The 72089-nt window shown below is 42.0% G+C and overlaps 2 protein-coding genes across 4 annotated transcripts; both read left to right on the forward strand.

The window, feature by feature from the left end:
• The first annotated feature begins 1844 nt into the window (after positions 1–1844).
• On the forward strand, positions 1845–9228 carry mvb12a (multivesicular body subunit 12A). Its single transcript, XM_080721700.1, has 10 exons — positions 1845–1910; positions 3809–3904; positions 4115–4198; positions 4697–4796; positions 5332–5461; positions 5614–5751; positions 7003–7109; positions 7233–7291; positions 7420–7485; positions 7605–9228. Exons 2-10 carry the CDS (start codon positions 3809–3811, stop codon positions 7680–7682), a joined length of 858 nt encoding a protein of 285 aa, XP_080577826.1. The 5' UTR covers positions 1845–1910; the 3' UTR covers positions 7683–9228.
• A 1057-nt stretch (positions 9229–10285) lies between these two features.
• akap8l (A kinase (PRKA) anchor protein 8-like) lies at positions 10286–26707 on the forward strand. 3 transcript variants are annotated; one of them, XM_080721071.1, is made up of 13 exons: positions 10286–10418; positions 11784–11816; positions 12942–13152; positions 15797–16418; positions 17787–17901; positions 18541–18581; positions 19544–19574; positions 20584–20707; positions 21031–21172; positions 21775–21880; positions 22626–22756; positions 24322–24417; positions 25806–26707. In XM_080721071.1, exons 1-13 carry the CDS (start codon positions 10394–10396, stop codon positions 26235–26237), a joined length of 2109 nt encoding a protein of 702 aa, XP_080577197.1. In that variant the 5' UTR covers positions 10286–10393; the 3' UTR covers positions 26238–26707. The 3 variants fall into 3 exon arrangements, with proteins under 3 accessions (XP_080577197.1, XP_080577199.1, XP_080577198.1); XM_080721073.1 differs by having other exon boundaries at positions 20587–20707; XM_080721072.1 differs by having other exon boundaries at positions 17790–17901.
• Positions 26708–72089: the final 45382 nt, after the last annotated feature.

A 72089-nucleotide genomic window follows, 5' to 3' on the forward strand; every position in this document is an offset into this window, starting at 1 on the left:
CTCGCACACAAGAAATGAGTCCACACAGTGTAAATCTCTGTTTCTGTAAATGTATTGAAAGAATAGTTCAGAGTTCAACATACAGTACAGCAAGTAAGTTCACCCATAGTTGCTTCTCTGGCTAATAGACAGTTGACATGATTTTATATAGTTACAGTGAAACAGTATGATGTAATATCGTGACCGTGGTCACCTCATCGGCTGACCTGACCTTTATCAGTGGTCAGAACACAACAGAGTTGTTGACATGGTGCAATCTTGTTGTTGACAGCTTCCTGCCGTCACTCCATAAGGCTAAAGATTGTTTACTTAAAGAAGGAAAATAACAGGGTTTGTTTTGGAACATAGAGTGGCAAACAGCACAATTAAATAATTATTATGATATTTGACCGTTATCCACAAATTGGTACGCACTACATATTAATATTATATTAATAATATTAACCAAACAGGATCCATCAGTGAGACCCCAGAAGTGCTTACTCGGTTACTCGTTATGTGAAGTCCTATGACCTCCAGCAAGGACATACATACAATGGGCAGAAAAGGGATTCTATTAGTATGGTTGCCTTAACAGGACATAATCTGGGAAACAGATGTAGAGGTCAGCTCCATATAAGGAGATCTAGGTGATGATCCAGTTGTCTCCATGTATGGATATATCCAGGGTTTGATCTTTCATGAGGTGATGTCACGTGATGTCACAATGTCAACAAAATTGAGACGTTACAGGAAGGAAGGAAGGACGTATGGACAAGATGTGCCGGACTGACGGTTTTAGTTCGTTAAGTAGGTCGCAATAAACCACTTTAGCACCATTTGAAAAATAGTGGATCTACAAGCTCACATAGCAACAAGTTATGAGCTTGTAGATCTGCTATTTTCACGTTTTGTACCTTTACTTTTGGTACTTTACCTTTTAAGAACATTTTGATGCAAATCCTTCATAATTTTACTCAATAGCCAACATTTTGAATACAGACTTTTACTTGTAACAGAGTAGGCCTATTTCTATGTTGCAGTATTGATACTTTTACTGATGTAAAATAGCCCCTTTTCGACTGCAGCTTTAGCGCCACACTACACCGCACCACATAAAAATATATTTATTTTCCATTACACAAAAGTAGCCTACCCCTATCGGTAAGAAACAAATTTACCCTTTTGTGATTTATACAATATAAATTTGTATTACAACTATCCTAATTATAATACACTATAATGGATTATAACTGTGATTATAATACACTAAGTATTAATGTATTGCTATGATAACTATAATACACTATAATAGATTATAATTGTGGTTATAACACAACTAGGCATATATCCTGGTGGTCTAAATGAAAAGTGATCAGTCATTATGAAGTGTTTGGCCCTGTTTGGCCTAACTCAGACCTACCCTAGATTGCATCATTTTTAGTACCACGTTTAATAGTACCACTTTCACACCACTCTTCCCAGGTCCTTGTAGTGGAAAACCTGGCACAAGTGGGCAGTGTGGAGTGGTGTGGTGTTGGGCCATGTCAGTGGAAAATGGGCTATATGTGACTGTGAGTAGGCAGGCTACTTTTTTTCCACTGGCATTCATGGTAAAATGTTACCAGCCCCCTTTATGCTTATAGAATAAATAGTACAATAGACATTGGGCGAGTCGCAGATACACGCTGTGTTATTTAGTTTATAGTGCCATCTTGTGTTCGGTTCAGACCATTCATACCGACAAGTGGTCAGTCCTTTTATTTAGCTCATGTTTCCCACATAGCCTGATGGGAGTTGTAGTCATTATGGAATCATTCCTTCCGGCTTTTTTTTTTACGAAGACCGAAGATTTTTGTCTGACACCTAAAAAGTTGTTTACCTCTCTTCAGGCTGATCTACAGACAAGAAAAAGTGAACGCCAACGCAGAGTAAGTATTTCTACTAGTATTTGAGTAAAACGTCGTTCAACGCACTAGATGAAGGAGCCAAATGCTTTAGTTTAAACTAAGTATAAGAGAGCAGACGATAGTTCTGTCAGTGAAACCGCATGTTATTGTTGGATATATTTCGTACACACATTGACGTTGCTTGCTATTTGTGATTAAAGTGACATTTTCATTCTGAAACGCTGTTTTGGGCTATCTGACACTCACACAATCTACATGAGTTGGCCAACTTGCCATAATAAGATCAACATTCTTTTGTATTGAGTGCATTGGTTGTGTGTGACTCCAATTGTTTAAATGGGAATACGTGAGGCTTTGTTAGTTTAATAGAAGTAGCTGTATGCGACCATGGAAATAAGGGTGTCATTTCACTTCAGTGTTGATGATATTAAATAAAATGTACACTAATATTATGAAAACCTAAACATATAGGTCCACAGAATGAACAAATCCCCTATTCATTTCTTGAAGGAGGTTCAGACTTTCCTGGATGACATCACAGTTTCCAGGAGCCAGGACACAGACTCTTGTATAGCAATGGGAAAACTGAAGTTTAAAATATGAATTATAAGTAAGTTCTGTTAGGCCTCGGACACACATAAAAAGCAGTAAAGCCCATTATCAATGCTTTACCTGGGGGGTTAGAGCCTACTCGATACCCAGGGCTGGATTAACCATTGGGCCGGTGGGGCCGTTGCCAGGGGCCCTTGGCTCTCAGGGCCCCTTTGGGGGAACTGGGCAGCGTGGTCATTGACAATTTACTACAATTAAATGTATACGTTAATTAAAAATCAAATGTGTGGGCCCCTCCTCTGTTGTCTACAGGTGCTTTCTTGGCCCACAGATGATCACCATGGCTTAAAATCCAAGCTGGGTAGTGCGCGTTGGGAGGGAGGGGGGGGGGGGGGGTTATGGTGGAGGGTGGGAGGCCCTAAAAAGAATTCGACCAGGGGCCCTCGCGGGGGTTAATCAGTCCATGTCTGTAGTCTCTGTACCATTCGAGTTATGTACCGATAGGGACAGAATCGTAAATTATCGTTCCCCCCCCCCCAGCGTCCAATTCATTACCTATGGAAGTCGCATGGTTTTGAAGAAGCAACCTGCTTTAAGACTGCCCTTCCCCATGAAGCAGCCATAAAGCAGTTTGCTTCTTCAAAACCACGTGAACGCTACTTTACCCATTGACATAAAAAGGTAGATGCCTCCTCCGGCTCTGGGGCGTTGGTAAAAGAGGACTGGCAAGCTTCCGGAATTATGAAGGACGCTTCCTTGTGCGTAACAGAATGGGATGCTCGGTTGGCCAATCAGATGCGGGACTCCCTCTTTCCCACTGCAGGGAGCAGAGTGCCCTCCACAGTTCCACAGTTGCGCACTTCCGCCAGTCCTGTTTTACCAGTCGTGCCAATGAACTGCAGCGGCAGATGAGGTATAGCTTTTTATATCTGTGACTTTCCCCCCAGGTAAAGCATGTACTGTAGGTAACATGCTTTTTGTGTGTCCGAGGCCTGGGAGATGGAGAGTGATCTAACTAGAAACAACTTGTTCAAGAGTTATGGAAAGCAAAGGAGTAACCCTTTCCTGTATTTCTTGACATTAATAAATGAATAAATTAGGAGCAGAGACATTTTGGCAGAAATGAGGGCCGACAGAAGCGGCCTGAGTTTGTTATTTATGGTAGTGATGATTGGGGATAGGCAATGGTCAGTGGCAATGGTCAGACAGGAGGATTGAGAAAGGGTATGATGGCACATGTTTCAGGACTTCATCTGGAGAGAGAGCTTCTGATATTATCGACCATGTCAAAGTGTGGGATAGAGCCATGCTTTTTGGTGTCTGTGTACAGTTTGAGTGTACAGATTTGACTTTCTCATCTTCCTCAGATGTCCCTGAAGGAGTATGGGGGAGGTCTTGTCAGACCAATGACTGCAGTGGCCTGGACTTCTAATAGCAGCACCTGCCCTAAAGACTTCACCCTGGTAAGGATTGGGGTGTTACATTTATATAATTCTGTGTTATGCGTGTACAGTCTAGGTAGTGATATGGGGAAGTCAAGGGTTTTCCATAGGGCACAGAAACTTTCTTGTTAGTCACATGCTATAAATGGCTTAATTTTTACCATTTGTTTATACATTTCTAGTTAATAATACTTACATCAATTTATCTCACTTTTTTCCATCATCCTTCAGATCAGTATTACAGAAGATGGAGCAACAGCCAACTTTACTCGAACGTTTGGGATGAAGTCTGGTTATTACCTCTGCTACAGCAAGGTAACGCAGACAAACATCTTGAAGACACACGAATAGGGATGGGACGATACGCGATATTATCGCTTATCGTGATAAAAAAACACTCACGATAATCGTATCGTGGAGATTTTAATTTATTGTGGGATTGTCCTCCGTCATGCACTGGGGAGCTGCATATCCGGTACCACTTAAACCCTCTATAATTGGTAAAAGGTACAGCACATGTCTTTTTTTCACTCTCTATCAAATGTCTTTGCCAAAAAACAGTGTAATGGATTTTGATTGTGATAATATCGTTAACCGCGATTTCTTTTGTCACAATAATCGTGATATGTAATGTTCATATCGTCCCATCCCTACACACAAAATATTATGCTAATGTTTTATCATTTTTGCCTCCCAAAGTACCCTCATACTTCACTCCTGTACCCGCTCTGACCCTGCTGTTCATCTATGCTTTTATTCTGCTTGTTTGTCTGTTTCTTTTTCTTCATACATCCCTTTTTCATTCTCCTTTAGGAGTTATCAGGGGGTATGGTGGTGTCAGATGTTCAGATCATCTCAGACAAGGAGACTATCCCTCATGGTTACTGCTATATAGCAGAGCATCTAGAAGCTAGTGAGTACTGGCCCACAACCAGTTGATTGTTTGCATCCGTAACCCTGTAGAGCCAGCAGCAAGTGTCCTCAAAATTGTATTTAGTTCCGTATAATCTGTCACTGGTGCAGGACAAAATTAAAAATATGAAAAGGAAAAGGTCTGCACAATAGCTTGATGCTCTGAAAAGGTTTACTTTCCAAAATCAGCGCACAATGTTTCAACCAAGTTTGGTATTCCTCAAATTAAGATAATTACACTGGGAGACCGATGACTCTTATCTAGGCTAGTTGTATCATGTGAGCAGAATGATGCAATAGGGGAAACAATACAGGTTCTATACACCCAAATGTAGAGATAGTTACACAATCTAATTTATAAGGAATCCTACTACAAGATGTGCTCGGAAGATTAGCAAATAGAAAAATACAAATAGGAAGATTAGTGATAATGACACACACTACACATGTGACAGTAAATAGTCTCTCAAACAGTCTCTCAAAAATGATGTAGACTTAGATTTTCTTTAAAGTTAATGTGTATGTTTCATACGCAGAGGCCTCAGTGTGGAAGAAGAAGCGTGTGTGTGCGCGAGTCGTACCAGTCGGCAGCGTGGACACTGCTGTGTTGGACATCAAACTGACTGCTAAAAGTAAAATGATGTTGCAGCACTACACGTATGTGGGGTCAGTAACTTTCCTCTTCTACCCCAGATTTGAACCTGTTTTCCTTCAATTGTATTCATAAAAAAAAAAGTTACATAGTGCTGCTTTAATGCAACAATGTAAATGACTGTAAATATTACAGTTTTTCACAAGTTGGATTTACTGTTATGCAGAGAATTCAATGGCTATGTGATGTGGTGTAGAAAGGGACCGTTTTCTGGCCCCATGCCCCAAGCCAAGCCTCGGAGTGTCACCCTGAATGTCAGCAAACTGTCCCTGGAACAACCTTCTCCTCTACCTCTCAGACCAAGGTATAAGACAATATCTTCATCTCTCCCTAGAGAGAAACTTTAAAAGTGTGTATTGACTGCTTTAACCTGTGAAAAATAGCAGATATACAAGCTCACAGCGCGGCACTGGTGCCGCGCTGCGAGCTTGTAGATCCGCTATTTTTGAAAAATCATGATTTTTTTTGCAAGTCTTTGAATATATCTACTTAAAAGCTAACATTTGTAACTTTAATATTTGCTTCTGGGTGGTCCCTGGAACAACATATTTTGAGATGGGGGTCCGTGGCCAAATACATGTAATTTTGTGGGTCCTTGACATGAAAAAGTTTGAGAACAGCATGATTTAGAAGAAGGATTTGGAAGTCGGGTCAAAGATCGGGTCAAATATATTCAAAGACTTGCACACATTTTCACGATTTTTCAAAAATAGCAGTCCTACAAGCTCGCAGCGCGGCACTCGGTGCCGCGCTGTGAGCTTGTATATCTGCTGTTTTTCTGAAGTTAAAGCATAACATAATGGTTAAAGTGGTTAAAAATCTAACGCGACTCGGGCGCGTTCCAGGTATTTGAGAGTTAATAACAATTTCAGGTGGAAATTGTGACATTATACATTATAAAATATAAACAAACAAATGTATTGGAAGTTCTGTTTTGGCATATGGACATTGATTGAATCAGTAATACCTGTAAGACTCCCTAATAGGGAGATAAGTGACCGTCGCATACACAAACCTTAGAAGGCAATGGTAGGCAATCAGGAGGGAATATGGGAAATGGGACAGATCCATGTTGATGACATGACTTTAGAGATACTGTGTACCGCTTTGCATGAAATTAGGGCCAAATCTGTAGGAGCAGTGTTAAAAAATGTGTTTTGCAAAAATTGGCCTGATGTGTGAAATCTATAGCGGAGGTTGTGATTTGCCATCCAATTTGTGTGATTTTAGGACAAAATCTGTAGGAACAGTGTTCAAAAATATGTTTTGCAAGAATCTGCCTCACGATGGTGCTAGAAGAGGGCCATGTGAGAAATTAGAGGTTTGGCATGGATAGGGGCAACGGTGGCGGAGATATGAGTAGGGCAAAAGTGTGACGTGATGGACGGACTGACTGACTGACAGCCGGTGGAGTAACTGCGACCTGACGGTCGCAAACAGCAGTAATATCTGATGCGTCTGTCTATTTAATTAAAAACAAAACATTTTCAGTCTATAAGGATACACATGCCTTTCTCAAAAGCTTTGCTATCTCTTTTTGTCTTTGTCTCCAAAGCAATCCTCCACCTCAGCCCCCTGCTAAGCTAAGTCAGCGGCGTAGTACACTCCAACGCAAGGAGATGCCGGACATAACTGCCGATAGCAGTATCTCTGGGATCACAGGTATACTGTATCAAGTTGCCTTCTTACTGTATATACACATTCAATAGTACTGAATGACCACTGTAGGTCTTACTGTTCCATAGATTCATTAACCCATATTCCCTATACATTTACTCACCCTAGCTATAGATGGAGTTCCCTTTACCCTTCATCCAAAGTTTGAGAGCCAGATGAACGGCATGGTGCGTTTCTTTTTTTTTACAGTACTACCAAAGTGACATATCCAGATTGAGGTGGAACTTATCACATTTTTCCTGTGCTATACCCTGTCTCTCCAATATGAATGAATCTATCAATCTCCCTTTTTTAGAGTCCTCAGCTGAATACTCAACTGACCAACATTCATATAAAGTCTCTCCAGGACATTGAAAATGAAGTAAGCAAATTAATTCAGTTTGGCATTATATACTGAGATACCTGAGATAATCTAATTACAGTTCATGACTTTTAGAGACGTCTTTGAAACTGAAATCTGTGATATTTTCACTTTTTCAGTATAGCTACACATTTGCTGTTGAAGAATCCGCTGCGAAGAGGACCAGGCCATCAGTCCCAGCAGCAAGTGCCTCATAGACTTGGTGACCGTTGCACTTTGACTCCACCGTTGCCATTGAAACAATGTCAGGTTTCTGCAGTGGCGCTATCTAATAAGAAGATTCAAGACGACTCCTCGTGTTATGATAGAGATGAAGGAAAAACAAGTTACTTATGAAGTTTTATTGGGACCACGTGGGTTTGTATATAGTCACTGTCAAGTGGAAACCTCAAACGGCTACTTTTCAGGAAATGGAACAAAAGAATGAAAATAGCTGATCTACAAGCTCACTGTGCGTTACGTCGCGATGGATTTTGAGCTTGTAGACAGCTATTTTCACTACTTTTGCTTGACACTCTTGTATATGTAGGGAATTAATGATTTAAAAAAGAACATTTTGGAGATACAAGGTTTCTGCCTGAGAGCAACGATATGTATGTAATCTTGTAAGGTTATCCTGGAACACTATTCTTCCTGACATGTATTGTCAGTTTGTGTCAAAATGTCAAAGAGATTGTATATACGTGCGATAGCATTTGCAAAACTCTTTAACTTAAACTAAGTTGTGCGGCTGTCTTCACTGGCATTCCTATTTAAAACGTTGATGGGCACATTTGAATGGGATTGTATGTGTTGCCATAACATGTCTATACTATTATACTTCTTGGTGAAGAAACTGAAGAGAATACAGGGTTGAAGATTACTCTACTGCATTATCATATCCATCCATATGTACTTTTATGTATATTTCAGACTGTAGTACATCCTACAACAACCAAAAGTTGCACTCTTTCATACACGCCTAAAATTAATGGACAGAAAAAGGCATTTGGACTTGGAAGTCAAACTTCTTGTTAACTTCAAGTTATCAATGCTTGGAAGATAATATGCACTGTTTAATGTTACCAAATCATGAGTTTTTCCTTTTTTGTTACACTGTTACAAATCCTTTCCCAGAAATGGTACAAGAAATACCAGTGAGCAAGTGGTAATGCTGAGCGAGTGGTAGTATGTTTAAAGGAACCCTGGCTAATTGCCCCTCTATAACTACAATGTAAAGTTTAAAACGCCCTAAATATTTTACTTATTCTAGAAATGGGTCATTTTTTACTCAATAGGCAAGTTGATGTCATTTCTCCATGTGTGGTTTATCCCTATGAATTTATGGAATGCATATGCAAAAAAACACATTTAGAATATTGATATGATGCTATTATTAACCGTAGGAAGTATTGCGTTGGTTTTTATTTTCATATACATTCCATAAATAAGTATAGGGATAAGCCACACGGATAAACACAAATGACATCAACTTGCGATGGGCACTGCCCCTATTTAGTCAAAGATGAGCTATTGTTATAGAGGACAATTATACTGTATTAAGGCATATTTCGCTTATTAGCCAGGGATCCTTTTAATATGAGGCACTTAAGTGTATATGTACAATGTGTAATTGTTACTTATGGTGTAGTTAACTTTTGTTTATGAGATACAGGGGAATGCAGTTGTTGACAAAGTAGAGTAGGGACCAATTATTTATGTGCAGTGCTGTTACAGAATTACAGTTTATGGGATATTTTTATGGTATGCTTGAACTTATAATGCATGGAAAAATAATAAAGGTGTGTTAAGCGATGATGATGTTGTATATTGAATGTATGCACTAGTACTAAAGAAAGACACCTACATATTATCCTGTACACAACACCGTATCCTGAACAAGATAAATGTGTCGCCGTTCATGCTCACCTATCATTTTGCAAGACAACATAGTCCTGATCATTTGTTTGCTGGAACTCGCTGTTGATAACTGTATATTGCCTTTGCAGCACACCATATATTTTTGAGTGGTGGTCACCATCTCCTTTAAGAGTGACTTTGTCTGTTCCTAGCTATGTCTTTATGTCTGTAGCCTGCAGTACCAGTGGTAGGACTAGTGTACACACACACGGCCACACATGCACCACCGCTCACTTCAAACTTGGGTTTGATTTTGTACTTTGTACTGCCAATTATCCAGCCATATTTTTTGATGTTGGAGCTTGTGACTAAATATACATTTATATAGGCCTACTCTTATTGTGCTTACTCCAACCATGATACAAGTGAGTTTAATTTTCCAACAGTAAATGGGGAAAGTATATATAGGCCTATATATATATTTTTTTCACTCAGATTTTCCAAGCAGGGCTGGGATGACAGGCTTTTATGATTTTTACAAGCCTGCTTGTCCTCACTTCAGGGTATTGGCAGAGGGCAATAATTAATTTTGAGTTGGCACATGGGAAATGTAAAGGAGTGAAATTATACAATGCATAATGTTAAACTGAGATGAGAAATTAATCCAGCAAGACTAGTTCTGATTCTCTACTTTTTATTTATATAGGACATCCGGTTTATAAGCTAGCGCATGTAATACATCCGGTTTGATTCTCGCCTTCAAAATAAAATCATAGTAAATAATTGTTTAAATCTTTCTTTTGTTTTACACATAAATATAATGTGCATTGTGTATGTTCGTCTAAATGCTTAATCTATATTTATAATATGCACATCATCAAATTAATAGTTTTTCAACCCTTTTTCAATTGCCTCAGGGTACTCTTACTCTGAAGAGATCGTCGACCACCGGAGGTCGCCAAGACGCCAAAAGAGAACGTAGGCTAGCTAAGGAGCTGAGTTCGTTGTAATGTAGAGTTGATTTTCTCAGAAGCAGAGATTCATTGGAACACAGCGTACATTCAAAACTATGGACGGACGAAACTACGGTTCTGGTAAATAGACATAAAATATTAATTATGCGGTTATACTACCAGCCGTAGACTATATTTAAAATCACCACTGCTCATGTAAAAAATGTTGCCTGCTAATATTCGCCCCTAGCTAATGTCAGTTGTTGTGTGTGTGGCTCAAAAACCACTACTGTGCAACATCTCATTAGTTACGTTGATAGTTTGTTGACAGTTTAAGTAACAGTAACCTTGCATTAAAGAAACGCTAATAGCTAACTAGATCAACAACACTCGGGTAACGTGAACAATGGTTGATACTAGCTGTTTAGCTAACGTACAGGATCCACAATCGAAATAAGCCTTTTGTTTTTATCCCGTTGATATTATATGTATAGGCTACTCGTGTTGTATCATACGTTGTATTATAGCCTATGCCTTTTTTTTTGCCCCAGCTGGAATCGGCCACACTGATACTCACGAATACCTAACAAGCTAACACAATTCCTCTTGTTTGTTAGTATCCCTGTAGGCTAGAATGTCTCATTATGTCTGTGATCATTACATAATTATACAAATCAATCTCAGAAAATTAGAATATTGTGTAAAAGTGAATTTTCTTCTGTAATAAAATATCTTTTTACAAACAAAACATCCACATCTCAAAATATTACACACGACCACTCAAAAAAATTTCAAACTTAAAGTTTGTTAAGTTATGCACAATGTACTAGGTCTGGAATACTTTTGAACAAATGTCTTCATCAATGGGGCATCGCATGAAGGTGGTCAGCCTGTGGTACTGCCCAGGTTTGCTTTGATAGAGGCCTCAAGCTCATCTGTGTGGTTGATCTGGTGTCTCTCATCTTCCTCTTGAAATACAACACAGATTCTCTGTTGGGTTCAGGTCAGGCCAGTTGGCTGGTCAATTAAGCCCCGTAATACCATGGTGGTCAGTATACCATGTTACTAGTAGTTTTGGCTCTGTGGGCAGGTGCCAAGTGCTTGGCTAAAATAAATCATGATCTCCATAAAGCGTGTTGATGTACGGAAGCACAAAGTGCTCTAAAATCCCCGGGTAGATGGCTGTGTTGACTCTGAACTTGATAAAACACAGTGGCCCAAAACCAGCAATACAATGGCTGTGTATTTGAAACTTGTGAAATATTTAAAGAGCAGACATTCTAGTTTGTTAGCTGCTCGCTGAAGTATAAAATAAAATATCACATTGTAGATATTGGCCAATGTTAATCTTATTTTAGATAATTCTAATCATATTGTACATATTGGCCGATGTTAATCTTGCTAGAAAGGATGCTAAAGTGAGCTGCCTCGGATTCACGTTTTATCCTGATTATAACGTTAACAACGATTACAAATGTTTGATTGTGCTCTTTCTTTTCTTTGAAGGGTATTCGAGTTGGGGAGGATCAGGCAACAGAGGTGAGAATAAGTCACTTGGCAATACGTTCACTTCCAAAGCCTGTTAAATATTAAACAGATATTCTTTCTACAGTTTTTCTGATATCTTCTGCACAGTACTGTGTTCTATACAGTATGTCTGTCATTCAATGTTACATGAGTTAAAAAATAAGCTTCGGCTTTCCCGAGCTTATCCTTTTAGTCGACCTCATACCAGTGAACTGTACTGTCCTGAAACTGTACCTTTTCCTATGCAAACTTCTAATTCATTCTTCAATCAATCAATCAATCAAATCCCAACTTATTTAGCCTGATTTCAGACTCGGCTCACGCTTTAGTCTGACACTGTGCCCTATTTTGGGCGATTTCTGGAGGGGGGGGGGGGGGGTACTTTGATTTCCCTAAAACCAATGTAGTCTCCTCATGAGCACATCTTCTGATGATGACGCTCTGATGATGACGTCGCTTGAAAAACGGGCTGCGGCGCGGATTGGTTATTTGTTAAACCCACCCCCACCCCCCGCGGTCATTGGAGGAGCCACAATTTTGGATCGGGAAACTGGCGATTCATTTACTCAACTCCAGACCAGAGAAACGGTCCACTCTGAGAGTGGGCAAGTCTATGGGCTGGAACCAGGCTACAACTTATTGATTGTTGGTTATGATTGTGACTAAATATACATTTATATAGGCCTACTCTTATTGTGCTTACTCCAACCATGATACAAGTGAGTTTAATTTTCCAACAGTAAATGGGGAAAGTATATATAGGCCTATATATATATTTTTTTCACTCAGATTTTCCAAGCAGGGCTGGGATGACAGGCTTTTATGATTTTTACAAGCCTGCTTGTCCTCACTTCAGGGTATTGGCAGAGGGCACATCTTCTGATGATGACGCTCTGATGATGACGTCGCTTGAAAAACGGGCTGCGGCGCGGATTGGTTATTTGTTAAACCCACCCCCACCCCCCGCGGTCATTGGAGGAGCCACAATTTTGGATCGGGAAACTGGCGATTCATTTACTCAACTCCAGACCAGAGAAACGGTCCACTCTGAGAGTGGGCAAGTCTATGGGCTGGAACCAGGCTACAACTTATTGATTGTTGGTTATGATATTGAATTGTCTCTGATCTCCCTACCAGGCTCTAACAACTTCGATCTGTATGGAGGAGGTTATAAGGACTCAATGTCAGGGCTGGGAGGTTATGGAGGCGGTGGGCAGATGAAGAGGGGTCTCTCTGGGGGCTCACTGCTGTCCTCGACGGGCGCGGATGCGGTCATCGCAAAGATTAACCAGCGTCTCGACATGCTAACCCAACTGGAAGGAGGGATGAAGTCTGCTCGCGGCGAGAGGTAATGCACGAATAGACCACTGCTACTCAGACATAAAACCAATGGCTTAATAAGCAGTTTTTTTTAGACATGTTTCATAATAACTGAGCTTGGTACAATCACACTGTTATTAATGGTTAATGGACCATTAAAAATGTCAATTATTGGTATGTTCTATACATTCTAGTGAGAGATTTGAACATTTTTGTCATCAACTGTGTAAAGATGTTGCTCTTCATTAATCATGTCAAAATATTTCATCTTGCATGCACATTCAAGCCATGCTTATACATATAGGCCTAGCATCCCAGGTACATGGATGTAGCCTAGAAGTCATTTCAGTTCATCTTACAAGTCCAATGTATCCTTTCTCATGTTGCTATGGCACAAATAGTGCTACTGAGAAAACAGCCAACACTCAAATGTCCCTTGACTCCCTTTCACATAGTTTTATTTACCTCACCCAGACAGAACAACAGACACGTTTCAACCTAATAGGCCTTACTCAGCATTGACAACTGCTAAAATTCTCTCATAACATATCAAGCATATTCCAACTTGAGGGATTATGAACAGGCTGTTCACCGATCATCTGGTTAAAGCATGAATGCAGACATCAGCTACTGTGGCTATCTTTGAAAGACAAAACCTTTGTAGATTAGGATCTGTGGAATGCAGGTTATGATGGTGCAGAGGAACAATATCTTAATGAATAGAGCATAATGCTTCAGTATTTCCAAATTCCAATAGTCTATACACTACAGTACATTTAAGTGTTTCCACTATCAGTGAAGTATAGAATGTTGGTGACCTACTAAGTACTAGAGATCCATGCATGTGTTATTAGGCTACTCATAGATAGAGAATGACAACACACAAACCACCAGGGGTGTAATGATACACATGTAGTACAATGACTGTGCTTAAGTCCTCGTACTATAGGGTGTGCATAAGACGAGTCATTTGAAATAGTTTAATAATTAAATAATATAAAATAATTTGTAGATTACATTTTTATATTCTCAAGTCGGCATATAGTTGGTTAAGCTGATACAAACGTGTGCGCATGCATGCAAATGCCAACCCTCTGCACTCGCATAACTTGTAACACTTGCAACTCCAGTTACGCACACCAGGCATATTTGCACTCTAACAAGCTAGCAATGTAGTAGCTTGTTGCTACAAAAGATCTAGATGGTTCTCCAATAACCAACGGCTGTGGCATTCGTATCTGGTTTACGACCAAAGACTACACCATTGGCAATATCTCAAACGCGTTGATATGTGCAGACAGTGTCAATTGGTGGAGCAGCACGCAGGCAACAGAAACCCTCTACTAACTACCCTTCTGCTGATTCGAAATCAATAATGTGGTTTTGAGACTCGTTATGAGTACTCTCTTTTTCAGTTCCTGACTTTGATTGACTTTCTTATTAAAAAAAGGATACTTTTACAGAGTTGGATGTTTCCCATTGTATGTATGTGAAGGGGAATGTCAATATAGTATTGATCAACTCTTATTTAGCATTACTATGAGAACTGTGTTTTCAAGTTGAGGAATTTGATGAGGTTAGCAAATGTTTTAATGGGAGAAGCCAGTCACTTTAAAAAAAACACATTGATTATCAGGATCGAACTCAAATACATTTCCCACTTTATTTTACTATCGATGAATTAAAGGTTTTCGTCTCTACAGCTGTGGTTTTAGTTCTATACTGTATGGTGTGAGAGTGGTGGTGTTGAAGTGTTCATGTTATCAAAGACGTTTTTGGACTCAAGGAATACAATTGAGGGGCATTCCCATTTAAGCTTCAAACATAGTAACATGCAAGGCCTGTCTCATGGTTGTATCATTAAGGCCAGCCCCTGTTTCATGCAAACATTACACTTCCCAGGTTGGGTAGCATCTTGCCTTGGTCATCATTTCCTTTGTCTTGTCTTGTCTTGTCTTGTCTTGTCTTGTCCTTTCTTTCTTTTTTTTTACCCATTTTTTGTTTATTTCTCATCCTCCATGTGACCTAACCCTGTCTCCTGGATTTAGGTTGCATGACAGAGGTGAGAGTTCTCAGGTGTTGGTGTGGCATATCTGTGTCAAACTGAACTTAAGCAATGCTAAGGACAACTGCCGTATCCACCGAAAAGAGATTTTGGTTCCACCAAACCTCTTTCTGTTATTCGGATATGAGCCATTTGATTCCCCAAGATAATAACGTCTCACAGTTACGGTTAAGACACGAGAGATGAGACCATGATTCATCAATGGACAAGACCCTGGCTTTGACAATTAATGGTTTGACAAAACCTACAAAAGTTACCTGTTTGTCTAACATCACTGACTACTAGTCTCCTTTTAACCTCCAGCAGGTGCTCCTGCAGTGATGTGTTGTGGGAAGAACTTCAGTGCATATTTGTAAACCAAGTTAAGAGGGGAAAATCATTGCTGTGCCACGAATGACCACACCCAGTATGTTCATCTGTTGTGGATCGCCAGTGTATGATGTTGCCTTCATGGTTCATCATCAAATAAAAACGGGAGCTAAAGCTAAAGGGAGAGAGAAAGTGAGAATGTGGAGGAGAAGGAAGAGCAGGTGGAGAAATCCAAACCTGACTCCCTCCCTCACCCTCTGCTCTTCTCTGCCACCCTTCCTCCCTCCCTCCCCCGCAGGTTTGAGCAGTACGAGTCCTACGACTCGCGCCCTTCCTCTCTCACCTCTTCCCGAGATCTCTACAGATCTGGCGGCGGCAGTAGCTATGGTTTTGGCGATGGCCGGGGGGACAGCATGCTGATGGGTCAGCGTGGCAGCTCAGGCTTCGGAGGGGGAATTGGGATTGGGGGGGGAGGAGGAGGAGGCTTCGACGGCCCTTCCTCGTCCTATGGAGTCGCTAAAATGCGACAGGATATGAGAGACTCCTTCAGCAGTGGCGGTGGCATAGGAGGAGGTTCAGGAGGTGGAGGATGGGCCGGAGCAGGCAGACGCTCCCCCAGAAGGGGTGGAAGTGCCGGGGGCCGTGGAGCTGGAGGAGGTTTTGGAGGCCGCAGGTCTGACCCCACTCCAATGGGAGGAGGAGGAGGACGGGGAGGTGGCAGTGGTGGCCGCTCCCATTATGGCCACTCTCAAGGAGGTGGTAGGGGCAAGCTCCCATCCCTCCTGTCCAACCGCATGTACCCCGAGAGTGGGGGATTCCATCAGGGTTCTGCCCAAGGGCCTCACGACTTCCCTGGGAGGCATTTTGGAGGGGGCCCACGGGCCGGCCGCCAGCGAGGCCGCAAGCGACCCCTCAACCGAGTAAGTACCTCCAGTCAGACTTGCCAGCCCCATCTGCACCGGGCACAAGTTAAGACCTGTTTGATTATATCCTTCAATCCCCTCAACTTGTGGGCTAGCCAATCTGACATATTCAAATATATTTTACGTGTCAACTAGCCCCATATGACCTCTATCTGCATCTCACATTTACGACCACTTCTGTCCCCTAATGTCACCAGACCAGTCCTTGTTTAATGGGGATAGAAAGGCTCTGTGTCCCACTTCTAAGTGCCCAGCAAATCATCCTCATCTGCCAGTGTTTTCCACAGATTCCCCTTTGGTTTTTATTTGGCTTTCTTCTTTCACCCTTGGGTGTCCATAGGATATGACTAATACTAGTGTTCAGGGCTGCCCAGAAAAGGATGATTGTCGATATTTAAAGTGTGTGAAGATATGGATTGAAAGTGGTGATTTTAATAAGTTGGGTTTACAGCACTGCAAAGCTATAAAGATGACCTGTGTTGGATTTGGGTTTTTTATTAAAAAAGGTTTTCCAATGACCATTGGTGTAATTATTTATTTTAGCCACTTTGTACGGTTCTGGCTTATTTTGTAATTTCCATAGTTTTTGGTACTTTTCTCCTAGACTTAATTCAAATACTTACTTTGTTCTTTAATAGATGGCTGTCAGAACACGTCAGCACAAGGAATTGTGATATATTACTGGAAAAAAAAGTCCTACACACATTATCTTTATACTACCAATTTCAGCTTCATGATATTGTTATATATATATATATATATTTGGTGCATGAAACCAAACTGTTCAATCTGTATTGTCCTGTTTTGCATATGGTGCATGTTTTGAAGTCCAGTCATGCAGTGAGCTAGAAGACAATTGGTGTCACTAGGATAAACACTTTGAATCTTGGAACCCATTGGCCACACACACACACACACGCACGCACGCACGCACGCACGCACGCGCGCGTGCACACACACACACACACACACACACACGTACAAAATATATAGCCTTTGGAGGCAATAAGTGGTACCGTGGTCTAAAACCGCCGGTTCTGGTTTGTAAACCACAACAATAAACCAGGTTTACTGTCGCAATGTGAGACGTGAGCATGGAGTTCGGGTTGACAGTTAACGGTGCTACTCCAGTTTTATCCCATGACGTCACATATTTGCCCACATAAACATAAAGTAGCTTATCGGTTCCGACACTGAGATGTATGCATTTTTTGGCCTAAAACTAAAGGAGCTCTCCATTGACTGAGTTCACCCTAGAACTGAATTCTTGCGCTGGCATGGAACTGGCATGAATTATTTGGCCAGTGTTTCAGACCTTCTGTACGTGCTTGTGGGAGAGCAAGTTCACTGTATGTTACCCTGTAGCAGGTGAAACCTCAGCGGGATGGCCAGAAGAAGAGGAAGCCGACAGTGCCTGCAGCTGACGAGCCGGAATCCAAGATGAACAAGACTGAGACTGCAGGGGCAGAGGGCACCCAAGGTATACATTCACACACCCTGTAAAGCAGGGTTCCCCAATAGACGGCCCGCGGTCCATTTGCGGCCCTCGGGGGGGCTACTGTCTGGCCCCCACCAACCCCAGTAATAATGGTAGTATAAGAGCAGCAACAACACTAGTATATTGTCATTGTCGGGTGAAAAACCCGTATCTCAAAATGTGTACGTTCTTTCGCAAAGTAAAGCTCTACTTGATCAAACAAGGCCGTCGCACAAAAGTAGTGAAAACAGCCGATCTACAAGCACACAATGCCTCGCACCGCGAGGCGTTGTGTGCTTGTAGATCTGCTGTTTTCACTAGTTTAAATCATTTTTAAAATGATAAATGCAAAACAAACGGTTTTGGACATACAAGATTTTCACCCGACAACGACGATATCTGAACTGTCACTGGAGTAGCGGGAACGCCACCGTCGCCCCCTGCAATGTTGTGGCCCTCGGCTTGGTACCCTAGACATAATTTGGCCCTTGGGGAAAACTATTTGGGGAACCCTGCTGTAAAGATTTGACATGTTGGAGGCCACATTACACTGTTCACATATGTACACACCAAGTCTCCCTGGTGTGATTTATTCAATGTTTGTTGGGTGATGGCTGATGTCACCCTTTTCTGTCTCAACAGAGTCGGTGGAGAAAAATGGCGATGCCAAGACTCCAGCTGCAGTAAGTATATAGATTGTGTATTGATAATATTATCAAGTCATTATCAGTTATGCTTTTTTGGAATTTGCCCTATGCATTTAACCCATCCTTACTGTTAGGAGCAGTTCGCAGCTGTTGATCAGCACCTGGCGAGCAGTTAGGGGTTCAATGTCTTGCTCTGGGTCACAGGAACCTTCAAATTCTCAAGATGGGTCTCAGGGGGACAAACCAGTCCACAGTTCGATTCCGGCTCCTTCGGCATTGTGTTGCTTGTGTCCTTGAGCAAGACACTGAACTCCCTGTGTATGTAAAATATGATTGGCCTGTTGCGTGAAACTTTCCTTACTTTTTTTTTTAACCCATTTAGGCCTGAACACATTATGACGCAATATTTTATGCTTTAAATATTAAAAAATAGCAGATATACAAGCTCACAGCGCGGCACCGAGTGCCGCGCTGCGAGCTTGTAGATCTGCTATTTTTGAAAAATCGTGAAAATTACAATTTTGACCCGATTCTATAAGTGTCTTTTGAATCCTTCTAAGGTTTTTTGAAAAACCCTATGTTTCTATATGTCAGCAATCTGGCCAGCCATCGTCAACGAAAAGGGCCTTTTCACTTCAACTGGAGCTCAGTTAGTCTGTTCTTTAGAGACTACTATGTCAGTGGTGCTCAAACCTTTTCATGTGAAGGACCCCCAAAATGATATTTATTTGGCCACGGACCCCCATCTCAAAATATTTAGTTCCAGGGACCACCCAGAAGCAAAATTTGATTTACAAACGTTCGCTTTGAAAATACATATATTCAAAGATTTGCACCCATTTTCACGACTTTTTTCAAAAATAGCAGATCTACAAGCTCGCAGCGCGGCACTCTGTGCCGCGTTGTGAGCTTGTATATCTGCTATTTTTCACTGGTTAAAGCAGTCAATAATTCTAGGCCTAAATGGGTTAATGGTAATCTCTTTATCCTTTCCATAGAGTAGTAAGCCTGCATCCGAAGGGGAGACAAGTAAGTGCTTCACCTTCCTTTCACTGCACTCTTGTCTTCTACACTACTTCTCTTTATTGTTTCTTTTGTTCATTCTACCAGATGCATGCTAAAACACTTAACGGTAGATCTACATAATGTATCGGATTTTATCATCACTGATCCTCATCAGCAACTTTTATCAGTATAAACCACCCGTAGAAATGAAATCATTTGCTTATTCAGCTAAATTAGTTCATTCCAACAATTTGAAAATCGTCCATACAGGGAAACCTGTGGGTTAACTTAAAGGAGCTATAGTCAACTTTTTCTTGAAAAACGGATACCAAAATAAAAATAATGTTTCGAAAATATTTTATAAAAAAATAAGCTTCATGTGTTTCTATTCAAAAATGACCACAAAAAGCGTAAAATAATGATAAAATAATCATTTTGGCCATTGTCAGACCGACACTTTGTTTACATTCTAGTCTATTCTTTGATAGTGTTAGACTAGGATGTAAACAAAGTGTCGGCCCGACAATGGCCAAAATGATTATTTTATCATTATTTTACGCTTTTTGTGGTCATTTTTGAATAGAAACACATATATGAAGCTTATTTTTGTATAAAATATTTTCGAAACACTATTTTTATTTTAGCATCCGTTTTTCAAGAAAAAGTTGACTATGGCTCCTTTAACTGTTTGTATTTGAATTCTACTGATGTGAACATTCTTACTCCATTCCGCATGCTGGTTTGTTTATGTTGGGGAAGTAGTCCTTTAGGAGAACCTCCTGCATCGACATCTGTGGGACTTTTTCGTGGATTACTGTTGACCAGGTGGCGAATACAATACACAAACCTTGTTATTGCGCTATTAACTTTAGTTGGGTACGACGCAGTCAGGAACATGTACATGGAAATTGAATATAATAACTCTTAGTTTTATCGCATCTCATGTCACCATCTCCAACCAATCACTCATTGCGTATTTTCTCCATATCTTCTCCATGCTCCTCTAACAGTGTCCTATATACACTCCCAACAGCAGCTCCAACTGAGCAGGAGGAGAACTCTGAGGCAAAGAAGAAGCCACAGGGCAAACAGACCCCAAACCAGGGCCAGGAGAGAACCCCCAAACGAGGAGGGAGGAAGAGGGGCTTCCTTGAAAGGTCAGGAGCACTCGTCCCATTGCTTATGTCAGAACTACATCACCTACCTCCAGCCTAGTATCCTCTCCTGTCTCCCATTCTGATACCTTCTCTGTTCTCCTCTAGTTTCACTTCTTTCTAATTGACTACACTACACATTTCCCTTTCCTATTTGTCGACAATTCGTTCCATCTCCCTATCAGATGCTGAATATAGCCATGGATGATGGTAATGCGGGAGTATTTCAATTTCTACCGACTTCACACTAAACCCACACTTCATGTCAAACACTGTTTCATAACTCTAACTTCTTAAATGTGACTCATTCTTCTCCTGTCGTGCAGAGCCATTTTTGCGTGCTCTGTGTGTAAGTTCCGTTCATTCTACAAAGAAGACATGGCCACTCATCTTGAGAGCCGCTTCCACAAGGACCACTTCAAGTTCCTCTCCAACCATCTGTCCAAACCCACTACAGACTTTCTACAGGTGAGACTTAAATGCACATATACTGTAGTCATGTATGAGTATACACTAGCACATTAGTGCAGCTGTTTTTGGGGGGGCTTTCTACCCGAACATTGGTCACAAAGAAAGTGTATGTGTGTGCAGGGGCGTCACACCAAATTCTGGGCCCTGGGTACAAGGATTCACTGCGGGCCCCCCATGAATGTTAACTATTGAAAAATAGCAGATATACAAGCTTGTAGATCTGCTATTTTTTTTTTCTCGTGAAAATGTGTGCAAGAAACTTATGTTTCTATGTCAGTGGTGCTCAAAAGTTTTCATGTGAAGGACCCCCAAGATGATATGTATTTGGCCACAGCTAGACCCCCATCTCAAAATATTTAGTTCCAGGGACCCCTCCCCGCTTAAAAAATACATATTCAAAGATTTGCGCACATCTTTACGACTTTTCAAAAATAGCAGATCTACAAGCTCGCAGCGCGGCACTCGGTGCCGCGCTGTGAGCTTGTATATCTGCTATTTTTCAATAGCTAAAGTTACTATAGGCCGCCCCTCCACCTTGGGCCCTGGTAACTCAGTCCCACTTTCCTACCCCTTGTGACGCCCCTGTGTGTGTGTTCTAGGAGTATCTGATGAACAAGTATAAGAAAGCCGAGCAGAGGACGGGTCAGTTGGAGAACCACAGTGCTGCCATCTGCCAGGTCTACAAGGAACAGGACCTCACCAGAGGTAAAGGCATCATAGCCGGGGAGCCACTGTGCCAAAATGAGAGAAGACCTGTGATGTCATGACTTACTCCAAATTTTTGTTTTTCCTATTAATTTGGTCAATAAGGTACACAGAATGAGAGGCCTGCTCTGCCGGAAACACTGCGAAAAAAGGTTTCCCATTGACTTCACTATACTGGAAAAAAACACACCAAAAAAAGTAGCATGTGAGGGGTCAAACTAAGGGTTCTTCATGATTCTGAATCCATTTGTTTTGCATGAAAAACATTCCTTGGGCTAGATTTCAGCCTCTCAAACCTGTGAAAAGTGATGAGTCATCACTTGTCACCGTTATTTTGGTCCGTTTTCTAGCCCAAGGAATGTTTTTCATGCAAAACAAATGCTTGCAATGGATTTAGAATCATCAAGAACCCCTAGTTTGACCTCTCACATGCTACTTGAAGCATATTTTTTTTGGTGTTTCTTTCCTGTACATATTGAAGTCGATGGAGTGAATATACAAATGGCCATAACCTTTTTTTCGCAGAGTTTCCGGCAGAGCAGACCTCTCATTCTGTGTACCTTAATGACCAAATGAATAGAAAAAACAAAAATAAAAAGTATGTCATGACGTCACAGGTAAAACCCTATTCTTTGAGCTTTTGGGCCTGTGGCTCCCCGGCTATCAGTACTTGGCACGTGGAAGACGATGGCTGTAGTACACTTTGAAAGTATTCTGAACGTCTTCACTGTGTTCTCTTCTGTAGAGATAGGCATGGAACACTTCATGAAAAAGGTGGAGGCGGCCCACTGTGCGGCGTGTGACGTCTTCATTCCCATGCAACACCATCTGATTCAGAAACACATCAAGTCCCAGGACCACAACTACCTCCGAAAGGTAACAGACACCAGTTGTAATTACATATTTTTTAGATGTTCTTATCACGTTCTCTGGTCTGCAGAATTTATATTACTAGAAGCTGGGCCGCCCAGCGTCTAGTCGGCGACCTGGCCAACTCGGGAACGATGTAAATAGGGAATGAATGCCCCGCCCTTTAATGCAAACCCCATTATACCTGTTGTCATAGGACCCGTTTTGACCATCTGTTTGCCTGTGTCCATTTTATGTCCATATATGGAGATCACTGCAGATATAGTTCTGGGTCCATTTTATGCCCATATGCCCATATATGGAGATATCTGTCTATTTGCGTCCATTTTATGCCCATATATGGAGATCTCTGTATCTGTCTGTCTGTGTCCCTTTATGCCCGTATATGGAGATATCTGTTTATCTGCGTCCATTTTATGCCCATATATGAGATCTCTGTCGCTTTTTGTTTGTTTCTTCTTTAAGCAGAATACACAGCCTGCTTAAATCTGCATCATTCAAGTCATCCTCCCAGTCCCACGCTTTGTCGCTTGTCTTATGTTTGTCTTTGTCTCTTTTATTTTCTTTTTTGGAGCGGACCCCATGAATGCCCCACCCTTTAATGCAAACCCCAATATACCTGTTGTCATAGGACCCGTTTTGACCATCTGTTAGCCTTTGTCCCCACCCTTTAATGCAAACCCCAATATACCTGTTGTCATAGGACCCGTTTTGACCATCTGTTTGCCTTTGTCCCCTTATGCCCATATATGGAGATCTCTGCACACACAGTACCGGTTGCGGAAAACTCTGATGTCAGACATCAGCTCCCTATTCGGGGATTCATTTTATGCCCATATCTGGAGAACGCGCGTGCCGGTGGGAAGAACGGTTCTCGAGATTCACATACATACATACACATTCACCGAGATTTTTTGTTGACTCATGTGGCGTACGTGATGTCAGAGCCTTTTATGAAGTGATGTCACAATGAGTCAGCGATTGTGCCGATTTCCTCAGGAACAGCCTGATGTCAACAATCAGCTCCGCATAAGGAGATTCCGAACGTTTCGCGCCGGTTTCGGAAAACCGTGCGTCGGGTCGCGGCTCGGCACTGCACTCCGCGCCGCAACGGGGAACGCGCGTGCCGAATCTGAAGCCGGTGGGACGAACGGTTCTCGAGATACGCGGGTTACATACACGCAGACAGAGATTTGTCGCATTTATAGATAGATAGATGATGATTATTTTTGGCTCGCTTTAGCGAGCACACACTAGTTTATACACACAATTTATATTTATTCCACTTTTTTTGGCATCCTACTATTTCCAATTTTCTAACTTGTTCAGCTTTACGCAGTTATCATTGCTTGTACTTTTCTCTTTCTCTTTAACGTTTTATACTTTTGGATATTTTTGAAAAAGGTTTCCCAGTGGATTCCTCTGGGAAATGAATTCCGTCTTACCATTTGTATTACTGCTTGGGCTTGAGCTTAATCGAATGTTGATTGTTCTTGATTGATTGTTCATAAGGATCAGTTTTACCCTCTGGCATTTTGAATGACTTTTGTTTATCCTTTGTACAACCAAAGGGCATGATGGAACAGTCAAAGAGGTCCTGTCTGTCAGTCGCTCGCAGCATCCTTAACCACAAAGTCATTGGCAAGAAGCTGGACAGTTACCTTAAGGTACACACCTTTCCTTGTATTGCGTAAGCTTGCTTGTGTTCCAAGTTGAATGAATTCTCAAAAGCAAATATTTTTCAAAACAGAAATTGTTTAAGTCAGGGCAACCGATATTATACACACTAGTCCATACCTAGACGACAATATCGGTTGCTTTTTAAAACAAATGATTGGAAATTACTTAAAATGAGAAGTTCTCATAACTGAAAAAAGCAGCTCATGACATCAGTGTACTTATAAATCTAATGTAAATGTATCACATTCAAAAGTAGCTACATTTGCAATGCTGTGGAAGCCAATCTACTGTAAAGTATATGTATATTGATTGATGATAGGGATGTTCCTAGCGACTAATTTCACTGACGTGTACACGACCGTTTTGTAATCGAATACACGATTAATCTAAAATTAATTGTTATTTTTTTTTTAATTGTAATTTCACACAGAAAATAGCCAAAACTGAGCACTTCGATCTATTAGGGCAAACCTCGTTTGAAAAAAGTATCAAGAGTATATAAAAGCCTTTTAAAATGTTATATAATATTGAAATCTTGCTCAAATTTATCAATTACGTCATTGCGTGAATCTGGGTCAGTAATTAGCGCATCAGTCTCAGCTGGGTCGCTAGACTCGCTATAACAGCTGATGTCTGTCTGACTGGAGTAGCTATAGTAATGAGCAACAGCTTTGTTCAAAGTTAGCTACATAATGGTATTCCATACTCAGCCAATGTATGATTAAGCATTCTCCTTGGCTTGTTCTCACCTCAAAATATGGATTAATTCATGGACCGGATCACAGATGCAGCGTGCAGGCGAGTGATTCACATCCAGTATGTTTAAGATACACGTCGCTTAATTGCCATTAATTTACTTGCGCAGCGGACAGCCTGCCTGGTGTGTGGCTGCGTGTCAGCGCGACCACTGCAGCGCGCAACAGTCAGTCAGACTGTCTGTGACACAGACAGGCATGCTCCGCAAATCAACCAAGGGATTGCTTAATTTGCTTGTTAAAAAGTAACATTTTATTAAGACAAGACAGTAATATGGGCGCAGAGTTTAAATGTTTAATAAAGTTAATATCTCAATAATTAAAAATATATTTAATAGAATAATCGAATTGTATTTTCAAAACGAATAGTGGTTTTCAAACCGTGTACACGGATAACCGTGTACACGCGCACATCCCTAATTGATGAGTGTCCTTGTATTTGTTTATACAGCAATTGGGTGATTTTCCTGGGTTAATCTTCTTCCACTCCTGACAGTAGTTAATCTTCTTCCACTCCTGACAGTACAAAGCGTTGTTTTCTGGTTGTTTGATACTTTTTTGCAATATGAATTATTCAGTGAAACCCGATTGGTTGCTTTTAATCCACGTCCTTTCGACAGGGGGAGAATCCCTTTGTTGGCAACCAAGATGACCAGGATCCAGAGGATTCCATGGCTATGGAGGTCTCGGAGATGGAGCTGACCAATGACAACCAGGTGGAGGCAGCAGCAGCGGCGGAGCCTACCGAGGATGAGGTTAACATTGAGGGAGAGATTGTTCAAGAGGCGGTTGAGGGTGACAGGACGGAGGAAGAGAAGATGGAGGAGGACTTGGGAGTAGAGGGAGTGGTGGTGAAGGAGGAGCAGGGCGAACATGAGGAGGAAGGTTTTGAGGTCGGGGACGGAGACGAGGAGGGGTTTGTGGTGGCTGATGAGGTTGGTGAAGAGGGAGTAGAGGGTGACCTGGATGAGGAGGATGAAGGAATAGTGGCAACGGAGGTGGAAGATGAGTTAAAGAATGATGATGGCAATGGTGTGGTGGTCCTAGACTGAACATTTTTTTAAAATTTTAGACGTTTTTAAAACCTGTCTGGACCAGTCGGCACCTCGCAATAGAACCGTTCTGACTCCCCCAGCACCAACCGCATTCAATTAAGATGCACGCCCTGGCTCCCCAAGCTCTTGCACATAAAAGTATAATCCTGAAAATGTATATCTTTAATCCTGAAAATGTATACTTTTTTTTTCTAGACTTTTTTTTTTTTTTGTGCCTTTTGTTCTAAACCTTTTAGATGAATTTGTTTAGATCTGTCAAGTGATGAGAATTGTATGTTAAATTTGTATTCGCTGAGTTGACACAGTGGCATGGATGGGTTTATGATGGGCCTTTCTGTCAATAATAGTGGTCACCGATTGGTGGAAAACGCTAGATCTTCCCAACCTTGTGCTGAGAAATGTGTGGGTTTTTACTTCTGCGAGTGATGTGAAAAGAAGACAAAGCAGTGATATTAATGTCTGTAGATTAGGTCTCTCAAATATAACAGTTGTTTTGTCTTAAGGTCCAAATAAAAATAAGCTTGTTGAATACATCAGTGCTTCATTGAGGATTTTTCTTTTCTTGCATAGAAAATGTTAGCAAAATCGTGAGGATTGATCAGATGTGCAGATTGTCACTATGAGAAAGAAAATGGCAAAGGACTTCCTTAACCATAGCTCTATCTATTCAAGTGACAGTTGGAGGAGTTGTGTCTGAAACTGTTGACATTGAAATTGGTTCTCTCCAGGGCTCAGTTATTAGCGCAGTCCTGTTTAATAAATAAATTACATTTAAATAAGAAGATAATAGATTTGGTAGGTCTTTATTTGCTGATGATGGCGCCACCTGGAGGGAAAACATTGGGCAGACTACAGACAAACCCAAGAGGCCTTGGACCAGATTGTGCAGTGGGGATTTAGGAACTTCTCCTCTAAAAGCCAGTTTATGGTGTTTGGATTTAAGAACCTCATTATGAATGGCCCATCCCCTAGAGAGAGTAACGGTCTTCAAGTTTCTGGGCTTGTGGATGGATGAAAGGTTGACTTGGAAATCTCATAGAGAATAACATCCTCTGTAGTCTAGCTGGAACTTGTGATTGGGGGCTGAGAGAGACGTTGCATATGATATATCAAGCCATGCTAATATCCACAATAGATTATGGGAGTATAGTGTTTGGGGCAGGTGAAAAGTCACATCTTTGCAAACTAGACTGAATACAGTCAAAAGCACAGAGTCTGCAGTGGAGCTTTTAAAACGACTCCTATTAAGGCCTTGTTGGTTGAAGTGGGGGATGGCACCATTAAGCAACAGGAGAAACAAACTGGGACTAAACTGGGCTAAATTAGGCCTAAGAGGGTTTCAATACAGCTCTGCAATGAAATGCATATTGGAGTGTTGGGGGAGTTTATAGGCAAGGAGGAATAAGCAACCTTTTTCCACCACATGAAACAGCTTACAGTTAACATTGGGCTAAAGCAGGATAACATTATTTGTTCGGTGTGGTCTCCTGTTCCTTTTTGGTTTCTTGCAGACCTAGAAGTGGGTCTGTCACTGTTGGACTGGAAAGGAGAGCTTACTCAGGTACCTAATAGGGTCTAAGGACCCAGTCTGTGGGAAAACTGGGTTTAGCAAAAAGAGTGGGCATGAGCATTTTACTGTACAGCCATCTATAATTAAAAAATAAAATAAAAGAGGTGTACAATGAACTCTGGGAGAAGAGTCAGAACTTCAAAAGACATCTTCATAACCAGGCTGATACTGGGACACTGTGATCTAGCCAGTTGCTTAAAGATGGATGGATAGATCATACCTTTATTTATTATCCCAAGAGGGGAAATCAGTTGCCCAGAGGCGGCACAGCAGTTAAGGTTATAAAGTTACAGGGAAGTATGAAAAGAAAAAAGTATTGTTGTGTACACTACAGCAATAAAAATAAAAAAGGCAAACATCCATACGGGCTCTGTCAGTGTGGACAGCAGGAGACAGTGTTACTGTCAGTGTTAATGTCTTGTTCTCATGTGAGAAGTACACAAATGAGAGACAACTCAAAGTATTCTTATCAGGCTTTACACCAGAGGTGAATATTGCATATATAATTTGGAAGAACTGTCTGGAGATTTCTGCTCCCTACTGAAAATGTAGGCTGTAGGGCAGTGGTTTTCAACCAGTAGGCCTAGTCCTTGAGGGAGTTCCAGGTGGTTCCCAGTCCCCACGCAGCCAAATGATGGAGAGTTGGTTACAAAATAGAACCTTATAGATCTTTAAAATATTGTTAAACACCTGGCATTACTTAATTTACAAGAAGTCTACACAATTATAGAATGTAGAAGAATTGTTCTTTTTGATTGACCTGTTCTCTCTCCTATGGCATGGTTGGCACCACATGAGTACACTACAGCATGGAATTGTGGACAAAATCTTATCACAATTTACGATTTAGGCATTTAGCAGACGCTCCTAATCCAGAGCGATTTACAATAAGCCAAAAACAACAAAATATTCTACGTTTTGGGTATGGGAGTCAGGCCAAATCCCATCAATAACGCGTTAGGGTTACCATAACCTTGATGTGAAAGGGGTTGCAAACAATTAACCTCGCGTCACCAGGCTTTCTAGCACAGAGGTCCTCAACCTTTTCAGGCCGCGACCCCCAAAATAATCATATTTTAACTGGGGACCCCCTACCCTGACGAGCACTAAGAGTTGAGACATTACATTTTGTATAACACGGTTCTATTGTGAAAATAGCAGATCTACATGTTCGCAACATTGCAATGTAGATCGGCTAATATTTGACAATTTGGCCAATGTTTAATTTGTCATGTTAACTGGGCTTTTTTTTGTATGCTATATAATTATGCTAGTACCATCAGGAGTACCCTGATAACGACCTAAGCCTGAATAAACCAGAGGGTTCCCTTTTTAAAAAGGATATTCAGCAATATTTAAAAAGCATATTCAGCAATAATTTAACATGATGTACTGTAGGTCTTCCTACCTACATCCAATCTATTTGTAAGGTATAGGCGCCCGAGTGCAGCCCCTCTCCAGATTTATTTTTATTTTTCCTAACAAGAAAGGTTGTTTTGGAACTAGAATCAAAACTTATTTGAATAGGCTAGCCATCAGTGCCATCCAGCATAAACAAAACATAGCCGTCAAACTGGTCATGTGGCAGCGAATGAAATGATTAACTTCTGAAATGACACGCTCCTTTTCTTGTCATGCAGAGCCATGTTTGCATGCTTGTTGTGTAAGTTCCGGTCATTCTACAAAGAAGACCCGATGACTCATCTTGAGAGCAGCTTCCACCAGGCCCACTTAAAGTTTGTAATCAGCCGAATGTCCAAACCCACCACAGACTTTCTACAGGTGAGACTTAAATCCCCATAAATCCCCATTTAAAGTCGAGTAAGACCATACAATATCCCCGGGTCTAGAGCATACATTGAAGTGTCTGTACAGGTAGTTCTTTGCTTTTCCCCCCGAAACAAATTGTGATTATTTGTTCTAGGAGTATATTCTGGACAAGTGTAAGAAGACTGAGCAGAGGACACAGCTGTTGTCGAACCACAGTGCTTCCATTTGCCAGTTCGGGTCACATTCCAATCCTTATAAGTCACATCTGCGTTCTGCAAGGACCAGGACCTCACTAGAGGTAAAGGCACCAGCAGTGATGGGCAAGCTACTTGGAAACTGTCGTAAGCTAAGCTGCAAGTTACTCTCGATGAAATATAGCTTAAAGCGAAAGACCACCCATTTTCAATATTGAACTATGTCATTAATATACCTTAGAGGAGTTGTGTGGAAATAAAAAAAAAGTTCCCCCTCTTCTGTGTTGCCTAGAACTGGAGGATTGATTTTGGGGTTTGTATTGTAAAGTACAACTTGATGACATCACACATTGTACTTTACAATACAAACCCCAAAATCAATCCTCCAGTTCTAGGCAACACAGAAGAGGGGGAACTTTTTTTAAATTTCCATACTCCTCTAAGGTATGTTAATGACATAGTTCCGTATTGAAAATGGGTGGTCTTCCCCTTTAAGCTACAGCGAAGCTATAGCACTACGACTCTATTTTGTATTTATTTTTTAAATCAACTGCTCAGTTCGATTGATTATTATAAAACGGACTGGAACTGGAAACAAGCCCTCATGTCTGGCTTTTTGTGTCATCTTTTCATTTACTTTTTTAATTAAATGTGTACCTTTTCAGGCTGTGACCCCCAAAAAGAACATTTAGTTTGACTTTGTTCCACTGATAAATATTGTGAAAATGGCAGATCTACAAGCGTACAACGTCTCGGAACACAAGGCGCTTTGAGCTTGTAGAGATCTGCTATTTTCACAATCTCTTTCCTATATTTGTCATTTTGGCCAATGTTTGTCTGTTTGATGCAGTATTTCTATTTCTTTAGGTATTAAAATGTCTAAAAGGTCCTTAAATTGTAACTTAACTGTCATCAGTTAGCTGTTGACAAAATAAAGTGCACTGCCTATACGCAGTTACTAGTTAGCTGCATTGTATATAGGCTGGCCCCAGGCTAATGTAGCGTCGCTACTGCCCATCACTGGGCACCAGTACCATGCATGTGGGAGACGATGGTTGTAGTACATGTTGAAAGTATTCTGAATGTTCTCACTGTGTTCTCTTCTGTAGAGATAGGCATAGAACACATGTGATGTCTTCATTCCCACGCAATACCATCTGATACAGGAACACTTGAGGTCCCCTGACCACAACTACAACCGAAAGGTAACAGGACTCGGGTTGAATGATATCTATAAGAATTCTCATGTTGTCATTGGAAAAAATGCCAATAGATAATTGCATCAGGATTCAAATCCCAATTCTGATTTGACACATTCAATTCTTAGTCAAAATAACATTTTTTGCATTATTTGCCTACGTTTGACAAGTTTTAGGTGTACCATAATGTGTTCACCCACATGATCCCCTGACACACTGACTATTGTCATATAGTTAACTGATTTATCTTTTCTTTTTGTTGTTGTTGTTGTTGTTGTTGTGCTTTGCCTGAACTTATGAGCTATTCACAATGGAAGATTATCCTTTGTCAGACAAGGACTGTCAATGATGGACATATTGTTGGTTACAAGTCTATACAGGACACTATACTATTATTATTTAGCCAGGTAGATAAGGGAAGTCATGCCCTTGGCTGCTTGTAGGTTTATTTTGAACCAAACCTCATTCTAGTATATAAAGCACTTCTCTTGAGTCTTATATTCGCTACAGTGTAAAGAATGATACGTGTAGACTAGTAGAGACTACATCAAGTAGTCTGTCAAGCTGAATAATGTTGAAACTACCGCTCCAACATTTGACCTGTGTCTGTCCATATATACAGCTGGGTGACGTACCTTCTAGTGGCTGTGTCGATCAGCCTAAGGCACCAGTCACTCCCACTGGGTGGGACCCTTTGTTAATGACTTGTTTCTCCTTTGTATTACCAAAGGGCATGATGGAACAATCCAAGAGGGACAGTCTGTCAGTGGCTCGTAGCATCCTTAACCATAAAGTCATTGGACAGAAGTTGGAGAGTTTCCTCAAGGTATACGCACATTTTATTTGCATTGTGTAAGCTTGCTTGTGTTGCAAGCTAAATTAACTTCCAACAACCAATATTGTATTTTATCACATTTTATACAAAACTTACAATTTGACACATTATATTTTATATAGTATGTCTAATACATTTTTGATACACACATAGTTTTCATGACTAATCATGTTTTACTGGATTAAAATATCACAGTATATTAACAATCTTCAACTTTGATTCTATTTGGCAGGGAGATAATCTCTTTGCCGATAACCAAGAAGACCAGGATCCCGAGGATTCCTTGAACATGGAAGTGTCAGAGTTGGAGCTGACCAATGACAACCAGGCGGAGGCAGAAGCAGAGGTGGAGCCCACTGAAGTAAAGGCGGAGCCGACTGAGGCAGAAGCAGAGGTGGAGCCTACCGAGGATGAGGTGCCTGAGGAAAAGATTGAGGCAGAACCTGAGGGGGAGATTTTGTCGGAGGCAGTAGAGGGTGACGGGACAGAGCGAGAGGTTGGGCAAGAGGCAGTTGATGGTGACGGGACAGAGGGAGAGGTCGAGCAAGAGACTCTTGATGCTGACGGGACAGAGGGAGAGGTCGAGCAAGAGGCTGTTGAGGGTGACGGGACAGGGGAAGAGAATTTGGAGGAGGATTTAGGAGTGGGGTGGTGGAGCAGGGAGAACATGATGATGAGGCAGACGAGGAAGGTTTTGAGATCGGAGACGAGGAGGGCTGTGAGGATGAAGAGGGAGTAGAACATATCTTGGACGAGGATGAGGAGGATGAAGGAATAGTGGCAACAGAGGTGGAAGATGAGTTAAAGAATGATTATGACGACGACGACGGAGTTGTTTATAGATTTCTTTCGTGCCTTTGTTCCAACTCTTTATTTTTGTTGAAATTCATTAGTTTAGACTTGTCAAGTGGTGAGAAATGTATTTAAATATTTTTAATTCACTGAGTTGACACAGTGGCCTAAACTTGTTCTATGATGGTGATGTTGGACTTCCCTGGCTGTCAGTCAACTCTGTACATAACTGTTGTTCCACCAGGTTTTCAGAAAGTAACATACCGTACGTACACTTTTCCCAAACATGTGAAGGTGTTTTGTGTTCAAACCTGATGGAGCCAATTAGACGAAAATGATCAGGAAAGGGGCATGTCAGCCACCCTCTGAACACCTGGGACTAACAGTTATGCACAGAGACGAGCGGTCACTGATTGTTGAAAATGTTACATTGAATTCACCTCATCTTGTGTTAGAATCTGAAACGGTTGTCTTTTACTTGTGGGTGGGGTGGAAACAGCAGTGAGAACTGAAGATGAGTGTCGATAAGTAGACTAATAAAGAACTTGTTGAATACATCAATGTTTTATTGAGTAGGCCTACTTTCTTTCCATGTCTCATCAAAGATGTAAAAGATGGAAACAAATCCTGTTTTTTATTTATGTATTTATTTATTTTTTCACATTTTAATCGTAGGCGTGACAGTCTTTAAAAACAAAATCGACAATTGGCCACCCGGTGGCATCGATCCCAAACTACCAATCAATGATTCTGGCTAAATGATATAATACAATTCGGTGCATCTCGAGCTACCGTATGAACAATAGACATAGTAAATCAATCAACATGTGTAGGCCTATATAAGTTTCATCAAGGAATATGGGTCCTTGGCAAGAATGAGGATGGAAAGCCATAGTTTTTCGAAAACGGGTAGGCCAACAAGTGTAGGCCTAGTTCTCTTTTCTCTCCAACGCTCTGACTGTATGACCATTGACCAGATGTAGGCTACAATCGTTCCACTCCTGTAAAAACTACTCGCTAAAACAAATGCTGTTTTATCATTTTTAAAGCTTACGCTTCGCTGTGAGAACCTCTCAAAACGACACGTGTAAAATCCACTTTTTGCCCAGAAAATAAAATGCCCATCCATCATACGGAGAACTGAAGGGTTATTATTATTCATTCAAGTGCGCCATCTACAGATCTGGACAATATTTCAGTGACCAGATCAATAGATCTGTAGACATGCCGCACTTGAGTTCAAAAGTAAGAAAGAATTCAAAGTAGCCTACCTCCGTCTGGTGTAGGCCTACTGTTATGTAGGCTAATCAATATGGGAAAAAGGTGAATTACCGTACTACTTTAGCACTAACCCATAGGTCTTCAACAGGGGGTCCGCGGAGGTACTGCAGGGGGTCCGCGAAATTGTTCCTTTATTAAACAATAAAAACATATTTTATGTCGTTTCTTTTGCCATTTTCCACATTTATGTTAACAAATAAATCATGATTCTATCCAATTTGAATAGCTTTAATACATGATTAGCCTACTATGCAATTGACAGATCGTTGATATTATTGTCTCCACCAGCCGAAGGCATGGGGGAGAATATGTTTTCCCCTCCGTCCGTCCGTGTGTCCGTCCGTCCGTCAGTCCGTCCGTCCGTGCGTGCGTGCGTGCGTGTGTCCTCGCAGTTTGTGTGCAGCTAATCTCAGTCGCCGTTGGCCCGGTCGCTGCCAAAGTGAGCACACACATTCCCTGGATGCCAATCTAGAACCTCTGCCTTAAATATTTCAAATGGGCTTTTTCTAGCGCCACCTAGTGGCCGATGTTCGCAAGACACATTTCTGTGCACTACTCTTACAGATTTTGTCCAAAAATCCTACAAATCGGTAGGCAGTATCTCGACAGTCATGTGATCGACACGGATTTGTCCGATTTTTCATATTCCATCCTGATTGGCTAAGATTGGCTTCCAAAATTTGTAGGATTGAGCCATTTGGAACAAAATGCCTCAAATCCCAAACGCAAAGTGCAATTATCATGAAATCGCGCACACACGTTCCGACTAGGTCGAAGAAGAAATGCCACTTCAAATTTTTGAAATCAGCCTCATGGTGGCGCTATAACAGGCCGATTTGTGGTTTTACCTATAACTCCATCGATCAGTTTCAAACTTTGTAAGCGCATTCCCTAGAGGCCAAGGAAAAACCCTTTCCCTGCATTTTTCACATCAGCCTTTTATAGCGCCACCACGACTTATGTAAAACACAATTTTTCCTATTATTCCTTGAGATTTTATCCAAAAATCATGCAAATCGGTACACATGTGATCAAGTCCGATCCGTCTGATATTTCATATTCCATCCTAATTGGCTAATATTGGCTTCCAAAGTTTGCAGGATTGCTCCATTTTTGAACAAAATGCCTCAAATCATCAACGCAGCTTGCAATTACCGTGAAATTTGCCACACATATTCCCACTATGTCAAGGAAAAAATGCTACCATTTTCACATTAGACTGTTATAGCGCCACCAGCAGGTAGACTTAAGCAAAATACATTTTTGGAACACAATGCTTCAAATCATGCATGCAGCGTCCGATTGCCATGAAAGGTCTAAGGTGAAGAACATATGCCACCCTTTTTACATTGGCCTATTATCCTGTGCTCGGAAGAGCACTGCTTCTAGTTGACATTGTGTTTAGAAATGGTAGTGGTATGGCCACCCTGATCGCTATAACATGTTTAAAATTAAAAAAAATATGTCCGTTGTCGTAGCCCCGAAAATATGTCCGTTGTCGTAGCCCCGACACCCCCCCCCCCCCCCTGCTAGAAAAACCAGCACAGACCAGCACAATTTTCATGCTGGTCTGTGCTGGTCTATGCTGGTTTATGCTGGTTCATGCTGGTCTGTGCTGGTGCTGGTGCTGGTCTATGCTGGTCTGTGCTGGTCCCATGCTGGTCCACCAGCACAGACCAGCACCAGCACAGACCAGCATGAACCAGCATAAACCAGCATAGACCAGCACAGACCAGTACAGACCAGCACCAGCACAAACCAGCACATGTTGTGTTTTACTGCTGGTCTGTGCTGGTGCTGGTGCTGGTCCAGCATAGACCAGCACCAGCACAGACCAGCATGAACCAGCATAGACCAGCACAGACCAGCACCAGCACAAACCAGCACATGTTGTGTTTTACTGCTGGTCTGTGCTGGTGCTGGTGCTGGTCCAGCATAGACCAGCACCAGCACAGACCAGCATGAACCAGCATAAACCAACATAGACCAGCACAGACCAGCACCAGCACAAACCAGCACATGTTGTGTTTTACTGCTGGTCTGTGCTGGTGCTGGTCTGTGCTGGTCTAAGCTGGTCATATACAAATAGGGACAAACACCCATTTTAACTAACAGGTTCCAGTGGCGCCGAGGATAAGTGCAGGACTGAAGTGCCAGAGGTAGTAAGTTCGAATCCCACTCACAATGTCAAAAATAATGTCACAATCTAATATGGTCAAATACCCATGGAGCAGAGCATCAGAACAGGATTCAAGCACCAGAGCAAAGAGCAAATTACACCAGCAAAGACCTGGCCCACTTCTCAGGGGGGTCCCCCGGGGGTCCCTGACCACACCAGCACAGACCAGCACAGACCAGCACCAGCACAGACCAGCAGTAAAACACAACATGCGCTGGTTTGTGCTGGTGCTGGTCTGTGCTGGTTCATGCTGGTTTAGATGGTGGGACCAGCACAGACCAGCACCAGCACAGACCAGCAGTAAAACACAACATGCGCTGGTTTGTGCTGGTGCTGGTCTTACTGCTGGTCTTGTGCTGGTTTTTCTAGCAGGGCCCCCCTCCCTACGAGGTGGTAGGGGGTCCCTACTCCCTGCTCCATCTCCCCATCAGTTTGGGGGTCCCTGGCCTGAAAACATTGAAGACCCCTAACCTCAAACACTATGGGGCATAAACGTAATAATTGAGGGGTGGCAGTCATATATATGAGATATGTCATGTGACCTGACGGTCGCAATCACAGCGTCTAGACATGATGATGAACTATGCTACATATAGGCCCTACACAGAATGGGCCACACAGTGCATGACTGGAGTGGTTGACCTTAAAACAGTTTTGTTGCAAGAAGTTGCATGGCAAATCATTGGTGTGGTTTTGGCTTTACACTCAGCGTGTGCTCACTATCTTATCTGACACTGTGACGGTTTGGGGTATAATGCTTCTTCATTTTATATTACTTGCTAGTGTTTGGCTGTCAATCATCCTGTGAGTAGGTCTATTCTTTACTCACAGTAAGTAAGGTGAATTCTTCCGATGAACTGATTACTTTCGATGAATTGAGTACAAAGGACCCCAATGGAAACAAGCCATAGGCTTTCTTGGGTTTAAAATCCTCTAGTAAACCTTTTATTGAACTGTAGTTTCCTGTACTGTGCTTTTTTGCAAACTGACAATAAAGCATTCAATCAATCAACACTTCCCTCTAGTGGTTGAACAAAGGAACGACCTGTGCAAGTATTTTTACTTGAAATGTCTGGAGCCCTGCACTGCCTATGTTTATTACATGTTTTCCACAGCACTATCAGGTCCTCTCCTTCATGGCAAGGCCCAAGGGGGAGATTCAAGTAGCTTGAAAATATAATGGTCACAGGTCACAAGACCACACATGTGTTCGGTTCCATTGCCTAGATACAGGGGGTGTCTCATTATTTGATTTCTTTCACCCCCTCCCAACCCCGGTGGGTTGGGATTCACGCCGTCTAAACCAGAGTCGTCTAATCAGAGAGTCCTGCCACTGCGGGTCAGAAGAAGACCTGGCCCCATGAAGTGAACGGGAGTGACGCAACCCTCCGTAGGTAGAAGGCTCTGGTCTAAACACGACCTGATCACTTGCTGGGCATGCGTGTCAATTGAATCTGCACCAATCAGCACCCAGCAGCGTTAGTTTCCCTGGATATGAACACACGCCCAGAGTCCCCCAGACCAGTCCAGCGCTTGGAGTTTTAACAAGAAGGTCCATACCCTCGGAGAACTTCATTCATTGAGTCAAGGTATGTTTGGTTTAATGCAATGTTAACTATACAACGTATGCTTAAAATGCCACTTTCATCCACAATGCAAACACTATTGTAGTCTTTATTGGCGTTAACAGCGTCCTGCCGCCCAGCACAAGAGTAAACTATAGAAAATGGTGGCGTGGCACACATGACATGGAGTGATTTCAAACGAACCCCTGCAGACTTTTGTCACAGAAAGTACCTTATAGTGTATATTGCCGACGACTAGAATTTCTGTATGTGTTTGTAAAGGTTTATAGCAGTGCTTCCCAAACTCTATCCCCTGAAACATGACTGACGTTGACGACCGTCATGTGTCTGGGCTACCCAAACTCTCTTAAGACGTTTGCCCGGGACCCAGAACGAGTGAAAATGGCGCTACGCACCACTGTGAGAGCTTGTAGATCAGCCATTTTCACTACTACTGTGTTCTAATTTAGGAAATTGTTGGCAGAGTAGGCCTACATGGTCTCAAGTAGCCTGATAAATCAGTCCGCACATTACCACCCCCTGTTGAGTAAAAACTGATCTCATGCGGTTTAATTTTTAGCACTCATCTTGCTATTAAGAGACATTTGATTTTTGAAGGGCAAAGGGGGTTCCACACGGTATGCGGTTGCCGTCGGGGCTGCCGCTACCGCGGCCGCACCGCGGTGAGAGACAAACACACTCGCTCAGTGAGTAACGCCGCGTGGTATCTCTCAAAGATGAACACAATCCATCTCTCACCGCCCGCGTACGCATGCACAATTTCGAGCACGCTCGTGGGGGATTTCACGGTCAAAAAAGCCTCCCATTGAAAATGAATTGCTAGGAGGCGGTGACCGCGGCTAGTGTGGAACCCCCTTAATTCTGCTGTTTGAATGTATTCTTTCACTTGCTTGATTTGGCCCAATGGTTCTCTACACTGTATAATACATGTTAAAGATTAAAGTCTGGTTATAATGGAATCTGTGACAGCTGAAAGCTGGGGTAACATTAACTAAACTTTACTTAACAGTTTAGTTTACCAAATAAATCAATCTGCTTTATGTAGCATGTTGGGGGTCAGAAAGGGGTTTTGTATGTGGCTATTAGACAACTTTTCCTCTATGGCATTTCTGCAAAAATGTGTTTGTCTTGCTAAACAAAGGCTTGAAATGGATTCCTTTTTTTGACCCCTGAGATTAGTTACAAAGCATATTTTTGTTTTCTTGCATAGTGGTCTGTGGCATTTACTACTTGGGGAAATTAATTTGTCTTTGTGGTAATTGTAGTGTACTACTTGGTATGGAATACGAGGTGTTATGGAAGCCCAGGTTTGCTTTGATCAAGGCCTTAAACTCATCTGTGTGGTTGAGCCTGGTGTCTCTCCTCTTCCTCTTGACACCACAACACAGATTCTCTGTGGGGTTTGGGTCAGGCCAGTTTGCTGGTCAGTTAAGCCCAGTAATGCCATGGTCAGTACACCAGTTACTAGTAGTTGTGCCTCTGTGGGCAGTTGCCAGGTGCACCTGGCTAAGGGAAATCATCTCCATGAAGCTTGTCAACCTACGGAAGCACAAAGTGCTCTAAACCTTTGGATGGATCGCTATTTTGATGAACTTTATAAAAAAAACAGTGTGGGCAAAACCACTGTTTTGTCCACTATGTTACCTTATTGGGCTTGTCAAGGTAACTAATATATTACCGTGCGATACAGTACATATTTGCCTGGTTAATAAACCAGACCGAACACAACAACACCCCCTGGCGGTTAAGTGTGTGAGAGAGAGGCAGGCAACGCCAGGCAAAGTACATATAGCAGTTGTCATTATTTCACCAAATAAGCATAAATGGACTACTTGATGTTTTTATTGACAAAACTGCATATACATATACATTATCATACATTTGTAGTCTCTGTAAAGCACAAAATATCTCAAGAGCTTATTTATTTGTGTGCATGTGTGTGTAAACTGAGTGCTACGTGTTGCAGGGGCGCACAGAAAAATGTAATCAATCAATAATGCATATGCATACAATTGTGTGTGTGTTGTCAGGACTGTTAGTCATAAGAACTCCTGTTAAGCCTGAGTTATATTTAGTTACGTGCAGATGTCACACATCAAATTAGCTGATCTACAAGCTCATAATGCCTCATACTATGATTCATAGTAAGCTATGGCAGTGGTTCTCAACCTGTGGGTCGGGTCCCCAAATTATTTTGGGGGGGTCCCCAGAAGATTAACTTAATGTGCAACATTGTTTTCTCACTCAACAGTAAACATTGTTTTCTCACTCAACAGTAAACAAACCAACAAAGTTTAAGTTTATAGATGGCATCTGCATTCTGCACATTTCTAAAGTGACACTTTAAGGACTTTTTATTAACTCTAAAATGACAAATTAAACAATGGCCAAATTGTCAAATATTAGAAATTGTGAAAATAGCCGATCTACATGCTCACAACGTACATGACTATGTAGATCTGCTATTTTCACAATAGAACAGTGTTATGCAAAATACTATTCCTCAACTCTTAGTGCTCGTGGGGGGGGGGGGGGGGTCTGAAAAAGGTTGAGAACCCCTGAGCTATGGTATGTTTTGTGTAGTATAACCTATAAAACAAGAAAGATTGGTCACTGAGGAAGAAATTATATAATAATAATAATACATTTTATTTATAAGGCGCCTTTCAAGGCACTCAAGGTCGCCGTACAACAGTATAAAACAACAGATAATATAAAAAAAACAAAACAGTAATACAATATAAAAACAGCAGAAAAAACAAATCACTAATCACAATAAAACAAACAATTAGCAGCAGAGCGACAAGAGGTCAGGCAAATGCCTGCCTAAAAAAGTACGTTTTGAGGTGTGTTTTAAAAGTGGGGAGTGATTCACAGTTTCTGATGTCGGGGGGTAGGGAGTTCCAGAGGTGAGGGGCAGAGCGGCTGAAAGCTCGTAACCCCATGGTGGAGACACAGGCTGAGGGTTTGTCAGGGGGGGTCAATTGGATGGCATGGGGCGGCTGTAGCTCAGGAGGCACACTGCAGGCTCAGGAGGCACACTGCAGGGTGTGTATGTGGGGTTGTGGTCTGATTGATATTACAACAAATGGACACAAGTTTGTAACTCTGACAGTGTACAAGTGGAACCAAATGGACCCTTACAGGTTCTTTTGGTTCCATTTGTAAACTGTCAAAGTTATGGGGGTCCTTGAAATTAAAAATGTTGGACCACTGCTCTAGCAGCAATGATTACTATCAGAATACAACCCCTCTCAATGATTATTATCAGAATACAAGCTCACAATTGAGCTTGTAGATCAATCAATTGTGACAATGCACCATGTCGGGCCTGTTTCACAAAGGAAGGATTAAGGTTTAAACCTGGATTAACCAGTTAGCCAGATTAAAGTTAGCCGTGGTCAGGGCTCAATCGTTTTCACGAAAGCTGAATTATCTTGGCAGATTAACCTCACCAGTAAACCTGATTACTTTAAGCCAGTGGTCGGTTTCATGAAAGTTATTCCACATTAGTTACCATGGAGATGAACCTGTGAAGCTAGCCTGCTCTGGAGTAGGCTAGAAACCAAGATTAGTTAATCCAGTGCCTTTTGTTCAAGTTTTGTGAAGTCCAATGACTCAATTGTAAACAGATGACTTTTTCCACAGTTAATTCAACACGTATGTTAACATATAGACTCATTTGAATTGCCCTGCATTAAAATAAAATGAATTAAAAATACAATAAGATAATATCATCAATGTATCAGTTTTAGGCACACTATAATTCATATTGTTATTAGATGTTTGATAATATATTAATGAAGTTCTTGAGATGATAAAAGAATTCTGACAATGTTTCAATTATGGTGTTTTCAATGAAGTTAGCGATACGAGTAGGATATAAAAGCTTCTAATACTTTTTACTTCTACTCTACATCTCAGATCCAAATAGCCTATTGTACTTTTACAGTAAAGGTAGGCCTACATATTACATTTAGACTATTTTCAAAAGATTATTATAGCCTACATTTTGACAATTGAAATGACATTCCACATGACTACTTTTTTTACTTTTAAAGTTTTGGTACATTTTGATGCCAATACCTTTGTAGGCCTACTTTTACGCAAGCATTTTTTAAATTCTGGACTTTAGCTTGTAACTGAGTATTTCTACATAGCAGTATAGTATTGATACTTTTACTTAATTTTCCACCAATATCTATATAGACTACTATAGATAGGAGATATAGAAGGGATACGTGAACAAGCTTTTAGCCAGCTTCAATGATCCTGGCTCGCTAAAGCTGCTGCTTCTCAGCCTGGCTTGGCGTTAGTGGAAGGGAATAACCCAGGATAAACGGAGGAGGCTTTGGCAAACCTGGATTAGTTTTAGATCCTGGATTAACTAAACCTCTGTTAGTGAAACAGGCCCATGTTGTGAGCTTGCAAATCGTCCATTTCTGGCTAATGTTCCCCCCAGAATATGCATGGGGTTCAAGTTATGCACCTACAGGCAGCACCTTTAGGAGTTTGATAGCATAAGTAGCTGTTAGATAAACTTATTGCTGAAGGATTTGAATAGTTTAAACCATGGAAACTGTCAGACATAACTTCATGACATGAGCAGTGTTGGGCAGTAACAAATTACTAATAATATATTACTGTAATATAATTACTTTATCCAGTAACAAGTAATATAAGGTATTACTCTGTCAAAACTGGTAATATGTAACGCTTTACTCCGCAAAAAAAAGCCCTCGTTACCCGTTACTTGAAGTTGCCTCATCATGCAAAAATAGAACAGACCTACAAACTATAACACATATCAACAGAGATGCTATGTAGCTTGTAGATCTGCCGCAGCTTGCGCACAGTTATGACGTAGCACATGAGACGGGTGAGCGTTATTGTCAAACAGTCATAGAAGACAGGCTGGACAGGACAACATTCTGTCGTCCACAGTGCACGGCGCGCTTACACAGCTCGGCCCCAGAGCCACCTGGAGGGACGGGGCCGGCTCCCAGGGGGTCCCCGAGGGGTCCCCCACCCTTGGGGACCCCCGCGGACCCCCTCGCAGCCCGATAAAACTAGGCCAAAACGGCCAAAAGCGGCCCGTCCACCGCATCTATAGCGGATCCCCAAGCTCGAAAACGCTAAGTGGACGGCTGGGACATTTACATTTAAAAAGCAATCGGGAGCGTGGACAAAAGCACGGCTTAACAAATTATGCTTTGCATATCACCGCAGCACATCAAGCATCATGCAACGCAATGCGATGTTGCTGTTTAGCCGTAAGCTTAGCCTCCACTACACTGAGCCCTTGTGCTAACTGCTAGCCTCTCGCCTGTTGTAAAATGTAAACATAAGAAATACACATAGTTTCACCACTCACCGAAATAGTCGTTTTTAGGGAGTTGAAAGCCTACTTTCCTTAGTGGGAACCCCCCAGAGCCCTCCACATCACTTCTAAAATACACTTTTAAGCCGGAAAATATTTATTATAAGGATAATATAGGCAGGGGTCTTCAACATGTCGTCCGGGACCCCTAGGGTCCTCAGAGTTACAACAGGGGTCTCCATATATCCTTGTCTAATAGCTGATAGGACCCTTTTCTTTTATTTACATCACCACTGACTAAACCCTAATATTTATTTATTCTGAGGAGTAGAGTGTAGAGGGTAAAGAGCAGTCCAAGTACAGAGCCTAGGATCACCAGTAAGACTCCCTAATCGGGAGATAAGTTGGTCGCTTATCTCCACAAATAGGCCAAAAGTTTGTTTTACCAATTATTACACTCTATGTGAACATTTACATCAACAAATCCCAAGTACTGGTTTTTAGGGGTGTAACGAAGGCTCTCAATTGCGCTCAAGACATACGGGCAGTTGACAGTTTGCCATGGTTACTCATTGAAGTTGAATCTCCATATATGGAGATAACCTACGCATCACACTAAGTCTGACTTCACCAGCCCATATTTGGGCATGAGCAACTTATGTCTCCATATATGGAGATATGATGACATCACACATTCCTCAGCCGATGATGTGGCGTGATGTCATACAATACACAAACAAGCCCTACAGTATAAAGGGGCAATTCTTGCCAGGAAAGAAGCATTTCTTCGACTCAGACCTTATCGCCAGGATTGGCTTATAGCTTATCATCACATCCAACCATCTCCAATACTCGGCTAGTTCTCCCAACAAGACTTCAGAGCCTTCCATACGATTCAAGGCATCTCGGTTAAACAGTTGGTTGCTAGGGTAAAAAAACATGGTTGCTATGGTAAACAGTTGGTTGCTAGGGTAAACAGTTGGTTGCTAGGGTAAAACCATGGTTGCTAAGGTGGTTGCTAACGTACACTAACAGACCAGCAACAACAGACTGTTGCCACAGCAACGTACACAAAGGTTTGTGTACACATGTGGTTATATATGAGCAGGGCAAAGGTGTGGCGTGTGACCGACCGACCGACGGCCGGCCGGTGGAGGTTTTGATACTAAACTGCGACCTACAGCCGCAAAAATACTAAAGTACTGGGGTGTTTTAAATGTAATAAAAATAAGCAATGTGTTGTTGCTAAGCTTATCTATCTATAAATGCGAGAAGTCTCTGCGTGTCTGTCTGTGTGTCTGTCTGTCTGTAATCCGCGTATCTCGAGAACCGGCTTCAGATTCGGCACGCGCGTTCCCCGCCGCGGCACGGAGTGCAGTGCCGGGTCTCGACCCGACCCGACGCGCGGTTTTCCCGAACCGGCGCGAAACGTTCGGAATCTCCTTATGCGGGGTTGATTGTTGACATCAGGCTGTTCCGGAGGAAATCGGCGAAAGCTCTGACTCATTGTGACATCACTTCATAAAAGGCTCTGACATCACGTACGCCACATGAGTCAACAAAAAATCTCTGTGAGTGTGTATGTATGTATGTAATCCGCGTATTTCGAGAACCGTTCGTCCCACGGGCACGCGCGTTCTCCATATATGGGCATAAAATGAATGCCCCCATATATGGGTATAAAATGGATTGCAGACAGACAGATACAGATATCTCCATATGGACATAAATGGACAGAGGCAAACAGATGGTCAAAGATCTCCATATATGGGCATAAAATGGACGCAGACAGACAGATACAGATATCTCCATATATGGGCATAAATGGACACAGGCAAACAGATGTTCAAAACGGGTCCTATGACAACAGGTATAATGAGTGCCCCCATATATGGGCATAAAATGGATTGCAGACAGACAGATACAGATATCTCCATATATGGACATAAATGGACAGAGGCAAACAGATGGTCAAAGATCTCCATATATGGGCATAAAATGGACGCAGACAGACAGATACAGATATCTCCATATATGGGCATAAATGGACACAGGCAAACAGATGTTCAAAACGGGTCCTATGACAACAGGTATAATGAGGTTTGCATTAAAGGGGGAACCGGCACTGTGTCTGCAACACAGTTGGAGGCACAGACAGATACTCCATATATGGGCATAAAATGGACGCAGATAGACAGATATCTCCATATATAGGCATAAAATGGACCCAGAACTATAACTGCAGTGATCTCCATATATGGACATAAAATGGACGGCGACAGACAGACAGACCGATAGATACAGATATCTCCATATATGGGCATAAATGGACACAGGCAGACAGATGGTCAAAACGGGTCCTATGAAAACAGGTATAATGGGGTTTGCATTAAAGGGCGGGGCATTCATTCCCTATTTACATTGTTCCGAGTTGGCCAGGTCGCCGACGGGCGGCCCAGCTTCTAGTATGATTCACTTGTATACCAAAATCCATTAAAAAGGGTTATCGCTGTTCCCAGGTCAAATATTGATGTGCGATTAAAATGTGATTATTTGCTCTTATTGTTCCAATAAATTTGATTCAGTTCTAAAAGGAGCTGGCTAAACAGATTCTGTTGTAGGCCTATGTCTATTTTCTTTTGCGGGGTAAAAAAAAAGAAGTAATATAACTTAATATATTAGATATTACTCTTGATTCCAAGTAATAAGTAATATAATATTATTACTTTTTCCAAGGTGTAATACGTAATAAGTAACGATTACTTTCCCAAGTAATATTGCCCAACACTGGACATGAGTAATACTAGAAGCAGTGCTCTTCCGAGCACAGGTCTCCACCAGGCCAGGCGTCCTGGTGGTGCTACTTTAAAACCGGCCAGTGTAAAAAGGGTGGCATATGTTCTTCACCTTAGACCTTTCATGGCAATCGGACGCTGCATGCATGATTTGAAGCAATGTGTTCCAAAAATGTGTTTGCTAAAGTCTACCTGCTGGTGGTGCTTTAACAGGCCAATGTGAAAAGGGTAGCATTTGTTCCTTGACATAGTGGGAATGTGTGTGGCAAATTTCACGGTAATTGCAAGCTGCGTTGATGATTTGAGGCATTTTGTTCAAAAGCGGAGCAATCCTGCAAACTTTGGAAGCTAATATTGGCCAATTGGAATATGAAATATCAGATGGATCAGACTTGATCACATGACTATATAGATACTGTCTGTGTACTGATTTGTGTTATATTTGGAGAAAATCTGAAGGAGTAATATCCAAAAATGTGTTTTACATAAGTCGGCCCAAAGGTAAGTCGGCCCAAAGATAAGTCGGCCCAAAAGGTAAGTCGGCCCAAAGGTGGCGCTTGTAAGCCCCCTCTACGGAGTGGGCTTACAAAGTTTGAAACTGATCGGTGGAGTTATAGGTAAAACCACAAATTGGCCTGTTATAGCACCACCATGAGGCTGATTTAAAAAAAAAAGTGGCATTTCTTCCTCTGCCTAGTGTGTGTGCGCGATTTCATGATAATTGCACTTTGCGTTTGCACAGGGTTCGTCTGTCGCCTCCTCTCAATACACAAAATCTGCCTGTCACTGGCAGCCTGTGATCTACTGTGATGCCTTTAGCTACCAGTAGATCATAATCTACTGGTTGGTTACCTATGAACTAGACTATAGTAATCACAATAGTGATCATGTGTTTGTAGCTTGTAGATCTTACTTTTTCTCAAGTACATTTTAAATTCTGGACATATATTGCAGTATTGATATTTTCCCACCACTGATCTTGATGCCATTAAAACAAAGAGGAGACATCAAATCAGATTTCAAGGCAGTACATTTTAACTCACAAATCATTTGACTGATAAGACTGTAGCCTACATGCCCATATAGCCTATTCCATAAATTAAACACAATTAAAAAAATGTTCCTTTGGTTCTCTGTATTAATTTTTCTTTCCTGTTATACAGTATCAAGATGGCAAGAAGAAGGCACAAGAGGCTACGGAAACCCAGAATCAAGCAATGTCGCAGAAAGCAACGGCGTAAAACAAGGCAACTGCGCCACCGGGATAGGCCAAATAAGCACCCAAGGCAGACGAAGCGGACGAAGCGGAGGTGAATGTTCTTGTAATCGTTATAAAAATATCCTTAAATCCTTATTCATAGATTAAATGCTGCCATTTGTCGTAAGATTAAAGTGAAAGTGGTGTTTTCTGCCTGATTGTGGCTCCCCCCCTCCATCCCCCTGTACATGTGAAACTTATGGTGCATTTTTTGCCTTGATGAAAGCAAAGCAGCGCAACATATTCTCACCTTTAAAGCGTCATACAACCGACGCCTTGTCAAGTACTGTACTGTGTCGGACGAGGGGACGCTTTGGGTAAGCTTACTGTGTCAAGGGTTGGACGAATTGGGTATGGCCTGTGGTCTAAGAAGAAAGGAAAAAAAAGTAGTTCAAGCCACTATAAACAACGGAGCCGCGCCGTCTCAGGCGCCGATGAGCCCCGAGAGCTGCCGCCGAGGGAGCGGTAGCGACCGAGTCGCCGCAGCGAACGGTGCGAACGGCGCCTGAGCCGACTCTGCAGCGTTACCGAATTATGTGCAGTTATGGACAGAATAGTACATTTTGACCAGGGGACTGCTTCCGCGTCCGAATGCGGCTCAAAGAAGGGACTACGTTATTATCCACGTTTTCAAAGATAAAAGCCCCCCAAAAAAAGGAAATTCCCTGTCTTCTCCTTAGCTCAGTCGGTAGACCATGATGACAGCTAAAACTGAGACCGGGGTTCAATTGACCAGTCGCTATGCCCCTCCTAAACCCGTGCTTGCCCAATGCCACGTTTAGCGACAGGTTACTAAGGCGGGTGCCTTGGCAAGCTGCCATGGCGGCGTGCAGCAATAGCACCCAGCTGCAGACTAACCTGCCACAAACGCACGTCCAGGAAGAAAACAATAGCCTATACTAAAGTCAGATTAACATACAGTACACAAGTGTTACCAGTTATATTTTCTCATGAAGTGCTCCTAAATTATTCCCGTGAGTTTGTGTAGGTCAGTGCAATCCGTTCTGTTTTTGTTTAAGTGTTTGTGACACGGAGCGAGTGGGTGGGACGTTCGCGAACGAATCGAGTCTTTTGAATGGCTCTTTGAAATGAACGATATGATTCGGTTCACGGTAGGGAGCCGTTCCTTTCTAATGAACAGTGGTGGGAAAAGTACGAAATTTCTTTACTTAGATAAACATATCAATACTGCAATCAAGTTTGGAATGTTATTAATGTACTAGAGTAAAAGTAAAATAGTATTGGTATCAAAATGTACTTAAAGTACCAATATTAGAACGTACTTATAATGCAGAATGTCCTGTTTCACAGGTTTTCCAATGAGTAAAATGTGGAAAAATCATTTGCAAATAGCCGATCTACAAGCTCACAGTGCATCGCAACATGACACATTGTGAGCTTGTAGATCACCTATTTTCAAATTCCAGAAATGTATCCAATGGCCAAAATGTATCTAGGCCTGGGTGGAAGTGATTTACAATCATAATCAAAATCTACAAAGTAACCAGTAACTAAAATGAGCCAGTCTTTTGAACGGCTCTTTGAAAGGAACGGATCTCAGAGATCCGGCTCACTTCAAAGAACCATAAATCCCACCTCTATCTAGCAGCCAGACTCTCGGTACACCGATGCGCGCCGCCATGGCAGCTTGCCAAGTCAGCTGCGTTAGTAACCTGTTGCTAACTTGGCATTGGACAAGGACGGCTTTAGGAGGGGCATAGCGACTGGTCAATTCCCTGTGACTCGAAAATATTTCAGTACAGGGGTTGACACTAAGGTCTCAGAGGCAAGTACAGTTCATGTTGTACTTGCCCGAAGTTCAGGCCCACTTGCCCGAATAAGTTATAAGTTGATAAAGTAGGTAAAATTTGAATTGCTGTTCAATTTAACACATATCATTTTTTATTTTTTTTAACTTTCTGGGGCTGTGCGATAAAAATGGGTATGGGTTCACACTTATTTTTATTTTATATTTTTAAGTGTAGCAACAGTAAAAACAGCACAATTTAGTTAAACAGTGTTCTTATTTTACATTCCACAGAGCAGAAGACAGCTCTGTCCACCTTCAGGTTTTTAGACAGATATCTGGTGTTGTGTTGATAGACGGTTGTTGTGTTCCCTCTCAAATGACCGGTCAGGCAACCTGAAAGCAAACTCAACCTGCCCTACAGTTTTATTTACCTGCCGGAGGCAGGTGGGCAAGCCTTAGTGTCAATGCCTGCAGTAAACACATGTCGGCATGCGTACTAAGACTCTCCGTTCTCGTTCCGTTCTCGTCTGACCGTAGACGCTGTAAACGTTCCAAAGCGTCGCACGGGTGAAGCAGAAAGCGAGTTGGAAACGCGTCGGGAGGGTGAAGCAGAGGGGGTGAGAATGGGCTGAGCAGCGCCATACGGTACATTCTTCCTTGACAATAATACCAGATATATCATGGAAAATAAAAGGTGAATTGATCCCAGTGCATGACAGTGGATGATTTCACGATAAATGTAAATATCCACGATACGAAAAGAAAAAAGGTTGAGAACCCCTGAGCTATGGTATGTTTTGTATAGGATAACATCATTTCTCACAATTCAAAAATAAAACAAAGATTGGTCACTGAGGAAGAAATTATATGGAGCGGCTGTAGCTCAGGAGGCACACTGCAGGGTGTGTATGTGGGGTTGTGGTCCCCATCTGGTATTAAAGGTGTATTCAGTGAAAATGAAAGTGGCCGGGGGTCATCTTGTCTTACAGAGTAGAAATGTTTAGTTTTTTTTTTATAGTTCTTGTTTTGATCACTAGACCCAATCACTGAATATCGGTAGGCCTACGTCTCCAGCTTCAGGATATGAACTCATTTTATGAGTTCAGTAGTTTACAATCTAGACATTTAGCAGACATTCTTAATTCAGAGCGGCTGTGGTTCTCAAAACTTATATTTTGACCATCATAACTAAACATCATAACATAACTACGGCCATGCTCTCTACCCTGATTGGTCGAGGACTGGCTGGCCACCTCTGAAAACCATATCTAGCTATGCTCGCAACACGGGCCATGGTAGAAGTCCTTATATGGTCAGCACACATTCTAGTGAGGAGAATGAATGGAAAATGTACCAATTATATTTTTATTTGAATGAAATACAATCACTGAATATACCTTTAAAACAAATGGACACAAGTTTGTAACTCTGACAGTGTACAAGTGGAACCAAATTAGCCTAGGTCAGCTATACCATCCACCCATGTTAAAACAAGGAGGGGATATATAGTTAGTGAGGACTGGGCGTGGCCTTGCAAAAATCGGCCACTTCCGCCCGCCATGTTCGTTGCTAGCCTATCTTTCTTGTGAGACTCTTGGATAAAAGGAAGCGATGACCGGAGAACAGCAATGACAGTTCGCTGGTTGTAGACAAGATGGATTGGTCAATGCAAGTATAGGCTACTCTATTACAAGTCGAAGTCCAGTAGTAGGCCTATTAAAAATGTACATGAGTAAAAGTATAAAAGTATTGGTAATGGTATCAAAATGTACTTAAAGTACCAACAGTAAAAGTAGGCCTACTCATTGTGCAGAATGTCCCTTTCAAGTTATCAAAACATCTTTTGAAAATAGCATGGATCTAACATTGTGAGCTTGTAGATCGGCTATTTTCAAATGGTCAAAATATATGTAGGCCTATATGCTGAAGTGGTTAATGATGTTTTGTAATAATAAACAAAATCTACAAAGTATAGTAGGCCTAGCATTACTAACTAAAGTTTTGAAATAAACGCAGTGGAGTAAAAGCAGGCCTACAATATTTGGATCAGAGCTGTAGTGGAGAAGAAGTACGAATATTGGCAAAGTACATATTGCTCAAAAGTGTACTTAAGTAAATATACTTAATTACTTTACACCACATAGCGTGCCTACAGCCAGTTATTGGGCCACTGCCAAGACCACTTGGAATTTGACTCGGCCATTCCTCTGTCAATTTTCATCAAAAAAAAATAAAAATGTAAACGTGTCCATATTCACTGGAATGTCTGCTTTCATTTGCTGGTGCTCATTATTGTCTCCCAATAAAAAGATATCACGCTAAAATTGCGACTTCGGCTGTCCATGCATGAGCACAGAAAGAGCACAAGGCAGCAGAACAGAACAGCAATCACATTCATCCATTGCTTTGGAAATAAAGATTGGTTTATAATAATATAACATTCCCTATAAACAGTAGGCCTAAAATGTTACAATATTTGGATCAGAGATGTAGTGGAGAAGTAAAAAATATTGGCAAAGTACATATAACTCAAAAGTGTACTTATACAGTACTTAAGTAAATATACGTAATTACTTTACATCACATAGCGTGCCTACAGCCAGTTATTGGGCCACTGCCAAGACCACTTGCAATTTGACTCGGCCATTACTCGGTCAATTTTCATATAAAAAATAAAATAAAAAAATAAACGTGTCCATATTCACTGGAATGTCTGCTTTCATTTGCTGGTGCTCATATTGCCTCTCAATAAAAAGATATCACGCTAAAATCGCGACGTCGGCTGTCCATGCATGAGCGCAGAAAGAGCACAAGCAGATCAGAACAGCAATCACATTCATCCATTGCTTTGGAAATAAAGATTGGTTTATAATAATATAACATTCCCTATAAACAGTAAAATGTGTGTGATCGTTATGTTGATCAAATATGGTTTTATTGAAATGCAATCAAAGCCTAGAGCAATTGAAGTAAAGTATCGTTGCTTGCTCAACAAGTAGAACTAGTACAGAGTACAGACTGATCTTGATGCATCCAAGACCTAACAATGGCAATGGTCGCCAAAGTGGGCGGAGTTAAGCCCTGAATCTTGCGGTGATGTCATAACCGACAGTCCCTATACTGCAGTTAGTTAGCATTAGTATATAGGCTGGCTATGCCAGGTTGGAACCAAATGGACCCTTACAGGTTCATTTAGATTAGAAGTTTGCAAAAGTTAAGCTCAGGAACAGTGTTTGGTTGTGTTTTGTCGACAGCCTTGTGTCTGTGACGTTCTCGTTCCCTCTGGGCTATGGGATCTCGAGATCAGCTGTTCAAAGTAGTGTTAGGTACCAGGCAATGCCGGCAGAAAGAGAGAGAGGGGGGATGAGCAATCTCGTGTTATATTGTTTAATTCTCACCAAGTTGTTCCTTATTGAACTGCTTAGCCAATCAAGCCATGCCACTGGCTGGCCGTCATCCTGAGTTGCTTTAGAAGTATCAAGTGCTAGTTCAACTTCTCGTGAGTCGTGAACGAGAGGTTGTTTCAAGTGAACACTGAACAGTAGTGCTGATGCTACTTCGTGCGGCAGCTAAAGTGTACCGCTGCGCGGCTACTCTACTAACCTCACGAAATGATTTACTAAGTGCATTTATCTCCATGGGATGTTCTCTGTTATGACTGGTGTCGCAGTCACAGAGAGCTAGTCAGTGATGAGGAACGCAGCGCGAGGTATAAGTCTGATTCATGCTCTGTTGGGCTCTGTGTTGTTTTGCTTTCGCACTCTGCGCGCAAGCCAGTTTGACCCATGACGTCATCGGGTGATCTGCAGGACTGGTGCATTATGGGAATCGTAGTCTCTGTTACCCTCCGGTACAGATGCATGTTACTTAAGCATGCAGTTTATTCAGATTTACGAGTACATCAGCATGTGTCCCAGCATAGGAATTAATGATTTGCAACGTTTTATTCAAACTAGTTAAATAGTCGTGCAGATGGCTCATAGTGTGTTCATGTTGCATCAGTGTAGCGTATACCAGCGTGGCCGATGTGCTGCTATGAGGCAGCACTGTTCCCTCTGGGCTATGGGAACCTAACCTACTGAGCACTATAGGTAATGCAGTTCTCTATCATTTCAAGCCTCTGTGTTGTGTTAGAAGTAAGTCATAAGAACTACAGTCAGGTCGTGCCAGTAGAAAGTCATTCATACATGCTTCGTTTTGCGGCTTGTTTATTTTATTTGTCTCTTGTGGGCCGTAGATGTAGCCCAAATTCAGTTCATAGCAGCTGCTTTTAAGGGAGTTGCTAGTTGCTTCATCGTAGCTGCAGCTAAAGTGTATTTTGATTGATTGATTGATTGATTGAAGACTTAATTAGAAGTTTGCATAGGAAAAGTACAGTTTCATGACGGTACAGTTCACTGGTACAAGGTCAACTAAAGGGAGATCCTAAGAAAGCACTAGGCTTATTTGCTTCAGAGATCATAGTAGTGCTGCTGCTGCTATTTACTGTTGAAGCTCTCGTGGATGATTTACTAAAGCACATTAATCACTTCCCAAGTCTTATAAAGGATGTCTGTGTAATGGACCTCCGCCCCCTTCAAAAGCTACGCCCGACATTATCACAGCACGCCGCTACTGGCTTCATTCACTTCAATGGGAAATACGGCGGATTGTACACACATTTTACACATTAAATACTAATTCAGTGTTGGACCCAGAGCTTCGAAATCTCTTCCTGGTCCGTCGGCAGGGCAAGGCATGCGTTTGAGGAAGGTGTAGTAGCCTACACGGCTAATGGAACAAAACTATGTAACAAAACCGTAGAGGAATATTTGGGGGAAAAAGGAATGAGGAAGCCCCTGTCTGTTGGACCACAGATCGCTGTTTTTTTATATAAAAAAGCCGATTTAAATATGAATACACTGTGTTGACTAAAAGGCCATTGACCCATGACTACAACACCTTATTTGTAGGGATGGTCCGATAAGGTTTTTTGGAACCGATCACCGAGCACCGATCACAAAAGTTTGATCACCCGATCCCGATCAATCACCGATCCGATCAAGTTATTATTTATATTTTCTAAATGTTAATGTTTTAACTTTATTTCATTCATTCACTCATGAATTCATTTATATATTTGCCTTATAGTTATTTACCAGCATTACTATGTATTTATTATCATAGCAGTAACTAATTATTCCTTCAGCACTGTGGAAATCAATACCCCAAAATGGCCTCAAGTGGGCATACTGAACGGCTGGTTGATCAGATGCACCGATCGGATCGGATCGGTGAATTTACCTTTTGATCTAAACCACCGATTATCGCCGATCATGCTTTGATCGGCCCGATCCGATCCATTGCCGATTGATCGGTAACATCTCTACTTATTTGTTATGTAAAATAGCTACTGATAAAGTAGCCTAATGATGAATGAAAAACGCGAAGTGTTGTATTTCTGACATGCAGCATGATGTGCAGGACTGCAGGTGCGTCACAAGAGGGGGGAGAGGGACTGAGTTACTAAGGACCAAGGTGGAAGGGCCTTAATTATTTTATACTTTAGCTATTGAAAAATAGCAGATATATAAACTCGAGAGTGCCGCGCTGCGAGCTTGTATATCTGCTATTTTTGAAATCCCCAGATGAAGAACATTCATGTGGGCCCGCAGTGAATCCTTGTACCCAGGGCCCAGAATTTGGTGCGACGACACCCTTGTGTATTTGCGACTCGGGCGGCTAAAACTTTTCGGATACGAGACGTTTTAACGCCAGATATATCACATGTTGTAGATTTATAAGCAATCGGCATGATAAGAAACACGTAGGCCTAGCCTACATTTGAAGCAGTTTATTCTGGTTGTTGTGAAATAGAGAGAAATAGACAGCTGTAGGCTACTGTCTACCTCATTCGTCGCTATAGGCTGTTTAAACACCATCATCACAGATCAAATGAATACATTAACACGCCGTTTAGGCGCCAAATTCACTTGTAGGTATATTTATTAGGTTGGTGTCTTTCTTACCTTATGTACACAACTGTCCAGTCCAGTGATAAGTTGCTTTATATCAGATGAAGTATTCCTTCATCTGAATATTCCTTGGTGCTTCTTGATACAAACACATACAATGTGTTGGTATAAAATGAGTCGTAGCCTACACATATTTTCTCATCTTGTCTCATGACAAGACTTGATGAAAGTAACTCACATTCCGCCCAGGTCAAGACAATAACACTAATCATTATAATGGCATGAATCGATCTAAACAAAAAAAGTCTGTGCTGATGATGATGATGATGTTGGCATGCTTATGGCTGATGTTAGGCAGGCTACTTAATAGATATAGATAGATAGATAGATAGATGATAGATAGATAGATATATTTATTATCCCAATGGGGATAATCAGTAGCTATTTAACACATTGGCTGCCATTTTAACATTGACTGTATGGCTCTCCTGCCATTTTGTTTAATAAAAAAATTGTATATATTTTTCTTATATTGACATTTTTCCTAAATTCTGTGTTTTTTCGACAATGTCATACAGTACCTGAAATGAAAGAGGACAACCTCTAGTCTCACCAAAAAATAAAAAAAAATAAAATAAAAAGCTTTTTTTTTTCTATATTTGTAGCCATCTCAAAATAGCCATTTTTGACCAAAATCCAGCTATAATTGAAAAAAATGGAGATATTGACCTTTTTGTGATCGATCGCTTTTCTAGCGGATAATTCAGTTGATATTTGTATTTATGGCGTCAGGCACTTATCAGATAAGTGTACTAGTGTAATAAGTGTAATTGTGTAATAGGGCAATAACTGGAATAGTGTAATAGGGCTGTAATAGGTCACCTCTTGCCCTTAGGGCGTCATACTGACTTCACACAAATAGAAATAAGCTTTTTACCTTTTATTCAACTTTCAAGTGTTTTATTTTGCACAGATCACATTTTGACACACACACACACACACACACACACACACACACACACACACACACACACACACTCTTATAACTTACCAGTAAGGCTCCCTAATCGGGAGATAAGCGACCGTAGGTCACTTATCTCCACAAATAGGGCAAAAATGTGTTTTGCCAAAATCTTCCTGATCCATGTTGATGACATGAGTGTAGACATACTGTGTAGTGATTTGCGTGATTTTAGGGCGGAAATTGTAGGAGCAGTGTCCAAAAATGTGTTTTGCAAGAATCGGCCTCATGGTGGCGCTAGAAGAGGGCCATGTGAGAAATGAGGGGTGGGGTCTCTGCGCCGGCAAGGCGGACGAATAGGTACCGGCCCCGGCTGTCCCGGTCGCTCCTAGCCGGAGTTACGGCATTTTATGTGAGCTGCAGTGTAGGGGGTCCTCCACTGGGGGCGCCACCACTTTTGCATCCGTTCTGGAGCACCAGGAGTCAGTGGTCCCCAGGAATTCCCCGTGAGCAGCCCCGTTGGGGTGGTCATTTGGTCAAGTTTGCGCATTTGGTCATTTTTTACATCTGGGGGTCCCCCAGGGACCTGGGGGTCCCTGGAGCTCCGGGGGTCCTTGGAGGTTGTAGTTTGGCAGCCAAGGAACGTGTGTGCAAAATTTGGCATGGATCGGGGCAACGGTTGCGGAGATATAAGCAGGGAAAAAGTGTGACGTGTGAGGTGTGACAGACAGACTGACGGACTGACGGACTGACGGACGGACTCACTCACAGTTTGTGCAGGTTTTGATAGTAAATGCGACCTACGGTCGCAATAACTTTATATAAGGCAAGGCCTATGTGTATAACTGTAAATATGTTCCCCATATTCAACTGTTGTAAACGTAGCCTATGTACTTTGCTTGTTGCTGATCCGTTCTGGGTCTATACCAGATGCGGAAACGTTTCTTGCATGTATCTGAGTGTTACATAACCGGATACAGTAGGCGGGCTTTAGAACGGAGCACACTCATTATACTCTATGAGCACACTGCTGCGACGTGCGATCACACCATAGATGGTTCCGGGAGCGCGCACATTTAGACATTCCCTTTTCAGGCTGCGCGCACGTGCGCGGCGCGCCTCAAATGCACATGCCTGCAAGCGCGCGCGCATCGCGAAAACCTAGTGAAGGTAAACAGTACGTTTAGGATGGAAACAGAGGCAAATAAACTTTACTGCCAATCATGATGAATGAATGATCGTCGCATTTGCTTTTCTTCTCGTTGGAGGACACTCGTGAAACGATCATCGTGCTTGTGATGCGACGAGGCGTTGTGTGCTTGTAGATCTGCTATTTTCACTACTTTTGTTACATGGAGTTATATGGACGCGACCCTTTCATCAGACTCTCAGACCTGGAATATTATCCACGGAGAAAAGCAACTCCATGAGGCGTTGTGTGCTTGTACTTTTGTTGGAGTTATATGGACGCGACGCGTCGCTTTTCTTCAGACAACAACTCGCCGGGGGATATTTTCTCCTTCTCTCCCCTCCCGAGAGCAGGGCTTGAAGATCGGGTAGGTAGTCGAGTGGACCGGCGCTGCATCATTATTGTCGAGTAGGTGATGTGTTGTTTGCCTCACCAGGCTTTCTTCTATGTGTTTGTAGTGGCTTGTTTGGTTCAGAGAGGCTGAGGATCTGGGCCCTGGGTACAAGGATTCACTGCGGGCCCCCCATGAATTTTCGGCAAAATCTCGATATTCCGATGGCCTGAAAGTCCGACGGCACGGAGCTCCGATCCGATGTCCCAGAGTAGAGAGCCCCCCCCCCCCTCCCCCTCATGCGCAGAGGTTGGCATGATTGAAATAATTAATTAAGACTAAAAGCCAGCAAATAAATAGCCAAATCTGAGCACATAGCAAGGCCAAATCTCACTTGAAAAAAGTATAAAAGCTATTTGAGATGTTTATAGATTAGAATCTTTACACACCTGCTTCCAAATAATCAATTATATAATTCCAGTTCACTGCGCATAGGCCTATTATTATGTAGGTCATTTCAATTAAGCTCTCGCACTCACTCCTGTCAGCGCTGGTTTGAGTAGCTCCCTTAGTTTAAACTAGGCTATACAATGACATATAGGCTATATAGAATGGATTGTTATAAGTTGTGAAGTTGTGAGTGCTTTCTTATTCTCCTCACCTCAAGTAAACGCTGGATTATTATTTCTTCAAATTGACTGGATCCAACCTGAATCACACAATAAGAGGTAACATCCAGGTCTTTATCCATCATGCTTTCACATCAAACAAGTAATCACTCAAACCTATGTGTGAGTGTGACCAAGTTTAACATCTTAAACATCACATGCTGCGATTGTCGGCTGACTCCCTCTCCACTCTCCTCTTCTTTCTCTCCCCCTGTGTGTGCATGTGTCTCCGCTCTCATAGGCTACTAAATTGAACAGCCTTTCGGACTTTAAGTCTCTCGGACTTTAAGGCCATCGGAAAATCACCACACGCCCGAATTTTCTTCATAGGGGGATTTCAAAAATAGATATATACAAGCTCACAGCATGGCACCGATTGTCGTGCTGCAAGCTTGTAGATCTGCTATTTTTCAATAGCAAAAGTATAAAATAATGAAGCCCCTTCCACCTTGGGCCCTAGTAACTCAGACTCAGTCCCACTTTTTCCTTGTGACGCTCCTGCTCTGTTTTCTGGCTGGGACATAATATTTTGTTGTGGAGACTTTGGGGGTTATGAAGCTGTGAACATTTTACTGGATTTTGTTTGATTTGTGCAGAATGGTCTCAGATCCAACTGCTCCGTTTATGTTGTCGCTTCTGCTTACTGCTAGCCCCTGCACGGCTGCACCAGGCATGTACACACATAGACATCAAAGGGGGCTTGAGCCCCTGCCCTTCCAGAGAATTGTCCACCAAAAGGCTCCTTTAGAAATGTCAGCCCCTGCCTCTCTAAATATTCTCTGCACATCCCTGCCCCACATCCCTCTACATGCGTGTGCCCAGTGTGCCGCTGATTGCACTCTGCGGGCTGCGCTCTGCCACGCTAAATGCATTCACTGCAGTTTATTGAGAGTTTTATTCATTTTTATTGAGATTTATACATTATTACCCTCTTGTTTTCACTTTGATGAGTGATATTGTTGGTTCCCTTTATGACAGAAGGCTCAAACTTTGTCACGGGCTGGGGAAGTAATTAAACATTACATTATATAAAAGCAAATTCTCGGGACTATCGGGCCTGGCAGAGAAGGACATTGGGATTTTCTCGGGACTATCGGGGGAGGCGGTAAATGAGTTAACATAACAAATAAGGTGTTGGTGTTATAGTCATGGTGGGCCATTTAGCCAATACAGTGTATTCATATTTAAATCTTTCCGAGTCAGTGTAAAACGGCTCTGAATCCAGCAGAGAGCTTCTGTATTCTCTGCTGGTTTGTTTTAATAGGCCTACATATTTTTCTAATTTCATGCCAGGTCTTGTTGACGGATTTGGAAGAGATTTCGAGGCTCTGGGTCCAAAACGCGACATGCAGTGTGTCTGTGTGTGACATTCTCTTCCATCGTGCTGACAGTGTTGAATGACTGAGTGAGGGCGGAGCTCCCGGGAGTCATGGATTGTGTTGGCTCAGGGGATGAAGGAACGCTGTAAGCTCATAAGTGGTTACGTGCGTGCATTGTTTGTGTGCAGGCTGTGCCTTTCTGACCATGATTTAAAAATCGCGATAAAGTAGCTGATGTTGAGCTGGACGCTGGTTAAAGTGGTGATCATTCTAATGCTAAAGCAAAGCTACTTTAATTTTACTATTGGGGTAAAATCGCTTTTCCAAACTCAAATCCTCTGGGAAAGCCAAACTCTATGCTAAGCTAGTTCAAAAGTACAGCTAATTTATATAATGTTATTAGTATTGTAGTAGTGTGCAGATTTACTGTCTAAATCACATACTCGATGTAGGGATCATTAATGTGCAATTTAGTTAAAATAGGCTATAGGCTTGGGCGTTCTTGATTTCATTCATTCAGCAGTATCGCTGTCTAGTGATGTATTTTAGATAGGCTGAATAATAATTAATAATCACTATTATCAAACATATAATTTTCCAAATGTCTGTCTGTCTGTCTCTGTCTGTCTGTCTGTCTGTCTGTCTGTCTGTCTGTCTGTCACAGCGTTTCTCCTCAGTGGCTGGAGCAATTGATCTGAAATCGCATCACTATTAGCATATGAACACACCTAACATAACTGTGAAGCCCGTTTGTCACTTTAACAAATCGTATGCTGTAATTTAGCATTTTTATGGTGTATCTACTATCTATTCTGCATCTAGCATGAGGCTTATCTATTCTGCATCTAGCATGAGGCAACATGTTTAACCAGCTGTGTGTGTGTGTGTGTGTGTGTGTGTGTGTGTGTGTGTGTGTGTGTGTGTGTGTGCGCGTGCGTGCGTGCGTGCGCAGGCGGGGGGGGTCATGCAGATCGGTACACAGTATCTCTGTAGCCATCTCTGTGGCTTCATTCCTAAATTGTATTATATATGTCCCACCAGCACCGTCAAACAAGAATATTTTCCCAAAGTAAACTATAATTTGTCAGGAGTCCTTGTTCCCTGTTGTCTCATTCTAAAGGCTATGTTACTGTATTTTTACCTTGCACGTCTGGTTACATTTGGTAATGTGAAATAAGCCAGAGTTAAATTTATCTTTTGTTCAGAGCACCTGCATGACAAAAGACCATTGATATTAAATATTGATGATGATAAAATGGTTTAAATGCGATGCATACAGTATGTACCGGTATGTGACTTTGTTATGGTCCGACCGAAAGTACATTATGTCAGGAGATAGAGTCTCGGCCCTTGGGTGTTTTAACATTTTCCAATGTGGCCCCTTTTGAAAAAAGTTTGGACATCCCTGCATTAAACGAAACAGGTATTTCTTACATTGATGCTCCTACATATTATCATGTAAGCACCAGTTAAAGTTACTTTCCATCTCTCATATACTGTGTGCACAGTGCACACCCCATAACCCACACACTGCACATCATTTCAGAGCTCATATCTTTGAACGGGTAAGGGCTAGTAATAATAATTTATGGTCTACAGAAACGCTTTATTAAAGGTCCATGAAACAAAAAAATCACTTTTTCTATAAATATATATTATATCAACTAGCCCTTACCCGTTCAAAGATATGAGCTCCGAAATGATGTGCAGTGTGTGGATTATGGGATGTGCACTGTGCACACAGTATATGAGGCATCAATGTAAGAAATACCCGTTCCATTTAACGGCTACAGAGATACTGTGTACCGATCTGCATGATTTTGGACAACATCTGTAACAGGGCCAGAACCCCCCCCCCCTCCCCCCCGCCCGCCCGCCCGCCTGCCCGCCTGCACACTCCTCCCCCCCCCCCCCCCCCCCCCCCCCGTGTGTGTGTGTGTGTGTGTGTGTGTGTGGGGGGGTTTGTGTGTGATTGTGCATGGCCTGAACACCCCCCCCCCCCCGTGTGTGTGTGTGTGTGTGTGTGTTTGTGTGGGATTGTGCATGGCCTGAACAACAGCGCCCCTCCCTTAACATGTGTGGTCACAAAAGGTACTGTAGGCTAAATAGATATAGATAGACCATAAAAATGCTATTATACAGCATACGATTCGTGAAAGTGACAAACGGGCTTCACAGTTATGTCAGGTGTGTTCATATGCTGATGGTGATGCGATTTCAGATCAATTGCTCCAGCCACCGAGGAGAAACGCTGAGACAGACAGACACTCACTCACTCAGACAGACAGACACTCACTCAGACATTCGCTTAATTATAGTATAGATGAGTCACTTGTGATAGGGAGCAGTGATATGGTTCAATTTGCCCCTAGGCTTGGGGATTCACAGGTTTCTGCTGTCTCTGTAGCCATTTCTGTGTACTTCCAGTTTCTAGGTCAAAAAGAAATATTTCGCGCCACTCATTAAATATTAGCTATCACTGTTCTGTGGTGTAACGTCACGTATGCATATCTAATTAATATTAACGTTTGTTTTACAGAGTCGTATCAAGGGGGGGCGTGGTTTCACTGTATGCTTGTTTCAGCCAGAGAGAAGAGCAGGCTCTCTCAACAGACAGTTACACTGTGTGGTGCCTGTGTTATTTTCCGTGTAGTGTAGCCTGTGTGTGTGTGTGTGTGTGTGTGTGTGTGTGTGTGTGTGTGTGTGTGCGTGTGTGTGTTTGCGTGCGTGTCGTGACAGTGCACGCACACACACAACGTACACACACGGACAATAGCAGATCTACAAGCGAAAGCGACGCGTTGTGAGCTTGTATATCGGCTATGTAGCCTAGCTAATAGCCGTAGAGCCGAAACCAACGTGTTTACATGAGAAGCTATTGCTGCTACGGCTGTTAGCTAGGCTACATAGCTACATAGCTAATATACAAGCTCACAACGCGTTGTGAGCTTGTAGATCTGCTATTTTCCGTGTGTGGACGTTGTGTGTGTGCGCGCACTGTCACGACACACACACACACACACACACACACACACACACACACACACACACACACACACACACACACACACACAACACAGCAAATAGCTATGGCGCTAGCCTAGCATCCATTCTTCACTGGTTCCGTGGTCCAGAGCTGGAGAAAGTATGTCCATGGATTAAAGCTCAGACAGCTTGTTTGTAAAATACCTGCACATTTAAATTGGTTAAAGAACATGGAGTTGCCGAATCTTTATACTTTTTACACCTCCAATGGCTGGTTTTAAAAAAAAATTTCCGAAATGGAAAAGCAACAAGTGCCCAGTGCTGAGCGCACCGCTCTGTCTCTCTCTGATAGAAGATGCATTACTCCGCCCCCTCCCCCCACAACGGCAGATAACCACGCCTACATTTCAGATTTCTTTTCATGTTCTGAAATCCCATAAAACAAATTAGAGGCGGGGTTTCTTATCCCTTTAAGGATGTAATGGCATCAGATGTAGTTATTATTTAAAGTAAGTAGGCAATGCAGTTATATTGTGTTGGCTTGCAGCACTCTTGCTCTTGGTGCATTCTTCTACTTAACCCCAATATGCATGCTCTGTATTACAAAGCTTAAGCTAATCTTGCATCAAGGATAGGGTAGGATTTAACAAATGTTGCTGCTTACACCTTGGATAAGAGGTCGCAGGGTTTCTTAAGTAAATCTTCAAACACTCTGAAAGGAAATGACTGCAGCTGTTCAATGGTTATTATGAAATGTTAATCATGGCTACTCCACTGCTTATCTTATGGAATGAGACATCTTGTGGTGTAGGATGTAATAGCAGTCTCTAATTGCCTCTTTTCAGCTGACATGTCCAGGTATGTGGCTGATGACTGTTAAAATTAATTAATGTTTAAATCAAGTACAGTGGGTTTTGTCTGTTAAATCAATTGTCAAGTTTTTAAGGTTGGCTTATTATCCATCAGTCGTTTCTGGTCCTAAGCTTTCCTTCAGCTCAATCTCAATCTGTTCTAAGGTCCTAATAGGCTGTAGTGTCATTCTCCATTGGGCTCTTGTGTTCATCAAAAGGCCTATTTGGCCTGCTTTGGTCTCTGTAGGTGGCGTAAACTGTTAAGCTATGGCTGTCCTTCTAGCTATGGTGTCTTCTCATCACATTACCTTGTTAAATCGTCTCAGATGGTCTACGGTTTAGTGTCATACTATATCTATTATTAGATATAATAATAACATTACATTTGGGCTGATGGTCTTCAGCTGCTATGACCGCTATGCGCTTAAATAGGGAGACCATTGTTGGCTCGTTATGAATGCAAGTGCTGTAATTAGAGATGTTACCGATCAATCGGCAATGGATCGGATCGGGCCGATCGAAGCGTGATCGGCGATAATCGGTGGTTTAGATCAAAAGATAAATTCACCGATCCGATCCGATCGGTGCATCCGATCAACCAGCCGTTCAGTATGCCCACTTGAGGCCATTTTGGGGTATTGATTTCCACAGTGCTGAAGGAATAAGTAGTTACTGCTATGATAATAAATACATAGTAATGCTAGTAAGGCAAATATATAAATGAATTCATGAGTGAATTAATTAATTAATGTAAAAAAATTAACATTTAGAAAATATAAATAATATAACTTGATCGGATCGGTGATTGATCGGTATCGGGTGATCAAACTTTTGTGATCGGTGCTCGGTGATCGGTTCCAAAAAACCTGATCGGACCATCCCTAGCTGTAATTGCAGCTAGGGATAGCAGCAGCACTACAACAGTATGCCTGTCTGACCATGATTTTCGAGCGGTGCAAACCGCTCCTATACGTGGCTGTGCGTGCTTTTTTTCATAGCCCGCACCCACAGCCCGCACGGAACGTAACCCGCCCGCCCGCGCCGCAGAACAGTCTACAAATCAACAAATCCGCCTGCCCCGCAACCCGCATTTAAAAAAAAGATGGTATATCATCTCCACAATAGCTCATCTTTATATACGGCTCTTCTAAGTAGGCCTACCCAAAGTCGCTTTACAGAAAGGTCTACAGTAGCACTATTGTCATAGGCTAAATAAACAAACGTGTTGTTCAAATTCTGGGTTTAGCCTATTCATTTTGACAGCATAAAGACATTAATTTACAGACGTTCATTCTACAGTATATCGCGGGGGCATTGTTGGGGTAAGAATCGCGTTTCAGGTTTTATGTCAATCATATTTATACAGAGCTTCGCACTTCAAACAGACAGCAAAAGAAGGACAATATTAAATCCTGTTGGTTATTGATTAATCACCAGATTGGAGAGATGGGAGCGACTCGAGGTGAGCATGGTTCATTCAGTATAAAAATCCGTCTCACTAGCGAAAGTTGTTTCAAATTGTATCCGTTGACTGGCTGGTTATACTGTATAACTTAACCGACACAAAGTATTTATTAACAGACTTGTGTGCCGTGTGGATGACAGACATTTAAGTGAAATCCTGATCAGCGACACACGCTGAATTGTTTGTGCATTCTCCTCTGCTCATGTTGTGTATAAATGGTAAATGGTGCATTTATATAGCGCTTTTATCCAAAGCGCTTGATTGTGCATTACATTCACCCATTCACGCACACATTCATATGCCGGTGGCGGAGGAAACCATGCAAGGCACCAACCTGCTCACCGGGAGCAATGTGGGGTTCAGAGTCTTGCCCAAGGACCCTTCGACATTAACTCAGGTAGAGCCCGGATTCGAACTGGGAACCCTTCGGGAACCCTTCGTGCTCTAATAACGGTTTCTCTACCCCTGAGCTATGCCGCCCCAGGTCTGTGTCTAACTGGCTGCTATGTGCGCAACAGCGCAAGGCAAAAATGTTGGCGAATGTGGTTCGCGGCCCCAGCAGGAGCGGAATTGGGACGGTCCTCGCACCAAGGACAGGAGCGCTCCAAGCCTCTATGGCGCATTTTAAAACTCGCTCGCTCATGCTCGTATTCAAAACGTTGTATTCTTATTCTTATAGGCCTACTCTTATTAAGAATAAAAGGCAAATAAGAGCAGGGATTATTCTTATTTATTTTTTGCACATGAGAGTGGTGCTAACCCGCCCGCCCGCCACCCGCCAATTGAGTCACCATTGCGGGCGGGTGGGGGCACCGGGCACACTATGATAATAGGCTTTGAGCTCGTCAGCTCATACTCATACTGTACCTTAATGAAGAGCAATTTAATTGCTTTTTAAACATCAGTTCAGTGGTGTAAAGTAACTATTAAGTACATTTAATTGCTAATTTTAGCCCTATTTTATACCGTAGCTATTTGAAAATAGCCGATCTACAAGCTCACAACGCGTCGCGGTGCGTTGTGAAAATAGCCGATCTACAAGCTCACAACGCGTCGCGGTGCGTTGTAAAAATAGCCGATCCACAAGCTCACAACGCGTCGCGGTGCGTTGTGAAAATGGCAGTCAGACAACTGCAAAAATAGCCAACAGCTGAAAATAGCGACAGTAGCCTATAATGTTTATCACGACACGTGTGATCATCATCATCATCATCCCCCTCCAGAGCAGAGCAGTGCTACGCTAAACTGCATTGACTCCAGTCCTTTTTCTGTATCGTATCAAAAGGAATATAGTCCCGGGATGTGTATGGTACATGTGTCTGTTCCGACCGTCTGGAAAAAGGAATTGATCGGATCGGTTGAAACACACTTTTTAAGCATGTTTAGTTAGCCAGCCAGCCTGCCTGTGCTGTGCTGTGACAGCAGTGCGTGCCGTGCTGCTCCTGTTGTTGACTGACTGAGGACTGAGGAGGACAAGCATTGAGCGTTCACGGTCCCCGTGGCACATGCGTTCAACAAGGAGGAGGGCGCATTCAAGAATGCAAGTGTTGACGTGAAGTTTTGTTTAAGAATGGTTTTATTGTCAAAACCCACTACTTTTTAAATTAAATTAGATAATTGACGATAATCGCGAATGTGAAAAATATTCGCGAATATGAAAAATAATCGTGAATAGACGATTATGTATTAATCGTGACAGCCCTAAGCATAGCCTGTACATCCTAGACTTGAATCCTAGTCTGAAGATGTTATACAAGCACACGACCACCGCTCACTTCACATTGGGTGTGATTTTTCTTTAAAAAATGCGTAAATGGCATTAGATGTTGTAAATGTAGCTGATCAGCTGAATGCTGGTTAACACATTCCAAGCCAGCCCATTTCAGTGTTTTTTTTACGACCACAAGAAAACACTGTTTACACATCTATCCGTTCTGTCCATTCTTTTCAGTACCCTGGGTGACGCTAAATTCCACCATAGTTACACTCACACAACCATGCTAACAAAATGAGCAAAAACCTACTTTTGCGTCGGGCGCTCCGCGCACGCGCTCCGTGCATGTGATCGGAACCGTGTTGCCACCAGCTGCTCAGATCTTTTTTCGGAATGAAAATACGACTTACGGGTGAGGAGTAAAGTGTGTTTTTATGTTTCATGCATTCTAACGTCTCGTCATAACAAAGCAGAGTCACTTCCTTCCATACACTTCCTAGTTTTCATTCAGTCTCATGATCTGCCACTGGAGGGAGGCAAAGTCTTTGGTATGAAGCCCTGGTTTGGCCATTAGGCAAAAATAATGTATTTTGAGTTGTTTTATAACAAAAATAGCTTATTCTCGTCAATCTTCGTCTGTGGCCTGGCTGCCTAATTAATAATTCTCGTCAATCTACCTCTGTGGCTTTGAAACTGTTAATGTGGTGGTCATTCTATTGCTAAAGCAATGCTACTTTAATTTTACTATTGGTCTGCAGGGATTGACACTAACGGTTGCCCGACTGCCCGTGGCAAGTAAAAAAAATGGTCGGGCAGGTGAATTGTGCTAATGGCCTGCCCGACCGGGCAAGTGCACATTTTGAGCAACATAATAATGAGATTTGTGCCTACTTGAACAGGGCTAGTGTTCCATCTCTCTCTCCCCCTCCCTCCCGCGACCGAGTATTTCCCGGTGAATCTGTGCGCAACGGTGGGGGCTTGGGAGTGTGGGGGACACGCACCACTGACTATTGCTGATGATGGAGAGGTTATATAGCTTAGCTTTTATGTATTATGTTATGTAATGTAATCTTGCCGATTTAGTAAGAGACTCGTCGCCAATTGCAAGATATTTAAAAGTTATTTGGGGCCATGATGATATCCTTTTCTTCCCACAACCAGAAGGATTTATATTGTCTGTGTTATTGTTTACAACCACAATTATTCACGTGTGGCAAGATCGTGGTTCACTAGTTTTTAGTAGGCTATTTAGTGTAGGCTTAGAAGCCTTTTCAGAAGTTAATTTAATGTTTTCCATTTAATGATTTCCTTTATCCTCATCTAATCTTGCGCTAATGCACGCAACTGTTTTTGCCATGTTTTAAGGCCGTGTATGCTTTTCAGAAGTTAATTTAATGTTTTCCATTAAATGATTTCCTTTGTCGTCATCTTCCGCTAATGCACGCAACTGTTTTCGCCAGGTTTTAAGGTCTTATTTTAGTTGTTTTTCATATTGCTCGCAACCCTCCTTGCCCATCGGCCCCCACCTTTGTGCACAGATTCACCGGGAAATACTCGGTCGCCTCCCTCCACACACACACACACACACACACACACACACACACACACACACACACACACACACACACACTGAACGAACGTGCGTGCAGCCAGTGGCTACGTGAGCTCAGATGAAAACAGCTAATCTACAAGGCATATAAAAACTCACATTATGCTACAGCATGAACAGATTAATGCTTGCGCTTTACGTGCTGAAGCACAGGGCACCAAACGGTGGGGAGAAAGTGAAAGAAGAGAAGACAGAGAACTATTGCCGCAAAAGTGCCTAAATCTATAGCAAAGGCTGCTGAGATGCGCTAAAACAGTGAAACGTGTGCGCGAAGTGTCTATTTTCCGTGCGAAGCGTCTATTTTCCATGCTATCAACAGTGCTTTTCTGATGTTTCCCTCCCTGTGTTGCGCTACATAATGCATTTAATCACGAGCTGCTTGCGTGTACAACACTGCAGCCTGCTTGTTCGCGTTGTGCTAAGATAAACACATCTCCGACTGATCGTCTGCTCTGGTGTCCAGCGTTGCCAGGTTGTTTGTGAGAGAGAAACAAGTAACCAAGTCTATGATTATTTTCTGTGGTGGTGGAAAAAGTACTCAAAGGTTTTACTTAAGTAAAAGTATCAATACTGCAATATAGAAATACTGTGTAGTTGTGTTACAAGTAAAAGTAGCCTACGGAATTCAAGATTTAATTGAATAAAAGTAGAAAAGTATTGGCATCAATAAGTACTTAAAGTACCAAAAGTAAACTTATAAAATGTTTGAAAATAACAGATCTACATGCAAGCTTGCAGCTCATCTATTTTCAAATATCCAAGATATAAAATAGGGCTTAAGTGGTTTATGTATGTTTTATAATATTATAATTTATATCTGCAAAGTAACTACTGTAGTAACTAAAGGTTTCAAATAATTGTAGTGGAGTAAAAGTACAATATTAGGATCCAAGATGTAGTGGAGTAGAAGTAAACATATTGGAAATACTCAAGTAAAGTACAAATACCTCCAAATTGTACTCAAGTACAGTACTTTAGTAAATTTACTTAGTTACTTGAGATGGACCGTATGGAGTCCCATAGGGGGGTCATCCTGACGGTAATGACAATGAACGGTCAGGTTCCGCACGGAACCCTTGTTCATTTAATACCGGAGGGATGACCCCCCGGCTTAAGCCCCTCTGTTCGTATGTCGCGAGCAGAGAAGCGGTTTTAGAGGACGCCATGTTGGCTAGAGTCACTTTTATGCTTTCGGGGGCGGTGCCTCGGTTTTTGAGTGACAGCCCTTCCGACGAATCAATTCGACATACGGGAGTGCATGAGTTTGCTCTGTTGCATCGCTAGAGGGCGATGTTCCCATAGGGAGGTCATCCCTCCAGTATTAAATGAACAAGGGTTCCGTATGGAACCTGACCGATCTGACAGGCTTAACCCTTAACAAGTTCGGCTTTTTTTTCAATACAATACAATTTTTTTTTTATTTTACTTACCCTGAGCTGCTTGTAGAGATGTGGGTGGTCCTGGCTCGTCCTACGCTTTCCAACGAGTCATTCTAGATGGTCCGACGATTTATTCCATTGAAAATGGCCAGATGCCAAGTTTAGAGCCCCACAATTTTTACTCAATCTATACTGTAGGGGTGCCGATCCCGAACTAGTCCGGCTTTTTTAATAAAATTAACTAATCGGAGGCCTCAGCGAAGCCTCTGTCTAAATTTTCATCCAGGCCGCCGACCGAGGTCCCTTTCCACCGGCCCGTAATCGGGTAACGCCGCCGCATCGCGCCGCCTAATCCAATACATTCTCACATCTTTAGAGAGCATTTTCTCTGAACTGTGTTCCTATGTTATTTATGGCTAAATCGCCGCAAATCGGGCTTCTAAAATGAGTGATAGCCTGGCCATAGCCATCTTGTAGGTCTCTTCCTTCGGGGGATTTTCATTCCACTGGTCAACGTGTTATGAAAAGCCACTGCTCCCTGGGTGCCCGTCAGCGGAGGGCTATGAGAGTATCTCTGGCACTTTGGCGCCCTCTTGTGGCCTTGACACGCAACTTGTTAAAGGACCACTGGAGGCTAGCTAGTTCACAAGTACAGCTAATTTATTTTAGGTTAAGTATTGTAGTAGTGTGCCGATTTACTGACTAAATCAACATAATCCGTGTAGGGATTATTAATGTGCAATTGATTCTTCAGTTAAATATAGGCTTGGGGTGTTCTTGATTTCATTCATTCAGCAGTATTGCCGTCTAGTGATATATTTCTGATAGGCTTTGAATAATAATTAATAATACTTATTATAATAATAATCTATGGTCTACAGAAACGCTTTATTCAGGATGTTATGTTATCAGATGTAATTATTAGGCTATTTAACAATCTTAAGTAAGTAGGCTATGCAGTTATATTGTGTTGGCTTGCAGCTCTCTTTGCTCTTGGTGGTGATGAAATGTTTAAAAAACTATGCACCTTACCTCAACACAAAGCAGCTGGCCATGACAAAATATCCCCCAACCTTTTCATACCACCATTGCCCCAATAATTACCCACATTATTAATCTATCTATTCAGCAGGGTTACGTCCCCCAAGACTTCAAATTAGCTAACCCTGCACAAATAAGGCAGTAAACTTGAACCTGGCAACTACTGGCCAATCTCAATCCTTTCCTCCATCTCTAAGGTAATGGAAAACATTGTCTATGAACAGGTGGCTAAATATCTTGAAGAGAAAAAACTGATCTACAAGTTCCAATCTGGCTTCAGAGAGTCCCATTCCACAGATACATGCCTCATCTATTTGAATGATTACATCAAACGTGCAATTCACAATGTCAAATATTGCGGCTTGGTAATGCTGGACCTCCAGAAGGCAGGATAGGGCTGGGCTAGGTTTGTCTTTTTACCAGTTGCGAACGGCTGCTGCCTGTAAGTGGTTTTTCAGGGCAATTTTAAAGGATGCTAGGGATCCACACTCCTTTATTGCCTTCGGTAAGGCTTTCCACATTTTGGTGGTATAGCAGAAGAACGAGTTTGACCCTTTGTTGGTTTTGACTCTGGGTTGAAAGTGATCTGTGGCGCTACCTCTGGTGTTGTAATTATGGACATCCTTAACGTTTATAAAGTATTTTGACAGGTACTTGGGTATCATAGTGGTGTAGTGTATCTTGTACACCAGGCCCATTGCAAGTTACTGTACTCTGTCATCAACTCTGAGCCACCCCACTCTCATTCTATTCTGATTGATAAACTCAAAGCTATTCGTCTCGACAGCAGTGAGATGGATGCACTCTTACTGGTTGGGGAGGGAACAGATGGTGGAAGTCAACGGAACCCTGTAAACTGTGGAGTGCCTCAAGGTAGTATACTAGGACCACTGTTGTTCTTAATATACGTAAACGGCTGTTAAATGTTTGTAATGTAACAGTGAAACAGTCTGCCATGGATCCATATTATCCCAAACAATGCATAGGCCTTAAAGACACCATGCATGCATGTGTTTCAAGTTTCAATTATCTGAACTTGTGGCCCTTCACTCACTTAATCAAAGTCAGTATGGCCCCCTGGAAAGAGATGTTGCCCACCCCTGCTCTACATAACAGCTATAACTATACTTTCTCATAGTGAACTAGAGCACCCAATAACACCAGTCGAGGGTGCCTCAGAATACTTTGATAATAGGCCTATTTAGAATGTATCAATATTACTTCAGTTAAACCACTTTAGACCCTCTAATGCCTTATGTTTGCTTTGTAAAACACCCCTGAGTTGCACTGTACTTGAGTTATTTTTCCTTACGCCAACTCTCTTCACCAAAACTAGCCGATCTACAAGCTCTTGTAGCATCTTGTAGTGAGCTTGTAAATCTGCTACTTTTGGTGAATATCCCCTTAGAATAGGGATGCCGGGGTTTAGTGATTGAATGCCAAGTATAAACGTTTATTTCAAATCTGTACTAATGAAAGATTTAAGGGAGCCTCCACACATCATGTTCTTTATTTTCTGTTAAATAAAGTGCAAGCTTTTGGTCATAGACCTCCTTCAGGCATGCAGCACCTCGATGAGTGGTGGTCCTTTCACTATTAATCTGTCCTAATGGAAGCAGATATTTTCTCAAGTTATATGTTTGTTAGGCCTATTATGGACAGTATTTGTTATTTCAAATAATGGTAAATATGCTGCATTTGCATAAAGCAAGTATTTGTCTACGCCCATGTTGATATGAGTATTAATAACTGTTTAAGGTAGATTTAGAAGAGATACAAAATATGCGATTAATCGTGCGATTAACTACGAACAATCATGCGATTAATCTGATTAAATATTTTAATCGACTGACA

This window comes from Nannobrachium achirus (assembly GCF_963921795.1).
Source record: "Nannobrachium achirus genome assembly, chromosome: 3".
Lineage (NCBI taxonomy): Eukaryota > Metazoa > Chordata > Actinopteri > Myctophiformes > Myctophidae > Nannobrachium > Nannobrachium achirus.

Excerpts from the sequence above, each read along its gene's own strand:
- mvb12a (XM_080721700.1), top strand. The coding sequence starts at position 3,809 with ATGTCCCTGAAGGAGTATGGGGGAGGTCTTGTCAGACCAATGACTGCA. Across the intron at positions 4,199-4,696 it reads ATTACCTCTGCTACAGCAAG|GAGTTATCAGGGGGTATGGT; the intron begins GTAACGCAGACA and ends ATTCTCCTTTAG. Across the intron at positions 4,797-5,331 it reads AGCAGAGCATCTAGAAGCTA|AGGCCTCAGTGTGGAAGAAG; the intron begins GTGAGTACTGGC and ends TTTCATACGCAG.
- akap8l (XM_080721071.1), top strand. The coding sequence starts at position 10,394 with ATGGACGGACGAAACTACGGTTCTG. Across the intron at positions 11,817-12,941 it reads GGGAGGATCAGGCAACAGAG|GCTCTAACAACTTCGATCTG; the intron begins GTGAGAATAAGT and ends TCTCCCTACCAG. Across the intron at positions 17,902-18,540 it reads AGGGGCAGAGGGCACCCAAG|AGTCGGTGGAGAAAAATGGC; the intron begins GTATACATTCAC and ends CTGTCTCAACAG.